The 72089-nt window shown below is 42.6% G+C and overlaps 1 long non-coding RNA gene across 1 annotated transcript; it reads right to left on the reverse strand.

The window, feature by feature from the left end:
- Positions 1-8190: 8190 nt before the first annotated feature.
- LOC146058777 (uncharacterized) lies at positions 8191-45489 on the reverse strand. Its single transcript, XR_014469950.1, has 3 exons — positions 45387-45489; positions 12134-12259; positions 8191-8685 (listed from the first exon to the last, which is right to left on the reverse strand). It is a non-coding gene; the product is annotated as an uncharacterized LOC146058777 (long non-coding RNA).
- Between the last annotated feature and the right edge of the window lie 26600 nt (positions 45490-72089).

A 72089-nucleotide genomic window follows, 5' to 3' on the forward strand; every position in this document is an offset into this window, starting at 1 on the left:
CATCTACCTCCTGTGAAAATCGCTGGCCAGGGGAAAAATCGCTTAGTGTGTATGCACTGAGCGATTTTCAGGCCAGCGATTTTCACATCATTGCTGTCTATACACACTGGGGAAAATCACAAATTGTGTATTCACCTTAAGGGTTGCTGCTGCCCTAGACTAATACATAAGTGCCCCCCCCCCCCCCTTCCCCATCACCGATTGTTTTTAGCTCATATTCAGCTAAAAATCTGTAACAGGCTCATACATCAGCCCCAATCATATGGCCACTTGCCTAGCAGTGCTGGCAATGGCGGCAGCGGTATCAAACACAGCCTTGGCATTGGAGCCAGCCAGGGCACTTGTAGGATCTCCTCTTGTCGGAGTTCCTGTCTCTGTGACGCTGGCAATCCCAGCAGGCACTGCTGCTCCCACAGCTATTGAGGGAGATCTCACAAGACCTTGTTTGGCCCCCAACTCTAGCAGCACCAGGAAGAGCCTCCATCCCAGCACAATCTATTGCGCCGGTACTGCGCCCCCCACAAGGCCCGGTGCCTCAGGCTGCAGCCTAATCCGCCTATTGGTTATACAGGGCCTGAACAGGTGAAATGTGAACATTGGGCCTGATTCAGAGATGATCCCTACTCAGAGAATTTACAAATTGAGAGATTATTGAACGACTGCGCGTGTGTACTGTAAGCATCGCATATAGTTACATAGTAGGTAAGGCTGAAAAAAGACTTGCGTCCATCTAGTTCAACCTGGTATAGATATCCATTACTGATTTGGTAGGTTCTGGTATTTTACAGACAAATTATATTTCTTATTTGTACCCATGGATGTTTTTCTCCAGTAAATGTTTGTCCAACTTTGCCTTGAACGCATTTAATGAGCCAGCCGTTACCACCTCTCTGGGAAGAGAGTTCCAGAGTTTGACTGTTCTGACCGTAAAGAAATTCTTTCTACTAGCTGAATGAAATCTTTTTTCTTCTAATCTATACTCATGCCCTCGCGTCCTAGATTCCTTTCTAGTAGAAAATAGGGTGTGTGACAGTTCCTTATATTGGCCCTTGATATACTTGTACATGTTGAGCATGTCCCCCCTTAAACGTCTCTTTTCTAATGTAAATAGTCCCAAATTGCTTAATCTCTCCCCGTAGCTTAAATTCTCCATTCCCCTAATAAGCTTTGTTGCTCGCCTTTGGACTTTTTCTAATTCTATGATGTCCTTTTTATAGTGTGGGGCCCAGAACTGTACTCCGTACTCTAGGTGAGGTCTCACCAATGCTTTATATAGTGGCATAATTACCCTTGAGTCCCTATGTGCAAGGGTAAATAGTGACAGAAAATGCGCATGGATCATAAACGCGATGTGGCCGTACTTTGACTTGCTGGAAGCTGGGTTTGAGGGTGGAAACCTGCTGCTGTCTGGGTGTGGTGGAAAAAAACGCATGGGGCGTTTCTGAAGAGGGTCTGTGACGTCAGTGATGACCACTTCCACCCAGGATAGTGGAAGTCTCAGAGTTACTTACAATTCCACAGATAACAAAAACTGTTGAATGTTTCAGGAATTATGTATGGATTTGCATGAAGATTGCGATCAGCGCTCCATCCGTAATTCTCTCGCAATTTAGTAAGCTGCGTTTTTGCTTTTTTTTTCTGGGTGTCGGCCCACTACAAATTCTAACATTAGCGATGAACTCTGAATCAGGCCCATTGTCAAAATGTCAACATTAGTGTTAGGCCTTGGGTGGGAGAGTTAGGGTTAGGCCTTATGGGGACGTTAGAGTTAGTGGAAGAGATTAGGGTTAGGGATATTGCCATAGGATTGGAGCTTTATTTAGAGTAATAATTATATGTCCACCTGAAGACACCACTAAAGCTGTTGGAACTGATAGGAAAAGGTAAGTCACTGCTAGGACACCAGAAGAAACATTAACATACTAACATGTCAATATGTCATCACTGTCTACATGTCGACATGTTTAATACTGCATTATGACCATGTCAACATTTTCATGTGGACATAATGAATGTTAACATTCTGTGTGATACAGTAGTGTTTACAGGCAGATGTACTTGCCTTTGAGTCTGGAGATAGTGGACCCTGCATATTCAATTTTAGGAATGGCACCCCAGGACCACAGAATGAAATGCAGCAGGTGCTGTCACCTATGGGTGATGGGACCAAAATTGTGTTTGACCCTCAACCCCAAGGCCGTTTTTACAGGGAAACGAGCCATGCAACTTCACCGGGCACTGCATGGCTCATTTTGCTGTTGTATTGCAGCTGGAAGATTGGCCATTTCTCCTCCTCCGATCATCCGCCGGCTGCCCACCCCAAATTTGTTGACTGAGATAGAGATGCTGACCCCGAGAAAGCTGGGCTGCAGCACCGCAGTATAACTGCATAAGCCGGACCAGGAGGGCAGAGCTAGCAGATGCCGATAAGCATGCCGATGCCAGGTTGGGGGTGGGGAGGGTGTGTGTGTGTGTCATTCCAAGCCAGAGAGCTGCTCCCCTCTGCCGGCTATCCCTCTCCTTCCATTTAAATAAAACATAAAAAAGAGGAGCCATTATAAGCAAGTAAGGATGGGGAGGGGTGAGGGGACCGCTGGTACTGGCTGACCCATCCTCTGCTGCTCACATTGTATCCTCAGACCCATGCTCACAGCTGGCAACACCTGGGGAATAGATAGTAGTGACTGGTGGCTGCTCCTGCTGGCTGGTGTCCCAGTATCCTCTTCAGTCTGTAACTGTCATTGTGTGTGCTGACACTCAGATTACTCACCACTAAACACATGATGCAGGCAGAGTTGGATTAGAGCTCGTTATCCCCCATGGCAACAAGAGTTGGACTCGAGCTCGTTATCCCCCATGGCAACAAGCATATAATCCTCCTAGGCAACAAGCATGTAATCCCCTGTGGCAATGAGCATCTAACCCCTTGCAACAAGCAATAAACCCCTAATGAGCATGTAAATTCTGGCAGCAAGCACGTAGGTAAGCGGCACTTATGTGGCATAACATGTAATAGGCATTACGATATGTGGAATAATGTGTAATGGTCATTACGGTGTGTGGTGAAATGTGTAATGGGCATTACAGTGTGCGGTAAATTGTGTAATTTTGTAATACGCATTACGGGCTGTGGTATAATATGTAATGGGCATTACAATGTGTGGTTTAATAAGTCATAGGCATTATGGTGTGTGGCATTATGTGTAATGGGCATTACAGTGTGTGGCATTATGTGTAATGGTCAATATGGTGTATGGCATAATATGTAATAGGCATTACGGTGTGCAGTATAATGTGTAAAGGGCATTACAGCGTGTGGAAAAGTGTATAATGAGCATTACGGCAGGTGGTATAATGTGTAATGGGCATTTCGGCATGTGGTATAATGTGTAATGGGAATTACGATGTGTGGTATAATGTGTAATGGGAATTACGGCATGTGGTATAATATGTATAATAATGTAATGGGCATTGTTGTTCGCACTGGGAGCTGAATTGTCTTGAAACTGCCCTGCTCAACCTTGTTAATATTTCAGTCTAATTCACTGAGCTGAATTTTTGTCATTGGTGGCAGCAGTGGCGTAACTATAGAGGGTGCAGGGGATGCAACTGCTATGGGGCCCGGCCACTTGGGGGGGCCCGAGGACCCAACATGCTATCCCCTGCACCCTAGTTAAGTGGAGTATGGTGGCTATGTGAAGCGCCAGACTAGAGGGCACTCCAGCTGCACTCTCCATTTATCCATCAGGAACAGGGTCCGTGGTCCTGCTGTCTATTTCCTGGCTGGCTGTGAATCTACGGAGCAGCGAGGACTGGAGAGCGCAGTGAGAAAGTGGCCAGGAAGCACAACTCAAGTGGGTGCCCGGCGGCTCCTTTACAAGAGGAGCACTGCAGTTCCATGTATGCTGCACAGTGATGTTGGAGGGAGAGCGGTACAGAGCTCAGCGCAGCAGAGTCGGGTGGCCGCTGACAGTCAGTCATCCATGCACACAGGTGGGCAGTGTACTACTCTCAGCTAGGAGCAGGTAACTGGGTAGGGGGATAGGTAGTGTTGTAGATGGGGGAGTGGCCCTGGTTATAGATGTGCTACTTTTACTACTCCCCCACCCATTTCTGTATATTACATGTTTTGCCCTCACAGCCTGCACATACATGCTGACCCACCCCATAGGTGACAGCCTGGACCCCTCTCTGACCTGCAAGTCCCAGGCCCCCTCTCTGACCTGCACTTACCTGCTCCCCCTCTGACCTGCACTTACCTGCTCCATCTCTGACCTGCACGTGCCTGCCCTCCCTCTCTAACCTGCACTCACAGCACCTGTCCTCCCTCTCTGACCTTCACTTACCTCAGGCATTCCCAACCACAGTCCTCAAGGCACACCAACAGTGCAGGTTTTGTAGATATCCAGGCTTGAGCACAGGTGAATTAATTAGTATCTGAGGGATTCTGATTAAACCATCTGTGCTGAAGCCTGGATATCACTAACACCTGCACTGTTGGTGTGCCTTGAGGACCGTGGTTGGGAATGCCTGACTTACCTGCTCCCCCTCTCTGACCTGCACATGCCCCCCCCCCCCCCTACCTCTCCTACAGTGTGTATGTGCCTGCAACCCTGCCCCTGTAAGTGACAGCCTGCCTGAACTTTAAGTTCCCAATCTGGCCCTGGATATATGTATTGTATATGTATGCCCCCATATAGTGCTCTGTCTGTCCATTTGTCAGTCTGTGCCCTCCCCCATCCATTTGTTAATCTGTCTATCTGTATGCTCTCTCCCTGATTCCATCTTTCCCTCTGACTCTCTCTCTCCCTGAAACACTCTCCCTGTATCTCTCTGGCAATGTATCTCTCTATTTCTCCATGATACCCTCTCTCTCTTGCTCCTCCCACTGTCGATTTGATACCCTGTCTCCCTGATTCCTTCTCTCTCTCTCCCTCTCCCTCCCCTTTCTAACCCTTTTCTCTGTGACACCATGTCTCTCTCTCTTTTTCTCATTCCCTCTTTTTCCAGAAACCCTCTCAATTCCTGTCCCCCTCTATTTCCTCTCCCCAACACCCACTTTGTCTCCAACTGTCCTGTCCCCTAAGGTGCATTGCATGGACAACCACATGGGGGGCCCCTAAGCAAGATTTTGCTATGGGGCCCACAGAGTTCTAGTTACGCCCCTGTTATCAGGACTGTATTTTGAATTTTATTTTGCACATTTGCAAACTCTTATGCAAACTCTTATGGCCCCCTACTTCTTTTAATGACATGCTTCTTCACTGCCTTCTACATTATTCTACTGTTTGTCTTTAGTTCTAATACAATGACTCTTTCCTTCTTCCTTGGGCAAGGCTGTCAGGACCCTCCTTTACAGGTCCTGCTCTTCTATGCCCTCTCCTAGATATGGGACTTCATGACTTTATGATGTCATAACATCTGCTTTGTTCTTCCTGTAAATATGTCTGTAAGTCTACAAATAGAGCAAGAGGAAGCTGGGACAACTGGGTGCCCACTTACACATCATCTATAGCGTTGGGCTCTTTGGCACATCTTGGGCATTGTGGAACAGTGATTAGGAGCAATTTCAACACCCTTGCCAACCTCAGGGCATTGCATTCTGGGTAAGGGCATTGGCACTGTTGTCCCTGCTATAGCCCTGTAAAGGATAAATGAAAACTAGTGAAGCATTTTTAAGAATAGCAATACAAAATCACTTAAAATACAATAGATTTGCTGTCAAGTGAGATCGTGGCAGCAAACAACAGGTCAGATCGTCTTATCCATACAGTGGAGATGCTGGCAAATCAGCATGTCTCCAGCTTGATTTAATCCTCTCCCAGTCAAAAAGCTGGGATGGAAGCCTGGTTGTAGAAGATATTGTTGAATTCATCTGAATGTTGCGTGCCATAACCTATCATCTGGACCCTGCATTAACCAAGCTTCTAAAATGGTTTATTGACATAATTGGACAGTAGTTACCAAAATAGTACAATGCTCTTTATAGATAGGTATTTTTCTTAAAATTTTGCCTAAAAAATAAACAAACCTCACTTAGATCCCAATTTTCTGACTAAATATAGACTGTTAACAAACCTTCCTATTTTAGGGAAGGTTATGAAGTAATTGGTTGAAACTCAACTGGAATCTCATCTGTCAACCCATATTATTTATGATCCATTCCATTTAGGCTTCAGGAAATTAGCTTAGGACTGAAAGAACCCTGGTGAGTGCGCTTAGTTGTCTTCTGATAAAAAATGACAGAGATAATTGTTCAATCCTAATACTATTGGATCTCTCTGTGGCATGCGATACCATGGACCATGGATTTTAATTGAGCATCTGAAAATTATTTGGTGGACTGGACTGCACAATCCTTAGCTGGTTTAAATTGTCCCAGATCATATCTTCAGGAGTATTGTCACCAGTGCCACTTTCTCTGCCATGCATTGTAACACAGGGTTTTATTCTGTCTCACATGCTATTTGCAGTATACATGCTACAACTGGGTTAAATAATATCTGCTATAGAAATTATAAATAAGTGTATATGTCCTTTGCTATCTAGCTAAGTCCCAGAAGTGTTTGAGGGCCAGTTGGCTTTGACTCAATAATAAAAAATACATTACTTTTGTAGCAAAAAATTGTCAAATGACAAGACTACAGCTTAGCCAATTAACTGGACTTACACTTGTGTGTCAAATATGCAAAATCATGGTTTTTCATGAATTTTGCATTGACACTCAATGTGCCAACCATGATCATATTCGCAATCTTCACAATAACATATCCAGAATCACATTCTCCATTCTCTCTGCAAGGACTAATAGCAGTACCATGAATCTTCTCTAATTTATTTTTGCTTTTAGTTTTATGACTCCGGCTCTATGGAACTTTCTTCCTCGCACAGATTGAGAGGCCTTTTTCTAGAAACTGTCGAAAATAGATTCAACACTTAAGCTGGGTGTCCCACTATACAATTATCTAACAGATCATACAGATCTTGCTCATTGGAATTAAAATCTGGCCATAAATGGGAGCAAATAACAACTGACCATTTGCTCCCAGACAATGGAAAAGTGACAAACCCTACAATCATAGAATTTTGACAGTAGATTGCAACCACTTGGCCAATTTAGTCTGCCCATGTACACCCACTTACACACTATGGTTAAAGTTTGTCGGGAGGCAATTAAGCTACTAGTATATATTTGGTTTGTGGGAGGAAACTGGAGTAAATAGAAATGGTCGAAATAGGTTAATTGGTTCCTGATAAAAAATAACCCTAATGTGCTTGGGCAAAGTAGATGGGCCAAGTGGTTCTTATCTTCCATGAAAATTCTATGAATGTACCTTTTATGAGTACCCATTAACCACACTAACCATTGTACCATCCATAGTGCCATACAGAACCTGTTGTTCAGACACACTGGTTGAATCAAAGATTTAACCAATTTGCATAATTTAAAATTTTTGTTTGTTTTTTAGTATTTGGGAGTAATGGTTGATTGTAATTTGCCCTCATCCATTAACAGATTTTTATTCCAAACAGCTACATCTGGCAGATCATCTACCCACTTTATGTATAGTCTATACCCATCTTTCCTGTTCACTTCTGCATTTCCTGTTTTTTCCATTCATTTTAAAAAAAAGAAATATACCAACCACATTCTTAGTTCTTTTATCTGTACTATTATGTCTTAAACTATTATTTTGACTCTGTTTTTTTTCCCAAAGGTAAATGTAAAGCACTTTGAGTCCTATTGAGAGAAATGTGTTATATTGATAACATTATTACTATTAATGAAATTACTCCTAATTTTTCCCCGAAATCAATTCAAATAACCTTATTTAGGATTTAGTTATTTGTTGTGAAAAAAGACAGTTCCATGCTTTTTTGTGTACATTTATTATTTCCATCTTATTGCTGAATGGTAGCATATGAATAGATGAAAACATTCCACAAAGATGGCAGCTAAGAAATCTTGTGTACGTCGCTATTTGAAGGAGCCTGTCAATCAAAGAGAGTGCGGTCATTTAGAGAGTGGTAATTCAAACTGAATTTTGCAAAACTGGAATGAAATGATGCAAAGCTCAGTTGTAAATTACAAAAGATTGATTTCTGATTGATTAAAAAAATTATCTAAAATTGATCAACGTGGACAACAAGGTTTTTTAATTTTTTTTTATTGAGTTTGATAAATAGAAACCGATGTAATAGACAATTTTTTTTTCCGGAGGTGGGGTACAGAACAAAACAAAACAAGGAAGGGGGAGGGAAGGATAGGTAATGGAACATAACATGGGAAACATGTTTTAAGGGTAATATTACATAATTTACTTCAAAGTAGATTTTTAATCAGCTGTCAATATTTCTCAATTTTTAAAGTCTAAAGTCAGTCAATTGTTGTCACTTGCCCATGAGATGCCCATTGGGCCCAATTCAGACCTATTAACCATATTGCCAATATGCAGCCCTGCTGATTATCGAATGAATATGTATGCGAACATCGCTTGCGTCGCTCACAATGCTTCCGGCATGGTGCCTCGCTGTCCTCGGCACACTATTTTATTCTCCCACCACGCCCTAGTGTTTGGTAGGGCATGAAATACCACCTGTTGGCAGTGCCAGATTAAGCCTTCGGGGGGCCCGGAGCACTTTACACAGGGGGGCCCTCTTGCACTTGTGATTACTGTCCGCAAACTGCATGGGAGAATACAACACTGTCAAAACACAGAGTAAAGGCAGTATAAACTTGGTCAATGGGTAACTGCAAGGGGGAGATATAGATAGATATATAGAATATAAAGATATATATATATAGATGTGTGGAAAGTGGCACTCCTTTGGACTTCACAAAAAGGACTACGCATACGCAATCAGCTCCAACATTTTGGATTTTACTCCGTTTTCAAGGATAGAACCATTTCTTTGAGTGCAGCACCCGGGCAGTTGTCATGTGTATCTTGGAGTGCCGGTATTCACGTATCTATATATAGATATCTATCTATCTATCTATATATATATATATATATATATATATTATATATATATATATATATATAAACACACACACACACACACACACACACACACACATACATACATACATACATATATACCACATGAAAAGCCTGTGTTTGTCCCTCTGCACCTTACTCTATAGGAGACCTCACAGTCCCAGTGCTGCCTCTGATTAAAAACCCTCCCATGACTAGGCTGCTGCTGCTGTTCTCCATGGGCCTGAGAAGCATGTAATGAGCTCCACCAATCAGAGCTCAGCACATATGTCTCAGCCTCTGCCCTCTGGTGCAAAGTGTCATGGGACTTAGTCAACTCCCAGTAATGCACTGCACACTTGTGCAATCAGTGTGCCTTGGCTCCCGATGGTCAGCACCATTAATCATTGTCACATTGGCAGATAGGTGAAGCTGCAGCACTACCCCACTCCCATGCACAAAACCTTTAGCTAATTTTTTTTTAAATACATGCCAACCACAGGGGGCCCCTAGCTAGAGGGGGGCCCAGGGGTACTGACCCCTTGTGCCCCCATTATAATCCGGCCCTGCCTGTCGGCACATTTTGGCTCAAACAACAGTGAAAAACCCCATGTCAACCTTTTCACTGTCGACCTAGACACTGTCAACCTAATGCTTGTGTCGACCTAATGACCTGTCGACCTAGACCCATGTCAACATTGACCCATGTCGACCTAGAACCATGTTGACCTATCCCTATGTCGACATAACGGTGTCGACCCAATGCTTGTCTACCAGCTTGCTGTAGACCCAATGATCGTATCCCAGTTTGACGGTTATTAGGTCAACCACTATAGGTCGACATTCACTAGGTTGACAGATAAAACAGGTCCACATGGTCATTAGGTTGACACAAGCATTAGGTTGACATGAAAAAGGTCAACATGAAAAAAGCAGACATTGTTTGTTTTTCTTCAAAAAAAAGGGTGTTTTTTCATACTTTACTATCCAAGTGGGAATAAAGGGCCTTATTCTGATCGGTGCGGATATTCCCGCATGCGGACGGACCGCCGATGTTGATCGTCTGCGCATGTGCAGAGGTCACTCTGCGCATGTGCAGGCGATTTCGCCGCACAGATTCTTTACACGCCGCACAGGGGGCGTAGAGGGGCGTGAGGGGCTACTTAGCCTCATTACCCTATGCATACGCCCCGCGTTTCATGGGCGTTCCCATGCAAACGCGGGGCGTATGCATGGTAATGAGGCCGTGACGTGTGGGTACGGGGCGGGCATCTGACATCGCCGGATGTCAGCTGCCCGCCCCCATACATGATTTCACACGGACAAGTGTCCGTGTGGTCTTGTGTTGCGGGACCTGGTGGAGCGTGCGGCCCTGCATTCGATGTTCGTCGACCATCGAATGCAGGGGCTGCTCCCAAGACGGAGGAGGCGTATCCCCGTCCAATTTCATGCGGATCGCCACATATCCGCGTACGGACGGCAGGTGGCGATCCGTATGGAAGGCGGGGATTCGCCTGCACGGTTGCGGCCGCATATTCTGATCGGGCCGCACCGATCAGAATAAGGCCCAGAGTGAGAATATAAAAGTGTGCTGAGTTTAGTGAGGCACCCTGCCCAAAGCAAATGTTTCCTTAGAGTAAAAATGTTGGTGAGTATCCAAAAGATATATTGCAACATTTAAACAAGAAGAAAGTAACACATTCTGTGCAGGCACATACATCAGTGGTGCTTTAACATAGATCAAGTTGGAATTGCAGCCACTTGGGTAGGAAGGTTATGGTATAGTGGGTCGACAATATCTAGGTTGACAGTCACTAGGTCGACCACTGATGGTCGACAGTGTCTAGGTTGATATCTGAAAATGGTCGACATACCAAAGGTCGACATTGGCAGATGGTTGACACAACCTTAAGGTCGACATGGACATGGTCAACACTCACAGTATGGCTATTGGTCATATTGTGAATCTGAGGGAACTTTATGAGAATGAAGCCCAAAAACAGTGTAATAAAATGAAGAAAATTCCACTAAATATCAGCCACATGCTTAGAAATCCCCATGAGAACTGTTAGATCAATTGTAACCAGTGGCGGCTTGTATCCTTTTGGGGGGCTAACTCTGGCCACAGCCGCCGCAGGGGTACCGTGATGCTGGCACCCCCCCTGTCGCCGCCGCCACCTCTCCTCCCGTCCCTGCAGAGTTCCCAGTGCCTGTGCTATGATGACAGGCACTGGGACAAACCTCTGTACTGCGCATGCGGCCAGCTTCTATGGCAGTGTTTTTCAACCAATGTGCCGTGGCACGCTAGTGTGCCTTGAGCTGCTCTCAAGTGTGCCCCCAGATCTAGAGATGCCCAAACCAGTTACAGCCACCACCAGTTTAACTGTTATTAACTGGTCTCTTTTTTTCATGTAAAGGGCCAATGTATTTTATTTTTGTCACCTGTGGGGAACAGTGTGATTGTTTTTTATATGGGGGCCTATAGGTTTTTTTTTCCCTGTGGGGGCCAATGTGTTTTGCTCTGTGGGGATCTCATGGTGTAACTTGCCAATTTTAAAATCTTATTTAGTGTGCCGCAAGGTAAAAAAGTTGAAAATTGCTGTTCTATAGGCTGCTTCGGTAGCCTATAGAAGGGAATCACGGTCCCGGTCCTACAGATGACAGGCACTGGTACCGGCGCATGCGCAGTACCAATGGAGCTACTGCGCATATGCAATCTTGGATTTTGCTCAGCAGCCTGCAGAAAGGCGTCACTGAGGGAGGGAACACCTCACAATGGGACTGCCTTGGTGATTGGCAGGTCGGACTTCCAATAGGAAGTCACTGCCAGTCACAGTGAAGCCAGTGCAGTCTCACTGTTTGTAACTAAATGTAAGCTGAATCATACACCCAGGTACTGCCTAGACAAGACCCAGTGGGTTAGATGGACTACAGATCCAGGCCTCCACATTAGAATAGGCACCAAATCAATACAGCATGTTGATGATCAGCCACAGTGTTGCCAATTAACCTACTATATTCAAATAAAATATTTATTTTTCTTTAGGCCAGTGTAGTTCTTAACCAAACCCTGACTAGGCTAACCCTCAAAATTCAGTGTATCGTTAAAATAAAAGGTCTTTTATAAAATTAAAACTACAGTGAAAATTCACCTTTCAGCAGTGGTCCCAAGCACAAGGTCAACGGAACACGGGCATGGTCAAAGTCCAGCTCTCTATCCAGTGGAGAATCAGAGGCACTATTTACAAACTGCAGTCCACAAGCTTCATCAAACCAGCCTTGAATAAAGTAGAACAAGCACAGAACAATGGAAACAATCAATTAAATGTTGAATTTCACTAAAGAAAATCTTGATGGAAGATCTGCCTCTCCGACAGTTCACCCATCACCCATCAAATTCACTGGCCCTGGACATATTCTTGTAGTTTCATTGCATATTAGGGTGGGTTATTCTGATTGTTTTGGTTCCCTGTGTGTTCGCATGGGGGACTGATGTTTTGCATCTGCGCAAGTGCATTTCTGCACAGGTGTAAATGCAGGGTGCGAGCGGGCATGGTGAAGTACATGTTGGCCATCCCGCTCGCACATAGCAGTACTGACAGGAGGTGTAAGGCAGCGGCGGGGGGCACAGCCCATGGGAACACCAGCGTTATGCACTTAACTCTTGTTCATACAGATGGAGCCCCTGTCAGCCATCCAGCCATGGTGATGTTTCTGGTTGGCGGTCGGCGGGGACGGGGACCCAGGAGCATCTCACTTGCATGTCCCACTCAGCTGGTCAACAGGGAGTGGGGACAGGGTGCATCCCTGAAATGAAGACGGGCAGGGAGCGGACAGAGCGGGGAGACGGGCAGGAAGAGGGGACAGGGCTTGATGGCTTCCGGGAGAATGGGGCATCTCATGCGTACACACCCCCTTCCTGGCGGATGGCTATGGGTCTAATGAAAGCGTCTCCATCTGTACATATGCCCCAATATATGTTGTCTTTAGACACTTATTTGTTTAGCAGTCACACATTATTTTAATAGATATTTAATATAAGCAAGGTTACATTATTTTGTATTTTTATTGCATGTTTAAATCCTTTTACAGTAAAATATATTTATAGTAAAACAAAACATACTTATAGGCAAATACAATATACTAATTAAAAGTCACATGTGAAGTACATTTTATTTCAAAGTCTTCAAAGAAGTTACTAAGCAGGAGGAAAGATTTTATTTGTGAAAAAGACTAGCCAAATTAGGGTTGTTTATTTAAATATCATGACACCCTAGAGGGGATAGGATTACTTAATACAAATATATCCAAGACCAGAACAAAGCATTCTCAAGTGCGCTTCTAAATCCGGAGACTTTACACAGTCATCCATTAGGATTTTGCACAAACAAGCTATCAATTGATGCTGAAATCCCCTTTGATTCTTACATTCAGGGCCTGCAACAGGAATCTTGGGGTCTGCTACACTTTTAACTCTGGGGCCCCTCTTTGTCTATGACAACAAGGACATCTGTCAACATGGACCCCCATTTGCTGTAACGTGTACTCTTGCATTGCTCACTTCGCTCGCCATGCTTTGGGCATGGTGCCTCATTCCGCTTCGGTCCACACAGCACACTTTACCATTCCTAATTTTAGTCCATGTGGATCGTAAAGTAAAAAATCGGGAAAATCTCATGTAGACCTTTTCATGTGTTGATCTGATAAAGATCCCGCGCATGCGCGGATATGCCATAAGTTCTATATATGTGGGCCGCTTACTCGCGAGATCATGGTGTTTAGACACATGCACAGTAGCGCCTAAGACAGATAACAACCCGAAGTATGGGCATAAACTTCCCGTACATGCGCAATTTGACTTCTAGACACTGGATCTTGGTTACCCTATACCCGCGAGAATACGGGAGTCTCACGCATGCGCAGATGTGCTTAATTACCGAATCCGGAAATCCCATACATGGAGTGTCCACCTATTGATCTCACTATAAATATAGCATCTTTGGTTAATGTATATTACTCTCCTGATGAATTTGAACCCATACCTATATGGTGTAAGAGACGAAACGCGTAGAGAGCAGCCTATTTCTACCCCAGCACTTTATACATGTAAGCTTTTTTTATTCACTATATGCACCTTAATAAAACTACCACTTTTTAATTATTTTTTTTTCAAACACATTTTATTGAAATGGTCACGAGTTACATAGTCGTTTGTCAAGGCGACAATTCTTTAGTTGTTTGACAAAATTACACCTCGCAGGGTGACCATATTTTTCATTTTTTTTTCAAAGCAATTACAAACATACATAAACATACAAAGAAAAAGAAAAACCAAAACATAATAATATATACAACTGTAAACCATGTATGATACAGACACATGGCGGCTTTATCTCAGTTAGTGCAGATGTTCATATGTCGGTCAACTGTAGATCACGTCTGGGTGTGACCTCTAGCCTTTGAGTCGAGTAATCTGCCATTATATCGCATCACTATGAAATCATCAATTTGATAAACAAATAAAGACTGAACAGGTTAGACAAGACAAAGGAAAGGTACGGCGAACACCAATGATGATGTTACACATTACTTGTGGGTTACAAACATTCCCTCCAATCAGTTAACTCTAGGCGAATTCTCATGTAGAGCCCAGTTGTCTTATCATATACCATGAGGTATTTTCATAGAGGCGTAGAATTTGTGTTTGGGTAGTACTAGGCAGGGTCTCAATATAGGGGCCCCATTTTTTATAGAACCTCATTACTCCCGACTCAACGTCAGGTATAGTAGCCTGTCTTTCCATGTAAAAGGTATCTAAGATTGTGTTTTTTGTTTCCAATATTGAAGGGGCTGATTTTTTAATCCAGTGTTTCATAATCAATCTGTTTGCTATGCCCAGTATTACTGTTATGACCAGTAGCAGGGCTTTTTTCCTCCCCCCCAATCCCAGTCTCCCATTACCAGCAGCAGGCATGCCCACTTTTTAATTCTAATTGGAGTTTTTCTTTCTCATGTAATCGCACGGCACTTGTGTTTGTATTACACACTCTGATACTCGTGGAGAGACATCTGGAGTGTGTCCAACTTGCAGTCCGGGTAGCAGCCTGGTAATCCATGAGATCATTAATCTAAAAGATTAACTGATGAGCACAAGAATCACTTATATACGGGACGCACATTGCTTTATTTTAAAAGTGTGAACCCCACTTATTACACTAGAGAGCGCTGTTTCTCATCCATTTTTCTAGTACACATCCAGAGACGATACAACAACGTTTCAAAAGGAGAACATAGCAGCCGCCTGCCATACAGGATTGGTGTTTTGTGGAAGGACTATACCTATAAAATAGGAGTATATTTCAGGACAAAAAAAAAGCGGATTAGAGCCACTAAGGGTGAAGCAATGGACAGTACCCATTCTGTTATTTTTATATATATATATATAGATATATAGCGTACAGGTGAGGGCACTCCGTGCTTCCAATAGAATATCTCGCCTGGGTGCAATGCACAGGGATATGCAGATAGACGGGGGGATGCGGCACTCTCACGGACTTAAACAACAACGTTCACAAAGGCAACAATGTGGCCAATATATATAGTACATGAACAGATGGGCGTCACTCCAGGTCTCATGCAAAAAGGTGATCTTTTAATGTGCTAAAATGGTCAACGCCGTTTCGGGATTACTCCTGTCATCAGGACCAACAGGTGTTGATCCTGATGATGGGAATAATCCCGAAACGGCGTTGACCATTTTAGCACATTAAAAGATCACCTTTTTGCATGAGACCTGGAGTGACGCCCATCTGTTCCTGTACTATATTGGTGGTACATCCACCTTGGGAAGGCACCCGGGCATTTCACCTTTTGAGAGCAGAGAGTGCCGGACATCCTACTCTGGATATATATATATATATAAAACAAGTTGGATGACGGCGGCACTAAGAGAAAAAAACAAGCAGGACAACAAGCGGTGTGGGGACCGACGTTTCAAGGCCCTTAGGCCTTTTTATCAAGGTGCTAATTTCACCAAATACATGCATTTTCGGGGTCAGCGCCCCTTTCTCAAGGTACAATCCACATAGGGAACAACAGTATAATACCCGTGGCTCCCCGACCTTCCCCAATAAATACCTGAATCTCCAACAGCCCTCACATGCCGTCCAGCACCCAGACCTCCTTCACCAGAAGCCAGATCCCTGAACTTCTGGTTATTGCGGGGACAGGCTAGCGGTGCGCACCAACTATGCGTTCCACCTGTACTTCCGCATATCTGCAGAACAGTCTGTCATTACGGTTACTAGGAGCTGGATCAGGGGCAGGCATCTGTGGGGCACAGAGATCAGGAGACATAATAACATGTGCAAAAACATACATAAATACACAGTAGAACTAAGTAGATAATACTGAGGAGAAACACATCAAATTAGACCAGGCAAAAAAATTAGCTAGCGGGACTAGTATAATATTTAGCTAACTGGATAAGGCTAAATTAAGCAATTTTTTTAAGCAATTTTTTCATTAAGTCCCATAGGATTGATGGTATTCAATCTTAAAATCCACTGGGATTCTCTAATTAACAAAGTCCTAGCCCTGTCACCTCCTCTCAAACTGAGCGGGACGTGGTCTATCATGTAATAGCATAAGGATTCTAAAGTATCCGATCCTCCTTCTCAAAATGGTTCCTTAAAAACGTTCTGTAGATTTTTGGATGATTCTATGGACAGATTCTTGGCCACCCCTTATCAAATTCATTCTAACTTAAATAAATATGAATTAAAAGCTTTGAAAGAATTGTAATCGGACAGTTCCATTGTGATATGCCCCGCTGACAAAGGTGGGGCTATCGTAATTATGGATATATCTGATTAGAAACAAGAAATTCAGAACCAACTCTCCGATGGGGATGTGTATGCTAAGCTAGGTGGGGATCCTACCCCATTATATCAACAGGAACTGTTCACCATTTTGGAGAAAGTGAGCTGTGATCATCTAATTGCAAAGAAAGTGTATGATATACTACGGGTACAACATCCAACGGTCCAGGCTTTGTATAGAGTATACACAAAGCTACACAAAAACCCACTAAGACCACCAGTGAGACCGATTATTTTGGCTTGCAATTCCCTCTTACAGCCAGTTTCACAACTGCTGGACAGCATCTTACAGCTGTTTCTGCCATCGGAAAAGAAATTCTTAAAGGACACTACTTCATTTTTGTTAAAATTGAAGGAAATAAATGACGTTCCTCCGGGTTCCTCTTATGCTGTCTGGATGTGTGCAGTTTGTACACTTTCATCCATTCCACATGAGGGGGGACTGAGAGCTACTGTATGCAAAGTTTTTTGGTGAAACATTTGGATCCTAGTATCTTTTATCACTCTCTATTTCTGACACTTTTAGAGCTTAATTAGAGCATAATTATTTCTTATTTGACGCAGAATTCTTTGTACAGCATAGGAGGTGTGCCATGGAGTCTTCCGTGGCACCCTCCTACTCTGACATTTATATGTTTGCTCAAGAGGAGGACCCCTTCTTCCATGACCCTGTTGTCAGTGAGCACATCGTCATGTACGCCAGGTACATTGACGACGTGTTCCTGATTTGGACTGGGGAGGAGCGATTCATCTACCTCATGCAACAAATTAACGCATCTAGTCAATTCATCAAATTTGCCTACACACACACAGCACTACTCAGGCAAATTTATTGGAGGTAGCTGTCTCTGTACAGAATGGCAAGATTGCGACAGTTTTTTTTGTCAATTAGACAGAACGTAACACCTTGAAAAGACAAATTTGTGTGTACCTAGCGCTGGACTAGATCGTAATACCTTGCTCAGAGTTACCAGCCATCACCCCCCTACATTGAAACATGGGTTACCACTGTCGCAAATGATGCGAGTAGCTCGCATCATGAGCAACAGTGGTTGTATTGTAGCGGAATTGGAAAAATTGTCATTACATTTTTGGATCAAGGGTATGACTATAATCAGTTGTTATCACTTAAACATGGGGTGATTAACATGTCCCTAGAGGAATTGTTTACAACAAAGAAACGGGGAAGTGAGAATATGATCCCATGGGTTAATGAATTTTCAGTGTCCAGCCCCATTATACGTCATGCAATAAAGGCACTTTGGCCTATAGTTTGCACTGACAAGGATTTGCAAGTGTTTTAAAATCAGAAACCACTTTTAGCGTATACCAGGGGTAGGAATCTTAAAGATAGACTTGTGAAGGCAGATTTTACATGCAAAAGTCCACCCGTTTTACCTAAGGTCTATTTCAAACCGGCAGGGTGCTACAGCTATAGAAATTGCACTACGTGCAGATTTATGATAGCGTGCAAAACTGTTAAACATCCACACCTTGAGAAAACCTATGACATCCGCCATGTTTTAACATGCAATTCCTTGTTTGTGGTATACGTTATTGTATGCCCCTGTGGTCTGTCCTATGTAGGACAGACCACTAGGAAGTTCAAAGAACGTATGGCAGCCCATAGGTTAGCCATTACCCTTATGTCGAAGGGCAATGATGTAGACTAACCGGTCTCTAGACATTTTAAAACTGCTAGCCATACTTTAGAATCCTTACACTATTACAGATAGACCATGTCCCGCTCAGTGTGAGAGAAGGTGACAGGGCTTTGTTAATTAGAGAATCCCAGTGGATTTTAAGATTGAATACCATTAATTCTATGGGACTTAATGACAAAAATTAACTGGAATAGCTTAATTTAGCCTTATCCTATCCAGTTAGCTAAATATTTGACTAGTCCAGCTTTTAAAAAAAAAAATATTGTATGGTCTAATTTGATGTGTTTCTCCTCAAAATTATCTACTGTGTTCTACTGTACATTTATGTATGTTTTTGCACATGTTATTATCATGTCTCCTGATCTCTGTGCCCCACAGATACCTGCCCCTGATCCGGCTTCTAGTAACTTTGATGACAGACTGTTCTGCAGATATGCGCATGTGGAACGCATAGTTGGTGCGCACTGCTAGCCTTTCCTGCAGTAACTGGAAGTTCGGGGATCTGGCTTCCGGTGAAGGAGGTCCGGGCGCTGGATGGCGTGTGAGGGCTGTTGGAGATTCAGGTATTTATTGGGGGAGAGGAGCCACGGCTGTTATACTGTTGTCCATATGTGGATTGTACCTTGAGAAAGGGGCACTGACCCTGAAAATGCATGTATTTGGTGATAGCCACTACTAACTGAAATTATCTTTAAAACTGCATTGGAGTGCCTTTTCATTTGGAGGACTGTTTTGATTTCTTTTTTTTTTTTTTTTAAATAACTTTTATTCAGGATTGAGCATCATAGTATTACAATCAATAAAATATCACTGTATTTGTTACAATCAATAAAATATCTTTATATTTGTTATAGCAAATAGAAATGATATAAATTGAGTTACATTAAAATACATTGCAATTTCTATTCTTTCTTTTACCATGCAAACAGACAACAATAATGTGGATGAACACGGTCCGGAAGCCTCCCAAACCCCCAAATAATTATTGGCCTGCTGGAAGATCTACAGGAGCGTCTCCCAAGAGATTTCTAGTTTCGTACCATTGCGTGGATCGGTACTTATGTGTTAGTTGGACGCCCACTAAGCTATTTGCTTAGTTTTCTGTGTCCGCCCGCCACACTATATAAAATCAACTCCATGCCGACATGGATAGTGGGGGTATGAGCGTACTAACTATAGTGGGCGCCCAACTAACATATAAGTACCTGTGGATCTAAAACATCTATCAATCTGTATTTTAAGATTGTTTGATAAAGAGTCAATAAACCCTCCCATATTTGAAAGAAGTTCTATGTGCTTTCTTCCTTCTGGAGGGATGTCTCTATCCATTCCATATGAAATATATGGAAAAGTTTAGCCCTGAATAGTTGAATGGATGGAGGGTCCGCATGGATCCATTGATGCAAAACACATTTACGGGCTACAGCTGAGATTATAAGCATCATTTTTTTACCAGCAGGTAATATCGGTGTATTGGGAGGGAATGCTCCCAACAAGGCCCACTTCTCCGTCAGGGGAAGGCTGTTTAATAAATAAGTTAGAGAGAATCCCTGCACCTGTCTCCAGAAATGAAATATGAGAGGTCAATCCCACATGCAGTGTTTAAATTTTTCCCCCGAGCAGCCACATTTCAGGCACGTGTCAGTCTCAACAATGCCCATAACGTAGCGTCTATGTGGGGAGAGATAACCGTTATGATATATGTTGTATGTCATTTCCCTATACATAGAAGAAGGCAATGTCTTCCAGGAATAGTGGAATGATCGTAGCAAGTGTTTTATTGAGTATTGAGGAAAGATTTGCATCAACATGGAAATACCCGTTCGTATAGTGTCTAAAGCAATAGGAGTGTGTAGTATTTGGTAGTAAGTCGAAATGGCTCTTCTACCTGAAGTTGGTCTAAATAGAATTGTATCTAAGGCATTGATCTTATCAGTAGGTGAGAGGTATTTTAGGACAGAATTTGCGTAGTGTAGAGCCTGGTACATGGTCAGAGCCTGCGACCGAGGAAGTGTGTATTTTTCTGCTATGTCGTGAGCCTTCAAGGGAGCTGTTGCTGCTTCATTTACAAGGGCCTTAACATGCTTGATTCCTTTGCTTTTCCACGACTGGAAAGGTTGTAGTGCCTGACCATTTTGGTAAAAATAAGGAGTGATGGCTATTCAGATTATTTTTATTTCTCGTAAGGTGCCAGAAGGTGCCAGACCTTCCTGGGTGTTAGTAAAAGGGGATTTTGAGCTATTAGGGGTGTAACCTCCTGTTTATGGCAGTGCAAAAACGATATTAAGTGTAGATGAGGTGAGAAAGATTGGTCTATTGCTGTATCTGTGTGGTTAGAGGTTTTGTGTATCCAGTCCCTGATGTATCTAAGGATGCATGCTTGGTTATAAATGCGAAAGTTAGGGGGATTTGTGCCTCCGTTGATCACGGGTTGATGTGGTTTTATTAGACTTATACTTGGTCGTTTGTTTTGCCATATATCCTCCCGGAATACCTTGTTAATTTGTTTTTCGTCTGTGTTGGATAATAATGGCAGCATTTGTAAGGGATATAACATTTTTGGGAATGTTATCATTTGTAATAGGTGAATTCGGCCCAGGTAGGATAACATTAGATGTTTCCAGTCATCTAGCTCGACAAGTGCCGACTTTATAGTTTTAGTTATGCTAAGTCTATATAGGGCTTGTATATTTTTGGGTATATAAAGTCCTAGGTATTTTATTGCGCTTGAGGCCCATCTTATTTGGCATCCCCCAGCCCATCCGGGCCTCATCTGAGAGAGCCCAAATAGAGCCCCTGGGATTTATTGAGAAACCAGAGACAGAACCATATTCCTCTATTTTTTTGAAGATGGGTATAAGGGTAGTTTCAGGGTTTGAGACTAATAGCAGAAAGTCGTCTGCAAAAGCCATAACCTTGGTCTCTCGTGGACCCATGGATTTGCCCCGGAAAACGGGCCAGGACTGGAGTAGACGCAAGAGCGGTTCAAGCGCAAGATTGAAAAGGAGTGGGGAGAGGGGACAGCCCTGTCTGGTGCCCCTTTCTATCTTGATGGGTGAGCGTCTCTTGCCATTGATAATTAATGATGTGTTAGGGGTGGTGTATACATATTCAAAGAAATCTAAGAAATTCCTCCCCGAACTCTCTTATACGAAAGATTTTTTTTAAATGTATCCAAGAAACTGTGTTAAACGCTTTCTCAGCATCTAGGCTGAGAAGCATTGGCGGGGATCTAGGGGGGAATTGGGCAGTCTGTATTACTGCTGCTAGTGCTTACCCCTTTTACAGAATATTTGTAATGAGTAAAACCAAGGTGATTAGGAGTTAGTAGGGAGGGAAGAATGGATTGAAGACGATTAGCCATAATTTTGGAAAGGATTTTTAAGTCCTGGTTAAGCAATGTTATTGGTCTATAAAAAGACAACAGCTCCGGGTCCATGTCAGGTTTGGGCAGGAGGATTGTGTGGGACTCTATAAAGTTGGGAAAAGGCCTGGTCTTTATGAATTTCCTGAAAAGTTGAGTAAGAATGGGGACTATGTGAGGTTTCAGTATTTTAAAGTATTCCCCACTGTAGCCGTCCGGGTCTGGTGATTTTTCATTAGGAAGTTGGGAGATCACCATGGAGACCTCTAACTACTCAATATCTTTGTTGAGAAATGTGCGTTGGTCTGTTGTTAGTGTGGGAAATTTGGCTTCCTCCAGTAGGCGATCCCCAAGGTGACCATCTGCGCTAGGGGCTGTGTAAAGGGTAGTAAAATAGGAATTAAATTTGGCTAGTATCTCTTGTGTTGTGTGTAAGTGTCTGGCGTGTGTGGGGTGTCTGATGGTTTTGATATATGTTTTAGTTTTGTGGCCTATAGTCATGTTAGCTAGTAGACATCCCGCCTTGTTGCCCCATCGATAATATCGATTGGCCGTGAAGCTAACTTGTTTTTTTTGCTTCAGCTAGTAAAAAACTTTCCAGGAGCTGGCGGTGTTGTTGAAGTGTTCCGGTTTATGCAATGCCATTGGGAATCTCCAGAATCTAGTCGATGACATGGGGGCCATCAACCAGAGATATGTGGAGATGGGGGCGTGATCAGAAATTAGAATATCGTGTATGTGTGTAGAAACTATTCTAGAGAATAGTGAATTAGAAAATAAAAGGTAGTCAATTCTGGAGAATGTATGGTGTACATGGGAGTGCTGTTTTGATTTCTTAAAAGTGCACCCAATCCAGCTGATTGAGAGACCCCAGAGTGCCGGCATACAGTGGGATATATATATATATATAATAGTTGGATGAAGCGGCACTCCCAATGCTGATACCAGGAAGGTATACTCCTATGAGACAGTGCCCCCCGCCGGTGAACCGGGATGCCCCCGGGGAATATGCAGACTGGGTTGCGGCGGCACTTGTAATTAAAATAACGATACCAGGGGACTGGAAAAGGTTCCCAACATTTCTAAGCCGGTGCAGCTTTTTTTATCAAGGTGCAAAAGAAGGTGCATCTTCTGCACCTTGAAAAAAAAAACCTGCACCGGCTTTGAAACGTTGGGAACCTTTTCCAGTCTCCTGGTTTCGTTATTTTAATTACGAGTGCCGCCGCAACCCAGTCTGTATATATATACTGTATATATATATATATATATATATATATATATATATACATACATATAGTGGCAGACGCAGTTAGTTTAGTGATATCACTCAGGTGCATAAAGAGAGGGGTAATACAGAGTAAGAGAATGATGCATTGTTTGCCCCAGCACATTGAATGATATCAGTTACCAGATTTAAATACTACATGATAGTAGAATTAAGAGATCTTGGCAAATGTATGAATAAGCCATCTCTAAGGCTTCTCTGTGTATTGGGGGTCCCTACTGCTATTTCTAAATGCAGGGTGGGTGTGGCACCCCAAAAAATCAGCCTGAGCCAGAAAGCCCAGAGCAGCACACCAGTGAAAGGCTACAGTGTTAATAAATGTAAGTGTTAAGATTAAAAATGAATGTAATTAATATATTAAAGAAATAGTGTTAGTGAAGAAATTATTGTTAGATAGAATGTAAGAGTGTACCACCTCAGTGTCATCCAGCCACACAAATCCAGGGGAACTACACCCCACACCCAAGTTACCCCAATCTGTATACGTTAAAACAATCCCACATTGCTCCTTGTGTCACCTTCTCTTAATGCAATTGCTTTTAAAAACTTTGCAAGTAATATTCTACATTTGGTCTTGTGGACATGTTTTGTGCCTACTACATATGAAAATAATATAGTCATTATAAGTTTGCTAATATTGATTCCATCCACATGCTACAATTGCATTATTGCACTGAATCCTTGGCCCAGAGGCGGAACTTGTGGGTGCTGGGCCTCACCTGCTGCACCAATAATAGTTCCGCCTCTGCCTTGGCCCCTGAGGATGGGAAGGTTGTCAGTGGAGCACATCTGTGTTTCCTACTCATTACAACATTACCATGAGGAACCATTACTTGACAAATCCCACTGCATCTTTCTTTAGGTTAGCCTAACAAGAATGAACTGGACCTGTCAGAGATCCCCATGGTTTTGAGAGAATAGCGGTTGCGGTGTTTACAACTTAAAGTACATTTATTTCACAACCTGTACAATATGTCTGTAAAACCTGCACAGCTCAATGATTCAAGGCTGAAGATACCACATACATTCTATAATACCATTATCAGATGTATCCTCTGCTATTCATATCGATACTGCACACCATAATTCCAAACATATTAAGAGGTGCCTATCATGCTGAATCTTGTAGTGCTACACAAAAAAAAGAAAATGCAGATGCACATTCTATATTAGTAAGCACAGCTAATAAGAATAATAATTTATTTATTAACAGTTTCTTATACAGCGCATACATATTCCGCGATGCTTTACAAAGAATAGTTGAACATTTACATCAGTCCCTGCCAGAGTGGAGCTCACAATCTATATTCCCTACCACACATATACACATACACATTCAATCTTTGGTTATTTTTTGTTGGAATCAACTAACCTATCAGTATAATATTTAGTATACTAAACTATACTAAACTATACTTAACTATAATAAACTCCAAACTCCAAAATAAAAGCCATGACCAGGTGACATCATCTGGTTGGTGCTTAAGTTCAATGCACGGACCGTCCAAGTCACAGACCAACTGCCTCAAGGCATCACACTAGTGAGAGATTAAAATGATAGTAACTTTTACATAAATTTCAAGCAGAAGCTATGTGTTAAGAGTGTTACATTAGTGAGAAGTAATTATTAGGTGTTGCATAGGTAAAATAATTATAAATAGATGTATGTTGCAGCCATTTGGTGTAGGATGAGGCCTTTGCATACATTCCAACTTCCAAAATGTTCATGCCTGGACCCACGCAATATGTGGGGTCTTGGCCTAGCAGCCAGGGGCATTTCCGGTAAATCGCTGTTGTGTAAATCACTGCTGTGGGGGCATGGCCAGCGGCTTTGTTAGCCTCTGGCCATGCCCCCAGCCCCCCTGTCTCTGGGAATAGACACTGTGTGCATGTACACAGCATCTATTCACTGCCGCTTCCACAGGTACCCAAACTGATACTACTGGAGAAGGGGACCGACCTGCGTTGGACCCTATAGGTGAGTATATTGTATGCGTGATTGTAATGTGAAATAAAGTTCTACTTTACTGGTGTGTGTGTGTATTAATTAACTATTTGCATTGTTGTATAACTACAAGACCCAGTGAACCCTTTAATGCCCCGCATGCTGGGACTTGTGGTTCACCATGTTGTGCATGCTCTCTGGGACTTTTAGTTTTTTATTATTATTTATTTTGTTATTTATTTTTTACACACTGAAGCCTGCATGGATCTGACTGATTCGTATTTGTATAGACTGCTGCCAAATACAACCGCCTATGCAACCGGGAAATACGATTCCCATAAATACGGCACATTAGTAAATCTGCCCTATTTAAGATTCGTATTTTCCCAAAAAATATAGCTGATGCCAGGCGTATCCATATTCGAAATCGACCATATTCATATTTTTTAGTAAATTTCCCCCTCTGTCTCCAAATGCAGGCACAACAGTGAAGATGGGTGTGTGTGTGTGGGGGTCCCTGATCTCTGAAAATTGTTTATTTCTCTTCTGTCAGCTCTGCTTCCCACTGGCACCCGACCCCAGGGGATTTGCTCAAAGTCTCTCTCACTCTTTAAAATGTTTCCTTTATTAATCATGAAGTAAATTCCCTCAGCTACCCTGATATTTTCACCTCTCCTGATGGCACCCACATCAATTCTTCTCCTCCCACTTTCCCCAGACCAGCTGCCCCTTGCCGGAACAGCAGCGGCAGTGGCTTGAGTGGCAGGAGCATCAATGGCAGGAGCAGTATGAGGAAACAACACCTGACAATGAGCAGGGAGTGGCAATGCTAAGGTGCATTATTATGTGAGACATACTGAAAATGTTGTGTCAGGGGCATTATTGTGCCTGTGTGTGGCATAACAAGGTGCAAGGGACATTACTGTGTGGGGTATAATTTGGTGCGAGGGGCATAAATGTGTGGGGCACAATAAGGGGCATTATTGTGTGGGGTATTATATGATAATATTGTGCAAGGGGTATTACTGTTTGGGGCATAATATGGTGCAAGGGGCATTACTGTGTGGGGCATATTGGTGTAAGGTAGTCTTTTCATGCAAGATTGCAATGATGCCACATCTTCTTGTAGTGAGGCTAAAGCCCTTTTTTTGGTATGCACGACCTCAGCTAAAATTAATATATTATTTTTACAATGTATATGGGGTGGGTTGTGTGTGCATTTTTTTGTGTTCACTGTGGGAGCCAAATTGTCTAGAAACAGACCTGCATATCAGCTACTTTTGACTAGAACACCTTTGGGACCAGTCACATTTGTAGCTTCTGCACCCTTATCTTCTTTAACCAAATCCTGTTCAACAATCTCTCCATCACCTATGCTTCTTTATTTTCTTAAGCCCCATACACACTAGCTGACCTTCAGCCAACCTGGCACGGTAGCGCCCATTGGTAACAATAATGAGTGTACACACTAGACCATATAGTGAATGATATCATTTGGAAAGCTTTTTCTGAATTACATATTTCACAATATCATCTAGTGTGTTTGGAGCTTGAGTTTGTTCTTCTGGATAGCAGTGTACAACACAAAGGTATACACTGCCATTAAGTTATGGCTACATATGGCTGCATTTATGGCAGATATACACTGTTTTTAAGTTATGATTTAAATTTGGCTTCAACTTATTGTTATACCTTAGGATCAATTTATGCAGCTGGATTAAAAAACCCCTCTGATTTGATTCTAGAGTACAGGACATGGCCTTGTAACTGGGCTGTCCTTTTTAGGATGGTATAATTGTCTCTGGCCATTGACTTCTGGATTTCAGGATTTAAAAGCTTCAACTGAATGAAGGATCATTCAAAATAACCACTTGCAGAACCAACATATAGGCCATCTTAGTGGTCTTACTGGTCTTCTTGTGCTACGCGGGGTGTCCCAAGGAATTATGTTGCTGTATTCTCTTGAAATTCCAACCTATTGACTGTTGTTGTTTATTGAAATTTGGTAATTCACTGCACATTTTGGTTATACCAGTGGTTCAAGTGTATGTGGGACAGTGTGGAACTGAGTTCCATCACCTGTAATGGTGAGGTGGAACTAGCAGTATAGTGTGCAGGGGGGGGGGGGGGGTGGTGGTGAAAAAAACTCTACCACTGGCCCTGGCTCTGTCTAATGATTTTACAATAACAGTGTCATCTTCAGATGGTGTTTGTTCCCTGTGCTCTGCTATTTCCTATGAGAAGAAGGTTAAGGTTGTGAAAAGGGATCCATCCTTCTGGATCTATCCACAATTGTTCAGCTTCTTCAGCCAGACACTAGGCTCTTATTGCAAATGCATGTACTCCAGTTCACACATGCAAACTAGCACTGTTAAATCAGGATCAGCTGTGCAAAGTTTCACTTCTTCAAGTATCACAGTGATATGGATGGCATGAAGATCTTCAGATCAGTTGTCTCATCGGAGAAGCAAATGGATTCTAAAGTAGCACTGTCAAGTTGTGCCTGGCTGTACTTAATGTATAGAGTCCTAAGGGTAATGCGTGGTCTTTTTGAAGGTTGAAAGGCCACAGATTTGGTTTTTGAAGTGTATAAGGTTGCCTGCTATCACTGATCTACAACATAAAATACTGAGGCTAAACAGACTTTATAGAACCAGAATTTTCATCCTTGATAATGGTGTATAAAAAAGAAAACTCAAACAACCAATTCCTTCTGTATTTGTTATAAAATGATTCCATTAACCACTTTCCTACAAATGATATTAGCATTCACAAATATGTACCTACAGTTGTTTATTGATGCAGAACACAAATCATATAGCAATCCTCACATTCCCATTCCATTTAACACAATGCACATTACACATTACAGTGTTTAAAGCACTCAAATGCTTCAAAATATTGGTTTTCAGCAACACAACAATAACATTCAAAAATACATCTTGTGAGAAGTGGAAAATATTTATTTTTTTATGCTAACCAAGTTTATAGATGGAGGCAATTAGTAAATGGCACCATGTGTTTCCGGCTAATGGGAGCTTAAAATGTTCTCCTGTTTTAGCCTAAAAAAGCTTTTAAGCTAACAGTTGGGTCCACTCTAAGACCATGACAAGAGTGCAAGGATTTCAGCCACTTTATAGAAACACAGGTTGTTAGCAGATTATTATGCTTTGTAGTGCTTAATCTCTGCATGTGCAAATACACCAATATTAAAACCACTGGAATGTGTGAACAGCCCTAATACCCAAAACACCATGTGCTCTCTGACGCTGCAGCTTCGTACACCACAGTCAGAATCTAATGACATCAATTCTGCTTGTGGACTAAAAACCATCATTTGGTTAAAAAAAACTAAAACAAAACAAAAATCCTTCATTATTAAACACATTTTCATGTTGCCTTATGTGCAAGAATTGTTTCTTGACAATTTACGAACTTAAGAACTAGAGATAAGCACTGGAAACTTATCGTGTTTTGGTTTTGGATCTGGCTCTCCCTTTGTGAAATGGATCTGGATTAGTTTTAACAAAATCACCCTTTTGGGTTTTGGTTTTAGCTCTGTACTGTAAAAGAATATCATAAACATAGCAAAAATATCTGAATTGGATTTTCTTTGGTTCCTACAGTATTATTAACCTCAACATCATAAATTTTCCAGCTTATTATGAACAACTCACACCTCACAATATTGTTTTAAGGCCAAAAGGTTGCACTGAGTTAGCTGGATGACAATGCTAAGCGACACAAGTGGGCGGAACAAACACATGGCACATCTAGAAGTGGCACTATTGCAGTGACAGACAGGATGGCAGTTTTAAAAACTAGGCCCCAAAAAGCACATAATACAAAGAACAGAGGTGCAAGGTGGATTGCCGGTAGGGATGAGCGTGTTCGGATCAAGACAATTTTTTTAACCTCCTACAATTTTTTGTCCAATAAATTTGTGGCCCAGGTAATATACTGCACAATTTAAAATATTCCGGAGAACACTGGCCCTGGCAGATCTCTCACATCGCTGACACATCATCAGGGTGCCGGGTGATCAAGCTTTTTGCGAAACGCGCGTCCAGACAGACAGCCAGAGACGTGGTCACGCATGTACACGTGACCGCTGGAGCGGCATCCAAGTCGGAGCTTTAACTAACAGAGAAAGCGCTCCCACGCGTCTCTGCATCCAAAGAAAACCTAGGACTGGTAACGTAGACCTCTCCCTGTGCAAGCAGTCGCGCGCTGGCCGTGTCGGCTCTGCTTTAAACACAGGCACTTTGGTCCCCCTTCATTTTTATTTATTCAATTAGAGTTTAAAGCTGTGCATTCGTGTATACCCTTATAAAAGTATAAAATGACACTTGTCCTCAGATACAATTGTAGCTATTAGCGGTAATAGCCCGCTACAGTATCCATTTGGTAAAACTCATTCTCTTCATTGTGAATGCGCTATAGCAGAGGGTTCTTCCATATTGCTACACGCATTACCTACAGCTTTTTTTGCAGGAGACAGCATTGTTTAGTATTTCATTGTGTTAAAGGTGATACAGCTGTTATATGCCTGCTAGAATATGCTGAATTGTTATCTTTGATTATTGAGGATTTATGCATTACTAGCGCATGTGTGGTCCTGCATTATACGTTGAATTGTAGCTCTAACATTTGGTTTCTGTGGTTCTTGGTTTTGCGCTTAAACTGACATGACCTATACACATATACTTGATTAATTACACCTGCCACTTTTGGATAGGGAGAGTCTGTCCAGTGTTGGCTTAATAATTTATGTAGTGATTCCTATATCTTTCTGAGTGTATCAGGTGTGACACTGTCAATTCCTTTTTTGATACAGAAACCCCCCCCCTTTTTTCTGCTATTTGAGTGCATTTACTGTTAGAGAATTGTTACATTAAAATCAAAGAATATAGCTCCATAACAGAACAGGTCAATTATTGCATACGGCTGTGGCCGGATAGGCTGTGGGCCAAGTTTATCTGTGGGCCTAGATTGAAGTGGGCCGTTATTAAAGTGGGAAAACTGATTCATAACTACAGCGTTATACCAGATTCATCTGACTCATCATCTCTTGTCTCCAACAGGTAACACACTGAACATATCCTCTGTACTGCAGAGCATTACATCTATTGTGTGGGATTGATTTGTATATCTAGGTAACACACTGAACATATCCTCTGTACTGCAGAGCATTACATCTATTGTGTGGGATTGATTTGTATATCTAGGTAACACACTGAACATATCCTCTGTACTGCAGAGCATTACATCTATTGTGTGGGATTGATTTGTATATCTAGGTAACACACTGAACATATCCTCTGTACTGCAGAGCATTACATCTATTGTGTGGGATTGATTTGTATATCTAGGTAACACACTGAACATATCCTCTGTACTGCAGAGCATTACATCTATTGTGTGGGATTGATTTGTATATCTAGGTAACACACTGAACATATCCTCTGTACTGCAGAGCATTACATCTATTGTGTGGGATTGATTTGTATATCTAGGTAACACACTGAACATCTCCTCTGTACTGCAGAGCATTACATCTATTGTGTGGGATTGATTTGTATATCTAGGTAACACACTGAACATCTCCTCTGTACTGCAGAGCATTACATCTATTGTGTGGGATTGATTTGTATATCTAGGTAACACACTGAACATCTCCTCTGTACTGCAGAGCATTACATCTATTGTGTGGGATTGATTTGTATATCTAGGTAACACACTGAACATCTCCTCTGTACTGCAGAGCATTACATCTATTGTGTGGGATTGATTTGTATATCTAGGTAACACACTGAACATCTCCTCTGTACTGCAGAGCATTACATCTATTGTGTGGGATTGATTTGTATATCTAGGTAACACACTGAACATCTCCTCTGTACTGCAGAGCATTACATCTATTGTGTGGGATTGATTTGTATATCTAGGTAACACACTGAACATCTCCTCTGTGTACTTTACAACAGTACCTAGCCTGTGTGTAGGGGGGAATTTAATTTTATTCTAGATGATATATAGTATCCTGGAATGCTAGTTTGTTTTTCTAAGCCACTTTTATTGCTATGTGTTGTAGGGGGTGGGGACTGAGCGAGTGGATTCCAATTATTGGGAATTGGGAACTCATGCATTGTTAGAGTACTTAAGTAGTCATTGCATACGGCTGTGGCCGGATAGGCTGTGGGCCAAGTTTATCTGTGGGCCTAGATTGAAGTGGGCCGTTATTAAAGTGGGAAAACTGATTCATAACTACAGCGTTATACCAGCGTTAAACCGAAGTGAAACTGAAGGACAAAACAACAACGGAGAAAACCAAAGTCTCCTTTGAGTGTGTTAAATTCATTCACACAACATACTACTCCTGGCTGCTTAATCTGGCAATTCAACCATAACATCAGCATTTTACATCTGCAAACAACTTTTACTATCACTGTTAAAGCTTGTACTTGCACTGTCAGTTTTGAAAATGACCAGCTGTACCTCTAATGACCTCACCTCTCCTGCTCTTCCATTGATAGTAGGTGTCCTCTTTCTCTATATATCCTCTCTGGGTGAGCTTATGTGCTCACTCGACTTCCGCTATCACATCTATGCTGATAACACTGAAATCTACCTCTCCTCTCCTGATCTCTCTCCCTCTATCCTCACTTATATATCCAACTGTCTCTCTGCTGTCTACTCTTGGATGACTCAGCGCTTCTTTAGACTTAAAATATCAAAGACTAAGCTGTCATCTTCCCACCCTCCTGCATAAAACCTAACCATCTCTCATCCTAACCTACTGTTTATGCCCACTTCTTCCCCTTCTGTGTCACCCCTGTCTGTCTAACCCTCCCCTTTAGAATGTAAGCTCTCACGAGCAGGGCCCTCTCTCCTCATGTGCCTTTCTTAGAATATATAACTACTGCCACCCTGATGATTGCTTCAGTGTCCTGTCCCCTGATGCAACTATTCATATTAACCATGTACTTGTCCTAAACTGTCTTGTAATGTAATTTGTTATGTGTTTTTGATTATAACTATGCTCTGTAAAGCGCTGCGGAATCTGTGTGCGCTATATAAGAAACTGTTAATAAATAAATAAATAAATAAAGGGAATTTATACACATGCACAAGTGTAAATATTGTATATACTTTGTTTGAATATTTTGCATTCCTTTACTGACCTATGATTATAATCCTGATCTCATTCAATTGAGACAAAAAACTATAATGCCAATTGGTGAAGGCATTAAGGATTTATGAAGGTCAGCCCTATATAGCATTGGTGCATAGATATATTCCTAGTGTCTATATACACACGTAATTTAATTGCACCAATCCTAGCTACCAGCCCTAATTTAATTGTCTATAAATAAATCGCAAATAGAGGCAATATTGGTGTATGGGTAATTTTGCATAAAAAATAAAAAATAAAAAATATCCCTATGGGAAGAATTTGCATAATACAAATACACTACTAAAATAAAATATTCTATCAAAATTGTTGTGCAGCATATACTGTTTTATTGTACATTTACAATCAACTTTTTCACATTATAGATTTTCAGGCACATAAATAAAATAAATTTATCACAAAAAATGTATATAAAAAAATGATATAAAAAAATCTTTAAGAAAATAATAAAAAAATAAAAAAATGAAAATAGATTTCTCACTTGGCATAAAAAATTAAATAAAAAAACTTTTTTCGAGCAGCTTAGCAATCGTAGATTGGGGATTAAGAGTGCACCCCACCCGAGTTTCTTTTCTCCTTTTTGTTTATAACATCATCAGGGTTGCCTACCCTCCCAGAAAGTCCGGGAGGGTCCAAAAGCTCGGGTCTCCCTTCCGGCCCCCCGGAAAGGTGGGCAATCCTCCCGGATACCGGCAGGCCGTCCGGATCTCCTCCACGGCAGCGCTCATTTTTGGGAGGGGGCAGGGCTAAAGATGCAAATCGCGTCATTTAGCCTCGCCCCACAAATTGCAGGATTTTCAGTGCTGGGGGCAGGGCTTGATGATGTCTACATCAGCCCCCACCCCTAAAGTGCTTCTTCTCCATGAAAGAAGAGACTTTAAAAGTAGGCAACCCTGCACATTATTGTGTCCTAAGTGATCTTGCTGAACGATCTGAGTGATTTATTATGTTAATTTCTTATGTTCATACATTGCTGTATCTTTATTTTAGTTACATAAGATTAAATTTTTTAACATAAAGCACATCAACTGTTGCAATGGTTAATATACTCCTGATTTACACCCAACTCTACATCCAGCACTAACTCTGTTTGTTCCCACTGTCCTCTTACACCTGCCATCTGTCTGCCTCTTAACCCTTTGGGGCAGCTTTATTAAGCTCGGTGAAGTGTCTGGTTTTTATCACCGGCCAATCATCTCCTAACTGTGAAGTTACAGGCTTGGTTTGAAAAATGACAGGTAGGAGCTGATTGGCCAATGATAAAAACCAGACACTTTATCACTTCACCGAGCTTAATAAATCTACCCCTTTATCTCTTACCTCTCCTAGTGCCTTAACCTAAACCCTCCTGGTGGCACCTTAACTTAACAGTTGGCATTTCTGAGATTGTAGATATTTCACATGATGACAAATCATAAAGTCAACCTTGTCATCATGGTGCCTATTGACATGGTGAACCATATGGACATTCTAGTGTCAACATTATGAATATCGACATGATTGCAATGTGAGTGAATATAATTGAACATCATGATCATTAGCACCTGTTTGATATGATTGGACAATCTTAGACTTGACTATAATCCTTCAAAATCCCAGACTTTGTGCATGTGTAGTAATTACAAAAATGTATGCTATTTTGAAGGCAAAGGGTGGTCACACTAAATATTGATTTCTCTTCTGTTCAATTCACTTTGCACTGAAATTGAGAGATTTGGTAAGAAGTCTCCAGTTTTTTAAAGCGGCAATCATTAACACTGCAAAACCAGTTTGATTTTGTAGCGTAAATGATTGCCACTCTCATCCTATTAAATTTCACCCATAATCTTTTTTAAACAACATTTCTTATTTGAATTTATATAACAAATGTATGCGACACTGGCATTTTTAGCGGATATTTTGCACATTTCTCACAGAGATGTTGCCATTTTTAGCAAAGGGTTAATTCTGTCCTCTCTTATTCATTAGCATGTTCCCGTTTATCATTGGTCTCATGTATTCACTTCCTTCACCAGGCTTGTCTGTATTTGATCTACAACTTTTTTTTGATTTGACTGTCCATTGATGCAAAATTTTGTGAAAAATAAATGATTATGACAATGAATAAGAAAAGTGTTCTTTATAGAAGGGCATAGTGCATTGGAGGCAATGTTATTATGTAAGATGCTGGCAATGTGCCATTGGAACAATGTGGGACCATTTGCATCTGCATCATAATATGCCAACAAACTCATTCATTTTACTTTTTGATCTCATATTGTTGAATGATAAAATAAGTGATGACACTATGCCGTTATTATCCATGACATGCGCATCAGCACGCCATGACTGCACATCACACATAACTGAATAAAAACTTAACGGGTAAATTAATTAAAGCTTCTAAATATGAAAAGAAGTGATGTTGCCCATAGCAACCAATCAGATTCTGTCTATCATTTCTCTTTCGTCCCCTAGAAAATGATAGACAGAATCTGATTGGTTGCTATGGGCAACATCACCTAATTTTAGAAGCTTTAGTAAATATAATGTGTAGTGTAGAGGTTTCCAAACTGTGCGCCTAGGCTCCCTGGGGTGCCTTGGAGCACTTGCAGGGGTGCCTCGGTTTGGTGGACCAGAATCGATTCAAATTATTTATAGACAAAATCAGTGCTTGTGGTTTCCAGTTTTAAAATCTATGGCTAAACAGAAGTGAATCTACATAACTGGACCTAAGGATGACATATAAGCACAACATATTTAATTTAATATTGTATTCTGAAATTCTCAGTAGCAAACTTTGCACGTAGGGGTACTGTGACAAATATTCTGATAATCTAGGGTGCCGTGATGCAAAAAAGTTTGGGAAGCACTGGTCTAGTGCATTCACAATTGACAGTTTGGCATTAATCTATTTTATTGCTAAATGTAAAGATATTCTCTTTTAATTTTCAAATTATTTATACCCCTTTCATATAAAAAATGAAATTCCTAGGTGAAGCAGTTCCACCCGGGAATTTCCTTAAAAGCACATGTCCTTTTTCTGTGTAAAAGGTTTGATCCGGATGTTAAACCAGGGTCTGAAAAAGACCAGGGTCAGAGACCCAGGGGGAGATTCTCTAAAGCAGAAATGCGGTAAAAACCCAGTTATCTGGGTTTTTACTGCATTTCTGTATGCTGTATGGCCCCTCTGCAAAAGCTGGCGATTCCCTGCAGAAGCCTATGGGCTTCTTACTGCAGCGCTGTTTGAGGGATCCGTCACGGATCCCTCCCAGCATGCCCTGCGGCCGGCGCCGTCACTCTGCGCATGCGCAGATGGACTCCCGGGTCACAGACCCGGAAGTCCAGTGCCGGCAACGCATCGCAAGGGACAGCTGTTATCGCAAGAGCTGTCCCTTGCGTTAATAACAGCATATGTTAGAACATATGCCGTTATTAATAATGCGATGCCCGGCGATAATGGGCAGCGGATGTTACAACATTCCGCCCCCAGAGTTTAAGATCCAGATCGACCGTTTCACACAGGTGAAAAACCAGTGTAATAGAGGATATCTCCAGGTCTAAATTGCAGAGCCGAAGAACCCGGTGCTTGAAAAGTTGGGTAATTGCCGGGTTATTCGGCCGCCACTGCCTGAAATCGGTACTAGTGTGTAATGGGGCCTACACACAGGGCGATTCAGGGAATTTACTAAGCGATTTAACTAGATTGCTTGCCCGGCACTGTGTGCTGAGGGATCTTGCTGAGTGTTCTGAGCAATCTTTTTTGCTCAGGATCAGTCAGCAACATCTCCCATGTGTAGGTCTCTTTAGAGCCAAGTACGATGACCTTGTTCAAATAAGTTCTAATGGTTCTATCATTATTATTACGTGTAGTTCATGTGTAGCGAATGTTATCATAATTTGTGATTACTGTTATTTATGTTAAATTGGTCCTGTACAAAGACAATCTTCCCATTCCTGAGCCTTTTCTGGATGGTCAGCAACTGTAACTCCAATTACTGACTATTATTACTGTGTTTTGTTTTGTGTGAAACTGACACCATCCCAGAGAGAACATACAAATATCAAGGTCGTGATACACCTGTTCCATTACAAAGCCTATCTACTGACGGGCGAGAATTCTGGCCATTCTAGACATAACAACCATGGGGCCACATATTTAGCACCTGATTATGTACGCATCGATTATTTTTAACACATTGTACATATACTGTACAGGGAAAAGTTCATATGTTAAACTATTCAGCGTTGGAATGTTTATGTAAGGCAATAGCATTCTGCTTTGCTGAGAACATGTGCCTTGGATTGAAGTCATAAAAATGGGTCCGGTTCTCAAAATCAACAATGTAAAATAATCTATATAATAAGTTGAAGAATCTGTGTGCGTGTGTGTGTGTGTGTGTGCGTGTCCGTCGCATTGCGGACACACCGTGGCACTCAGAGACACCAAATTCAGCAACAAGATACCTCTGGACCCGGTGGTGTGCACCTCGAAGCCGTTTTTGGGAAATTTCACTTAGAAATTTAAAAAACACCAAGTTTTAATTTTCCTTCATTGATGTTCTGTCGAAAAGATCGATGATCTGGGAAACCGTTTGCAAAGGAACAACTCCACACCTGATTTCATTGCTGTCATTGAGTATGAATGACACATTCTAACATTATTGTGAAGGCTTTAAACAATTAGGAAATAATTGAGGATATACATAGACCACACAACACACACACATACACATTGTACACGCACACACACACACACAGTACACCACATACACGCACACAGCACACAACACACATTTAAACGTAGAGCACCTCACACACTTACACATTGGACAGATACACACACACACACACAACACACCACATGCAGTACAATACAAATCCATACACACTACAACACACACCCAAAAACAGACCAACAAACACACAGAACACACACACTTAAACATTGCCAGGATACGCAAAGCACACTACACACACATATAGACGTAGCGCACATCACAAACTTACACCTTCGGCAGATACACACAACACAACACTCACAGTACAACACACACCCACATTCACTACAACACACACCCAAAAACAGTACAATACACAAAACACACACTTAAACATTGCACAGATACACACAGCACACTACGCACACACAGATTTATACATAGCACACCTTACGCACTTACACATAGGGCAGATACACACAACACACACACATAACATACCTCTAACAGCACAACACACACCCACATTCACCACACACACCCAAAAAACAGTACGACACACACAAAACACACACTTAAACATTGCACAGATACACAAAGACACAACACACACATACTGTATATACGTAGCACACCTCACACACTTATGCATTGGACAGATACATGCAATACAACACACACAACCACATACACTACAACACACACACACAAACAGTACAACACACACAAACACACAGAACACATAAAAAATAATTTGCCGTTTATTTAACAGTCTGTACCGGCAAATAAAAACTGTACCTAATGTACCGTTTCTACTTTGTTCCTCATATCCGTCTCTCCAGTCCTCCAGCCTGTCACTGCGCTCCCCGGCCAGTTGCACTGAGAAATCTTTGTCCTGGCCAATGCACCCATTGATCAATACAAAGTGGGTACACTGCACTCACCCTGTTAGTCAGTTGGATATCAGGCACTGCTCTGCCTTAAGGGTTTCCCAGACTCTTTTGGTTCATAGATAATGTTTGGTCGATGGGCATGAGCGCTGCATGTATTTGTTTGAATGTTATGAGTGTAAGAAGTTGAAGAATAAGACTAAGATGAAGATTTGTCACGTTATAGTGTACAATTTACTCAATAAATTGTGAAAAAAATATGTGTACATAGAAGTACAGTACAATCAAGAAATGAAAGTAGGATTAAAAAATAAATTCTGATTCAAACTGATAATTGTTTGGATGGCGGTGGGTTGCGAAACATCTATAGGTGGAGGGGGTATGGATATTGTGGGCATAATTGGTGTTTGGTACACCTACAGGGGGTCCCCAGTTGATGAGAAATTCTCACTACAGTGTCACCGTAGGGGATTTCCAATTGGGGTTCAGGTGGTCTTTTAGGGACCCCTTTACAATCCCGTTGGTCTCTTCTCCTGGAGCCTACGGTCTGCCTCAGTGATTGACTATCATTAAGGGAGACTGTAAGCTCAAGGAGAAGAGACCTACAGGATTGTAAAGGGTCCCTAAAAGACCACCTGGACCCCAATTGGGAATCCCCCTATGGTGACACTGTGACCGTGACACTGTAGTGAAAATCCCATCAATTGAGGGCCCCCTGTAGGTGTAACAAACACCAATTATGCCCACAATATCCATACCCTCACCTATAGATTTGTTTCACAACCCAACCCATCCAAACAATTATCAGTTTGAATCAGAACTTATTTTTTAATCCTACTTTCATTTCTTGATTGTACTTCTATGTACACTTACATTTTTTTCACGATTTATTGAGTAAATTGTACACTTTGTAACATGGCAATTATTTTTCTCAGTCTTATTCTTCAACTTCTTAAACTCCAAACCTTAAAAAATGCATCCATTGATGATTGTGATGGCTGAATCAGTGGATTGGCCCGGCGGGTGTAAGGAAGAATTTGGCCCATTGCACCCATTCCCAGTGGTGCATTACAGTGGTGTGGATAGTGTGCGTCGCGTCATGACATCATGTGGCCAGGCCCGCGGACCTGCTCCCACACTCAGGGGCTGCCCCACTGTTTGGTAGAGATGCTCGGTGCATGTGCTTTACAGATCCCCAGACCTTTAGAGACTGCTGCAGGCAGGTTCGGTGAGGGGAGTGGCAGTGGCTGGGAGCAGTGAATTTTTAATTAATTATGGTGCGGTAAGTAACACCCACACCGGACCCCACGCACTCAGCGCCTGTAATTACACACCCTAGAAACTGTACCATTGAAAGTATAGAAATTGAGGTGTGGACATGTCCCTTTCTGATTTTGTACCGATTTCGGTACTTATGTAATATCTGGACTTCCGTTTTTCTTATGAGACCGCGTCCGCTCGCTGCGCTCACCACGCTTCGGGCACGGTGGCTCACTGCGCTCGCCACACTATATAAAATCAACTCCATGCGTAGTTGGATAGTAGGGGTATGAAAAAATGGGGTGCATTTAACATGGGAGTCCAGATAATACATAAGTACCCCGATTTCTGACCCTCAGATGTTGGAGGATATGTCATACAGTAGGTGTTAAATCTCAGGAGTGGGTGTGGAATTCATCAACACATACAAGTTTTCAACTCAGGAGCGTTGTGTTTCAAACAACAACACCACACCTGATTTCATTGCCATCATTGAGTATCAATGCAAACACATTCTAACATTATGGTGGAATCTATAACAAATTACAATCTTAGGTCTTTGTCACAGCATACTGTAAGATGACATTTTTCAGCAATTTTGGAAATAAAGAAACCCCAAGGTTTTCCCGGGCAACGCCGGGCAGGTCAGCTAGTCTATATAATAAGTTGAAGAGTCTGTGTGCGTGTGTGCGTGTGTGTGTGCGTGTCCGTTGCATTGCGGGTACACCGTGGCACTCAGAGCTGCCAAATTTGGCAACAAGGTACCTCTGGACCTGGTGGTGTGCACCTCGAAGCCGTTTTTGGGAACTTTCACTTAGAAATTTAAAAAAACACCAAGTTTAAATTTCCCTTCATTGATGATCTGGGGAAAAAGATTGACGATCGGGGAAACCGTAGTCGAAGGAACAACTCCACACCTGATATCATTGCTGTCATTGAGTATGAATGACACATTCTAACATTATGGTGAAGGGTTTAAACAATTATTAGGAATAACTGAGGATATACATAGACCACACACACATGTACATATTGTACACGCACACACACACAGTACACCACATATGCACACAACACACATATATATAGGTAGCGCACCTCACACACTTACACATTGGACAGATACACACAACAAAACACACACATAACACACCACAATCAGTACAACACAAACCCATATACACTACAACACCCACCCAAAAACAGTACAACAAACACACAGAACACACACTTAAACATTGTGCAGATACAGAAACACACAGAACACACACACTTAAGCATTGTCAGGATACGCACAGCACACTACACGCACATATATATGTAGCGCACCTCACATTCAGCAGATACACATAACACAACACACACACATAACACACCACTCATGGTACAACACACACCCACATTCACTACAACACGCACCCAAAAACAGTACAATACAAAGAACACACACAAGCATTGCACAGATACAAAAAGCACACTACACACACACACACACACACATTTATACGTAACACACCTTACGCACTTACACATTGGGCAGATACACACAACACACACATAACATACCTCTAACAGCACAACACACACCCACATTTACCACACTCACACACCCAAAAAACAGTACAACACACAAAACACATACTTAAACACTGCACAGATACACAAATGCACAACACACACATACACATACTGTATATACATAGCACACCTCACACACTTACGCATTGGACAGATACATACAACACAACACACAACCACATACACTACAACACACACACAAAAACAGTAACACACACAAACACATAAAAAATGTATTTGCCATTTATTTAACAGTCTGTACCGGCTAATAAAAACTGTACCTAATGTACCAGCTTTTCTTTTTTCCCCATATCCATCTCTGCGCACCCCGGCCAGTTGCACAGAGAAATCTTTGTCCTGGCCAATGCACCCGTTGATCAATACAAAGTGGGTACACTGCACTCACCCTGTTAGTCAGTTGGATGTTAGGCACTGCTCTGCCTTAAGGGTTTCCCAGACTCTTTTGGTTCATAGATAATGTTTGAATGATGTGCATGAGCGCTGCATGTATTTGTTTGAAATTATGCCCACAATATCCATACCCCCCACCTATAGATTTGTTTTAAAACCCACCCCCATCCAAACAATTATCAGTTTGAATCAGAACTTATTTTATAATCCTACTGTCATTTTTTAATTGTACTTCTATGTACACGTATATATTTTTTCACAATTTATTGAGTAAATTGTACACTTTAACATGGCAAATCTTTATCTCAGTCTTATTCTTCAACTTATTACACTCCAAACCTTATTAATGCACCCATTTATGATTGCGATGGCTGGATCGGTGTATTGGCCCGTGGGTGTAGGGTAGAATTTGGCCCATTGCACCCGTTCCCAGTGGTGCATTGCAGTGGTGAGGTTAGCGTGCATCGCGTCATGATGTCATGTGGCCAGGCCCGCGGACCTGCTCCCACACTCAGTGGCTGCCCCACTGTTTGGTAGAGATGCCCGGTGCATGTGCTTTACAGATCTCCAGACCTCAGAGACTGTTGCAGGCAGGATCGGTGAGGGGAGCGGCACTGGCAGGGAGCGTTGAATTTTTAATTAATTATGGCGGGGTAAGTAACGCCCACGTTCTCCACGCACTCAGCGCCTGTAATTACACACCCTAGAAACTGTACCATTGAAAGTATAGAAATGGAGGTGTGGCCACGTCCCTTTCTGATTTTGTACCAATTTCTGACCCTCAGATGTTGGAAGGTATGTCATAGGTGTTAAATCTCAGGAGTGGATGTGGAATTCATCAACACATACAAGTTATCAACTCAGGAGAGTTGTGTTTCAAACAACAACACCACACCTGATTTCATTGCCGTCATTAAGTATCAATGCAAACACATTCTAACATTATAGTGGAATCTATAACAAATTACAATCTTAGGTCTTTGGCACAGCATACTGTAAGATGACATTTTTCAGCAATTTTGGAAATAAAAAAACCCCAAGGTTTTCCCGGGCAACGCCGGGCGGGTCAGCTAGTAAGTAATAAATTATTCCCAAGAACAGTTCATGACAGTAAGAGACAAGGGTTTAAAGTCAAGGTCATCTTGTTGATGTGCTTCCGCAGTTTAATCATAATGGGCCTGATTCAGGTGTCAATGTAGTGCAGTGCACAGGGCCGGCAACAGAAATATTGGGTCCCAATACACTAATATTTTAGGGCCCCCAACCCCAGTGCCAAAAGCAGCGTATTTTTGTATAATGAATAACTGCCTGTTCAGGAATGGGACTGTCACTATTACCAACGCACCTACCTGGTACCGCCAGCACTGCTTTACAGGCTCCAGTGCATGCTACCGGTGTTTCTGCTGCAGTCCTGCTCCTCCTTGGTGGATAGACTGTCACCACTGCAGGGACAGTACAGTGAAGGGCAGATGGGAGAGCACAGCTTTGTGCGAATTGGTGCGTCACATGATGTCACTAAACTCAGTAGTATGGGTAGCCGGACAGGTGACCAGGCCCAGGAGGGTTACTGGAGGGGCATCTGAGTAAGTTCCTTTCCACAAATACAGATGGGCAGGCAGGTTGCTGCCTGGACAGCGCCTTTATAAATGACTGCTAGGTGCTGCATTATCGCAGCTATGCTTATAGCCTTTAAACCTCAAGAACTTGGGGCCCTTCACAAGCTTTGGGCCCTGTATGGGTGTCCCCTTTGACTTCCTATGTAACCAGTCCTGGCAACACACTCTGCAAAGTACTGATGTTGACTTTGCGCATACGCTAGATACAGGCCTGTGACGTCAGTCGCGCGGCACTACTGTATTTGAATTTCAGTGACTGTTAGTCTGATGCTGTCTGCAATCAGGGGGAGGCTGCAATGGCCTCCATTTTGCAAACAAAGGCTAAGGATGGAGATCTTGCACCAGCAACTTGGTGCACTGCACAGTGCATAGCTACTGGCTAATATATTTCCAATGAGTTACCGGTACGACTTCAACGGCAGCGCGTGCATACATTACGCCATGCATGCCATAACAGCAGAGTATAGATGCAGCCTGATACATCTGCACTTATTGTTGCTGAGGTGTGACAAATCTCTATGAGTAATGCAGCCAGCTTATGTTGTTGCAGATTATACTATAATGGGTTCCATCTTACAGCTTGGATCAGTAATGCAGTAAGATGGGTGAAAAGATTAACATATTAGCGCTAAAGCAACTGCACACACAACTGATTCAGGCCCAATGTTATAATAAAAAGTTCAGTTTCAAATCTAATAAGTGTATCATCAATGTGAATATGTACAAGTCAAAGACAAAACTTGAGCTTTTTTTTAAAGAAGGGCTGATAAAATCTCTTAAACATAACATGGCAGAAGGGAAGTTGGGAAGATGTGGGTTGGAGGAGGAGGAAGATCGGGATTGGGAGAGATGCTCAAGTGGGCACCAGGTTCTGGGGGGTGCTCAGGGGGGAACAGGGTTGGGGGTTGATCAGGAGGGCACTGGGTTGGGGAATGCTCAGGTGGGTATAGAGTAAAGGGTAACACTCAGGGAGCACAGGCTAAGGGGGGATGCTCAAATAGCATAGCATGGGGGAGGGTAGCTCAGTGGGACACATATAAGGGTAAATACGCGAGGTGTGGGAGACTAAACTCCCTAATCCCCTAATACTCCAATGGCAGGACAGCCTTTAGGTCTGGCAGTATATGGGAGCCCCCACCAGGTTCATTTGTGTTGTCAGTAAAATACTGTGGCCACCCCCAGAATCTCCTATCAACCTGCTCCTGCCTGCTGCATGTGCACAGTGTCTATTCCTGGAGCCAGAGACGCTGGACGCATGGCCAGCAGCTTACAGAGCTACTGGCCATGCCCCCACTAGACCCTACCACATGTACAGACACACACACAAGCACATAGGTTCATTTTTTTTTGTTGGAAGCCAATTAATTTACCGCTATATTTGTGTATTGTGGGAGGAAACTGGAGTACCCGAAGGAAACCCACGCAAACACAGGGAGGATACGGGGAGATTGGCTGCAACCTGATTGTTTAACAGTAACATAATTTATCTGGAAACAAGCAAATCTTAAAACAGCATAATTCTCCATCCATTACTAAAATATAACAGGGAGATGTTTTCCGCTTTGTGTTTGGCATCAGAACCTGTGTAGTACTGACTGGAGTGCTTCAGATGTCATATGTTTATTAAGAAAACCAAATAGTAGGAACGGTTTCAACTCTGCGAGAAGCTAATGAGCAGAACAATCTATGTTTATTTACCAATTAACACTGGAAAGCCTCGAGAAAAGTCATACTATCAGCAACTTATACGTGTTTAGGTCAATATTAGTCATACATTTCTACAGAATGACAACCTATCCTCAACAAAATAACGGTTGAGACTAGTTCCCCTTCACCGTAAGGACCTGGGGAGGAGATGGGGCAGGGAGAGGAGGAGCAAGTTCAGAAGAAGGGACCCAAATGGACCCTCGCATAGCTCGCTTCGCTCGCAATGCTTCGGGCACGGTGGCTCGCTTCGCTCGCCACAGCTTTAATAACCTCCTCCACGCCCTAGTGGATGGTAGGGCATGAAATACCGCCTGTCGGCACATGTCGGCTCAAAAAAAAGTTGTCTTGTTCTGACCTTGCTCCTCCTCTCCCGCCCCCTCTCCCGCCCCCTCTCCCGCCCCCTCTCCTCCCCAGGTCCTTACGGCGAAGGGGAACTAGCTGCTACCACAAAATAACACCCACGGAAACTGTACTTGGTTCACATTTCACATTTGTTGGACTGTTTCCAAATTCAAGAAAGCTGCTGTGAAGCTAAAACAGTACGAGAGTAAGCAAACATATTCTAATAATGCTTTGGCTGCTTAAACTTTAATTGCATGCTATAGATAATGCCATTAGGAAGTGATATCACTGTTAATTCCATATATATGTATATTCATATTTACACTGCTAAAAGCTAACCTTATTGAGATATATTTATCAACAGCTTAGGAACCAAGTACTTAACAGCTTATGACAGCACTAGACGGATCAGTTCAGGTTACACATGCTTTTCACCCTTATTAAATGTATACACTTAGCAAGTGCAAAATGCAGGGCCGGTGCAAGGCACCGGAGCGCCCCAGGCGAGTCGGGCTGGGGGCGCCCCGGTGCCGGGGGGGGGGGGGGGGGGGGGGGGGGGGTACGGTACCTGGCGTTCGGCGCTGTCTAAATCTGGCGGCGGAGGCAGCGGGGGTCCCTGCAGTCTATTAAAAATCATGAGCGCTATCCGCCGGGCTATGCGGAAGCGCTTCTAGTGTGAAAACACTGGCAGCACGCTGATTGGCTGCCAGAGTTTTCACACTAGAAGCGCTTCCGCATAGCCCGGCGGATAGCGCTCGTGATTTTTAATAGACTGCAGGGACCCCCGCTGCCTCCGCCGCCAGCTTTAAATAGACAGCGCCGTAGCTAGGTCAGGTACCCGGGCGGCATTTTCCGCCCTCCAGTGGCCGGCGCCCTAGGCAAATGCCTAGGTTTGCCTAGTGGTGGCGCCGGCCCTGGCAAAATGTAATTGGCAGAAACTGCATACTATTTATATAACATGGGTACTGTCATATAAAGCCATCAAGCATTGCATGATGGGAAAGAAATAGGAGTATGATTTGCATCCAAATTAATCACAGCATTCCCGCAGTATTGCCCACCCAATTTAGACCAACTTAATTCCAAATAATGCAAGTCTAGGAATCCAATGACCAACACCAATGGACTAAAACAAACAAATATTATTTGTATTGTAATATTTCTTGATCGAGGATGATGGTGAATTATATGTTTTTTGTCCATAAAAGCCATTTTTGAAAGTGCAAATCATCGATGCAGTTTTCTTCCAGATAAGCCATCATGATGAAAAAAGAAATGAGAGCTCCAGGCTTCATTATGGGAGAGGCCATTTTTGGGGAGATATTCTGGATAGAAAGCTAAAGTACATATGGCAGTTGACAGTGCACCATCAAATCAGACAATTGCAACATTGGAGAACCATATACACTAAAAACAGAACATTTTTAAAAAATGTACATTTCTATATGTTTAATCAAGTGAGACTTAGAAGACCTCCTCTGTACATGTCCTTTATTAGACTTTCACTTCTACTAATTTCTCTGACTAATAGATGATCTATTGTCTGCATATAATTTTGTACAGTTTTTGGAATGATATGTTTTTAAAGTTGTTTAACAAGGCTGTGCTGTTCCCTCCTCCTCTATGCTGTGACCCAGTGTGTTGAGTGTTACTTTGGTGTGTGAAGAATACAATGAAGTCCTGAATTTGGATAAAGCCAAATTGCACATCATAGCAAAAAGCTATAATAAAATTGATAAAGTTGATAAAGTTGAGAGATTCCTTGAATGAAGCCACATGAAAATGATAAACAATCCGGTAACCATCCAAATCCTGATGAAATAGATAGAGCCAAGGAAATCATAGACCAAGCTGTGAAATAGCATTTGTATTCCATAATTCATAGACAAATGAATGTCTGATGAGGACACACCAGAGGCATACACTGTACTGAATGTATGCAGGTAAATAAATGAGTATGAAAATATACTGTCCATATCTCAGCAATAACATCTGTAGGAGTCCAGGAGGACATGGAGGAGATCAGAATAGGGATGCTACAGAATCTAATGGCTGAATTTAATTTCTTGGAAGTGGCTTTAGCATAATTTGCAACTAAGCTACCAACAGATATTGTGAGGGCTAAACTATTGCAGTTCCAGAAACAGATACAAGTTGAGACTAATACAGAGCGTTGTGTTATACTCACAAAGTACACTAAGCTCAAAAGGCTGTACAAGTATTTTGTATGTACCAAAGTAGAACATAAGGCCTCTGAATATAGGTTGAAAGACTCAAGTGGCATGCTGAAGAAGCGCAGTGATGTCACAGTCAGTCACAGTATGGATTGATGGTGTGTGGGCTCAAGAGCTCTGAGGCCCTTTAATTGCAGTCAAGTAGGGTTCATCATTTAGCAGGTTTGACCCTGTAACAGTCAGAGGTATTGGAGAAAAGGTCATTTCAGAACCAAAAGACGGGACAAGTAAAGTGTGCTTAGAATTGAGGGGTAAACCATAGTGACAGTTATACATACCATATTTTGGACCAACCTCATTGTCATAAGTAACCCGAGAAAACCAAGGGTTAGAGGTCAAGTATGTCGTGCAACATAAAAGAGGGACTGTAATAGCTCAGTACAAGCAACTATATGTCCAGTGTGAACATTTAGTCACAGTAACCATGACGACATCAGAAAGTCAACATGATTGAGACTGTTGACAGGCATCAGGTTAACATCCTCAACCTATTAACAGGATCACATGGTGCAATGTGAAATATCAACATTTGTACATTTGTAGGATTCCTTCAGATAGGGTTAGAATAAAGATGTATGGGGGGGGGGGATGGTAGTGTGTAGGTAAAGGAAACCTGGAAACTGGGGGAGGGTTAGGGATTAGGATTAGGGATACGGTAGGAAATACTCACTGAAATATTAAAGGAAAACCCCATAGGAGATATTATGAGAAGTTTGCAAATAAAGTTTTCGGTACTTGTGTATAATCACGGCGCCCCCGATTTCCACCGCAGGGCATTGCGCGATGAAAAATCACATCGCATGCGATATGATCGCATGCGATGCGATTTGACACGATTTTACCCGATTTCTAATTGTACAGGCACCCAGATGCCTTATTACCATGTTAAATGCCCCCCAGACCCGATTTTTAATTGTATACCCACCCTCATGGGTCATGAGTATGTGAAATGCCCCCCATTGTTAACGCCACCCCATTATGAACGCCAACCCGAAGCATGACCTTTTCATACCCCCACTATCCACGTTGGTGTGGAGTTGATTTTATAAAGCGTGGTGAGCGCAGCAAGCCCTGCGAGGGGACACGTATACCTGTGAAGTAATGCGCGTCCCCTCGCCACGCTTCGGGTTCGGTGGCTTGCTGCGCTCACCACACTCTATAAAATCAACTCCACGCCGACATGGATAGTGGGGGTATGAAAAGGTCGGAGGACGCGTGCCGCCCCTCGCGGGCTCGCTGCGCTCGCCACGCTTCGGGTTGGCGTTGATAGTGGGGGGCTGTTAACAATGTGGGGGCATTTTACATATTTATTACCCATCAGGGTGGGTATACAATTAAAAATCGGGTCTGGGGGTGCCATTTAACATGGGACTCAATGGGAAATCGCGTCGCATCGCATGTCATTGTAATGTGACCAGATTTTTAAATTGGATAATCAGCCCAGAAAAAGGCTGAAATCGGGTCCATCGCGATGCAATGCGATGGGCGCCGTGATAATACACAAGTACCAAGTTTTCTGTAAACCACAAAATAGCCCAGAAGCAAAGTCAAGCAATGGATAATTTCAGTAACAGAAGTCAGCAATAGAAAAAGAAATGTCATCACTGAATTAACTATACATGGACTATTGTTAATAGGCCTAATTACTGCATAGCATTCACGAATAATAAGTCCTTTGCAAATAGTTTAATGCAGATGGAACCATTGCCTTTTATTAAGCCTCTATTGTTACAAAAAGATATACAAAGAAATCTGCTGCGATCTTGCCACGATGATTCAATTCAGATGTGTTCCATTCTTTTTTGAAATAGGAGCAGGATAGGTGTAAGTCAGTGGTTCCCAAACTGTGCGCCGTGGCTCCCTGGGGTGCCTTGGGACACATGCAGCGGTGCCCTGGATTGGTAGTCCAGGACCAACTCAAATTATTAATGGTTAATTATTTATAAGCAAAACCAGTGCTGGTGGCTGCCAATCATAAAATGTGTACAAATAGAAGCAATTCCTGCCCTTTTCCACATAACTGACCCTAAGAATCGCATATAAATCCAATCTAATTAAAATAAATTTGGCCTAGTGGTGCCGCGAAAAAAATTCTTATACTCTAGGGTGCCGTGATTAAAAAAAGATTGGGAACCTCTGGTGTAAGTATTAATACTAATGATGAGCTGTGATTAGAACAACAGTGGGATGTGTGGCTATAAGCATTACACTTGTGTGGATACCTGCATTTTTTCACTCGCATCTTTGCGTGCAATTAAAAATCATGGGCAGTGTATTAAAACATGTCTGTGTATATATTTATTAATAAGCAGGATTTGTCATAGTTAGGCGTCAATGGTGGGTTTAACGGATGGATTTAATCCGGCAATAGAAGTAAATGCTAAACAAACCTGGATTGGTCTTGTTATCTGTTGCTTTTTAAAAAACTATTAATCAAAGCAGCCACTGACAAACCTATATCCGGCACTTTAAACATCTATAGTGATTTCACTATCATTATTAGTGACATTGGTACCGTTTAGTCACTATACAAAGGGAAATACACAGGGAAACAGCCCATCTAAATGGACACTAGCTGGGGGGAAATCTGCATGGTGTGTCCACGGCCAGCTGCAAGGTGATATGAGGACAGGTATAACCTGTCCATTTTATTGAAGCTGACAATGGGACTGGCTGTCAGCTTTTAGCATGGGGGAGGGGGATGGCCCTGGAATTGGGGTTGCTATATCTCAAAAATAAAAACCATCCTGCAGTGTCCCCTCCATTTGTCCCCTCCAATTCTATTGGCTGGGACATTTGTGTATCCCAAAGGCAGCTATAAGAAAGCAGGGACGAAAGGCTGATAACACGCAATACTAAAAAAACAGCATGTAGAGCATCCTGACCCAGAGTGATGGAGACTACAGGGAAAAGGACAGTGGGAACATTGCAGGAGGGTGGGGGTGGGAGAGGGGGGAGACAGAGGGAAGGAGAGAGTCCAGGGAGAGAGGGTCACCACAGGGGACAGGGAGATAGTGGGAGATACTGCAGGGCATAGGAGTACCTCTGTGTTGGCTCCACAGCTGGCAGGATAAGTGCCAGGCCCAGCCTTCCTCTGTGTGGTGCCAGCAGAATCGATGCAGGGACCAGGGTGGGACCAGGGACCAAGAGGAAGATATTTGGGGGAGGGGCTACTGCAGAACATGGAGGAAAGGGAAGATGACCTAGTGCCTGAGAGAGGGTGGGGGTGGGGGGACCTAGTGCCTTAAGGGAGGGGGGCCCTAGTGTCTGAGGGAAGGGGGGGGACCTAGTGTCTGAGGGAAGATGGGGGGGGGGGGGGGCGCCGACCTAGTGTCTGAGGGAAGGGAGATGGGGGGAACTAGTGTCTGAGGGAAGGAAGGGGGGACCTGTAAAAGCCAGAGTAGGCCAGAGTAGACAGACTTCTGATAACCTGATCCTACTGCAAAGCATGTATCCCCCTTATGGTGGCCTTGTGTGAATGCTGTCTGGTGAACAGGACACAGCAGTCCTGTTGCTGACAGCATAGAGCCAAGCACAAGAGCCTTTCCGGCTGTCAAGTATGAGCACATTCTGCTGACAGACGGCTTTATTGCTGCCTAGCCCACCACTGGTCAGTAACATGAGACTGTTAGCTGTACAAAAGCAGGTATTTTGGCTGCCATTCCTGTGCGGATCCTAGCACACAGCTGTGAAGAGAGAAACAGGAGTCTCTAACTAACGTAGTGGCAGCAGCTCACAGAAATGTGTTATACCCAGGTAGTATGGCAGTTGCGGGAGGAGGGGGGTGGGGGGGATTTGTATGTAGTGTTCCGGAAAGTAAAAACAGCCCCTCCGGGAGGGGGGGCGCAGGATGGTTATGTTGCACAGTTTTGCTGTGTGCAACCACAGAGGGGGCGAGGGGTTTCATTGAATGCAGCGTACTTGCAGTGCTGCTTACTTACTTCAATTGGTGTCTGTCCCTGAGTGCCGGCGGCTGGTCTGCTCACTTGTGGGTGCCTGACAGCTGCATCATCTGTACTCGTACTCAGAGTTCAATTCAATGCAGCTTATACAGTACATTGTCAGAGTGCAGTGCCGTCCTCCAGTGGCCATCGCCCTAGGCAATTCCCTAAAGCTGCCTAGTGGTGGCGCCGGCCCTGCTCTTATTTTTAGTTATTTTATTTTCAAATAACTAAAACAAAGAGTGCCCCAAAAAAGAGTCTGTTTTGTGATGTAGGCCATGTACTATTTTAGTTGCCCTTCTTTGTATCATCTCATGTGTGTGTATATATATATATATATATATATATATATATATATATATATATATATATATATAGATTTGTAGGGGCGGCACTCCAAGTAGCTGGTGGCTGTAGTCAGGGATAAATCAAATAAAGCAGTGCCCTCCTTTGTGTCAGGGAACTCCCGACACTGTATGCAACGGGTGGGGGGGACGGCGGCACTCGCAAATGAAGTTGTCTCCAGTCTCTTCATTTGCGAGTGCCGCCGTCCCCCCCACCCGTTATATATATATATATATATATATATACAGTGCTCTAAGTGGGCTGGTATACGCTGGTATGATATACCGGCACTTCCTTCGAGCACTGCTTTTTTTTTTTTTTTATTCCAGCAGGCAGCCAGCGTTAGGTGGTTGCTAAGTAAGCAACTCACCAAAGAGGAGAACCCGGCAGCCATGGTGGGACAAGCATTATTGGCACCGTGAAGTGCAGCAGCAACCACTTGTTGATGGACAGGCGGAGGAGATCTGACGTGAGGTGGGCAGTGGGCACGGAGAAAGCCGGCAGGGAGGAAGTGAGGCTGGCCGCGTGGAGTGGGGAAAGAGAGAGCGGAGAGAGAGGGGCCTGGCAGCAGCGAGGTGTGTGCCACAAAGGGAGTCCCAAAAAGCGCAGGGAGAGACAGCCGGCGAGAGCACTGTGGGTGGCCGGAACCAAACCCCCCCTTCATCCAGCCAGCGGCAGCAAGGATCCGGGGAGGCCACTGAGTGCAGCAACACTGAGGCGCCCGCACTAGTGTGCCCCCGGAGAGGACCAGACAGACGGCCCACGTGGGAAGGCAGCAGTTGTCACGGCAGGGAACAGCAGCCAGCTGCGGGATCCACAGTAGGAGCACGCGATGGGCAGGAGCCTGCAACGTGGTCCAGCTTACAGGAACACTGCTCACCTGACCCTCTGCTCACCAGGCCTATACCCTCATTGCCAGATCCCACCCGGGCGCACACTCCCTATCAAGGGTGCAGATACTTGGCCCCTGCGCGAAATGTGAGAGAGCAGCCTCCCCAGTTACCCACTATTTCTCCTCTCCAGTCTCCGACTATTCCACCTCTCTCCCATCTCCCAATATTCCTACTCTATCCTGCTCTCCCGTCTCCCACTATTCTTCCTCTTTCCTGTCTCCCGCTATTCCTCCACTCCTGTCTCCCACTATCCCTCCTATCCTGTCTCCCACTATTCCTCCTCTCCAGTCTCCTGCTATTCCTACTCTCTCCTGCTCTCCTGTCTCCCATTATTCCTCCTCTCCTGTATCCCACTATTCCTCCTCTCTCCCATCTCCCACTATTCCTCCTCTCTCCCCTCTCCCACTATTCTTCCTCCTCTCCCATCTCCCACTATTCCTCCTCCTCTCCCATCTCCCACTATTCCTCCTCCCATCTCCCATTATTCCTCCTCCTCTCCCGTCTCTCCTGCTATTCCTACTCTCTCCTGCTCTCGTGTCTCCCAGTATTCTTCCTCTCTCCTGTCTCCCCCTATCCCTCCTCTCCATTCTCCCACTATCCCTCCTCTCCAGTCTCCCACTATCCCTCCTCTCCAGTCTCCTGCTATTCCTCCTCTCTCCTCTCCCGTCTCCCATTATTCCTCCTTTCCTGTCTCCCACTATCCCTCCTCTTCTCCTATCTCCCACTATTCCTGCTCTCCCGTCCCCCTCTATTCCTCCTCTCCCATCTCTCTCTATTCCTCCTCCTCTCCCTTCTCCCGCCATTCCAATTCTCTTTCCCTCACATAATTTCCCCACTCCAGCTCACTCCCACAATCCACAACCCCCTCCTCCACAGAGCTTCTGCGAACTTTCTCTCCCCTCACAGTTCAAAACCCCTTAAACATATCTGTGGTACAACCTTCCTCCCTGTAATTGCTAGTGTGTATGCACCTTTAGGGAAGGGATGGCAGATTATTGTCAGGTAATTTATCCCCCCCTTTGTGTGACCACACCCCCTTTTGTGAGGCCACACCCCCTTTTGTGAGGCCACACCCCCTTTTCTGGGGCACACGCTCCATGATCATACTTAACTTTTCATACCCCTACTTCAAAATTTCCACTTCGAGCACAAAGAGGCCAGGAGGGGCGCTCCATAGTGCATAAATGACAGTTTTATTAAAATGATCATAAAACCACTTTCAAAAAAAGAGACAAACAATTGCTTGTACCATAAAAAAGAACGCTGTGGGCTGGGTACCACAAGGCTTTTGTATATACAACACGACCCGGCAAACTCCTACCAGCCGTCCGGAGCACTATCGCCAACCAGGATCACCCACTGGGAACACCGATGGTGAGAACAGCGTGTCGTTGGAAGCCGTAGGAACAGAGGTGTGCAGGGGAGCCGGGTACACACACAGCAGACGTCACAGGCCTCGTTCTAACTAGTTTCGTAGTAAAACTTCGTCAGAGGGCGTGGCCTGTGACCGTCAGCTCAGAATATTTATCAGAATGATCATCCAATCAGGACACTGCAAAAAAGGTGCTCTATACTAGTGCTGAATGAAACCTTTTTTGCAGTGTCCTGATTGGATGATCATTCTGATAAATATTCTGAGCTGACGGTCACAGGCCACGCCCTCTGACGAAGTTTTACTACGAAACTAGTTAGGGCGAGGCCTGTGACGTCTGCTGTGTGTGTACCCGGCTCCCCTGCACACCTCTGTTCCTACGGCTTCCAACGACACGCTGTTCTCACCATCGGTGTTCCCAGTGGGTGATCCTGGTTGGCGATAGTGCTCCGGACGGCTGGTAGGAGTTTGCCGGGTCGTGTTGTATATACAAAAGCCTTGTGGTACCCAGCCCACAGCGTTCTTTTTTATGGTACAAGCAATTGTTTGTCTCTTTTTTGAAAGTGGTTTTATGATCATTTTAATAAAACTGTCATTTATGCACTATGGAGCGCCCCTCCTGTCCTCTTTTTTGACAGATCCATTGCTTACTCCCAGAGTCCAGGGAGTTTGGAGGAGGCTGCAGTCCTAAAAATTGGATTTAGTGCTGACTTGCTAAATCAACCTGATTACCAAGTTCTTCTAAATTGGCTGGAGTAGTTGCACCTGTCAGCGCCGTTGGTCCACTACCTGCTGTCATATATATATATATATATATATATATATATATATATATATATATATATATATATATATATCTCCTTCTGGTGATATGGCCTCCAGGACTGGACATGCACATGCAGCACCTGCCAGATCTGCTGAGCAGGTACCGAAACCCATCTGGCAGTGTGACTCTCCTGGACAGGTAGTGGCAACCCCCCTTCTACAAGAAGATAGTTGTCATTGATGGTCATATTATGCTTAGTACAGTATTATTAATTTTTCCATGTAATCATTTTCACAGTTCTTAAAAAATGCTAAAAGCATATATCAATTTATGTTCATGCATTTATAGTTATGCATTCTTACAGAAGCAGTTCTTCAACATGAGACACATTGACCTTGCTTTAGGAAGCCTTATTTGACTGCATTTATCTTCTTTTCCTTATTTAATCAGTGATAGATGCCGTTACCATAGAAACCCACTGAGTACGCTGCCTAACTATTAGATACAAGCAACAGGAATGTACAAGTAATAGACACATATAATGGTAATAAAACCTGTTTTGTAGTAGTTGTTAGTCTAAAGTTTTAAAAGACCAGTGATATATCTACTAAAACCACACTGACTTACAAAAAAGTAAGAAATACAGATGAACAGAGTTCACTTAAAGCCACACAATCTAGTAAATATTTGCCACAAAAATCAGAACAAGTATCCCACATCACTAAAACAATATTTGGTCGCATTTCACTATCATGTCATTTTTCATGCATTTTCTTTTTTTCTGGAGTATTTTCTGGTGATTGGCCAAATGTGCAATACAGTAGGTACAAAATATCAAACTACAGTCTAATAAATTCATGGTATGTATTCTTATTATGTAAAATATTGGGTCAGTGATTTCTAATGTGAAAATAATATACCTATGCTGAAGTTTATGAATTGAGAAGATTTCTCAAACTTGTTTTCAAAGATTCATCTATTGATTGAACTTTAACTCTGATCGCAGTACAAAATTTTTCTCAAAATGGGCAAAACCATGTGCACTGCAGGTGGGGCAGATGTAACATGTGCAGAGAGAGTTAAATTTGAAATCTAACTATCTCTATGGGTGGGATGTATTAATATACATTGCCACCCTTTGCCGCCCGTCCGCCACAATGCCAGCGCATATGTACTAACATATGCGGCTGGCATCACAATGCGGTGACGGAGGCCCCCCGCAATACTTGTAATGTGGTGTGCGGGGGGTCTCCGTCACCTCCCTGCTGCTTCCTGCTCATGCTGAGGACAGCTAAGCAGGCTGTCCCCGGCACCACCTCTTCCCCCCTGCTGATGGACGTCCGGCTGCTTCACTAGGGGGAGAAAGGTTTTACCTTCCGGGTCCAGGAGGACCTGGACCAGGTAAGCCAGAGGAAGGGGGAGAGGGGGGTCAGCGGGTTTGCGGCGGAGGCGGTGGGCGGCGAAAAGAAGCTCATAGGCTTCTATATGGTATCACCACCCTATTGGAGATACCCTATTATGCAGTAATGGTGCAGCCAGGTTTTAATACATTGGAAAATGCGGTAAAACGGGGGGTTTACTGATTTAGTATATATTATACATATATATTGCCCTATAGGTGTTACATCTGCCACACCTGCAGTGCACATGGTTTTGCCCATTTTAAGAACAAATTTGTACTGCGATCAGATCTGAATAAGGGTCTTGAACAGGTTTGGCATTCAATTTGATCATGTTCAACATATGCCAAGCACATTCATCAAACACATTATTATATACTAGTGCAGGTTTTTCGATACCCAGCTTGCAGCACAGATTGTTAAATGAGGTACTAATTAAGTCTCCTATGCTCAAGCATAGGGAACCAAAGTTGAAAAGGGAAGCTAGTAGTCTGCAGTAATTAATAATTCTGGAGGACTAAGGACATTTTGAATAAGGGTGGACTATAGGAAAACCTACTCAGCCCATTGAGCTATTTCTTCTTATACATACTTCTTGGAGGTACATATTCCTGGAAACCATTCATATCATTAATTAATAGGCGGGTAAGCCTTATTTTATGAAACTTTGATGTACACATAATATAAAGATTAAGATCTATAAACAGATCAACATTAACAATACTATCAGCTCTTTACAGTGTACAGTAAATATCTATACAATCAGGGGGAAATTTACTAAAGGAAATTTGTAAAAAAATAGGTGTATTTGTATTTAGAAATACACATATTTTTGACATTGACAATCCCGAAAATACGGCAATTCGTATTCGTATTGATAGCACATCAATGCGAAAACGAATTGCCGTATTTTCGGGATAGTAAATGTCAAAAATAAGTGTATTTCTAAATACAAATACACCTATTTTTTTACAAATTTCCTTTAGTAAATTTCCCCCTAAATGTGCAAGTTCTGTCCCGGCTCCTACATGCATGTGCAGTTGGAGCCAGGACATGCATTTCACCTTTAGGAGGTGGCTGTCCAGGGTCAGGAGAGGGAAGACCATGGTGACCCTTAACCAGTATACTTATATTTTACCCTGTTCTGTAAGGAGCTACAAAGCTTTGTGGTGCTCCATAAATAAATGTTAACATTAATAAATATAGTACTTACTTTGGTCACGTTACAGTGTGATTAATTCATATGGTGATACATTTTATTGGTTATTTATTAGTCTTGACAATGACATTGAAACAATATCATCAACTAATTAACATCATGTTATCATCCACCATTTGTTGACCTTTGTCTCTGGATGTAGGTAATAGAAAGCCATTTTCTATTAGCAAGAATTAGCTATCAAAAGCCACAGAAATATTCCAAACACTAGCTGACCCGCCCGGCGTTGCCCGGGAAAACCTTGGAGTTTTTTTATTTCCAAAATTGCTGAAAAATGTCATCTTACAGTATGCTGTGCCAAAGACCTAAGATTTGTAATTTGTTATAGATTCCACCATAATGTTAGAATGTGTTTGCATTGATACTCAATAATGGCAATGAAATCAGGTGTGGTGGTGTTGTTTGAAACACAACGCTCCTGAGTTGATAACTTGTATGTGTTGATGAATTCTACATCCACTCCTGATATTTAGCACCTACGACAAACCCTCCAACATCTGAGGGTCAGAAATCGGTACAAAATCAGAAAGGGACGTGGCCACACCTCCATTTCTATACTCAATGGTACAGTTTCTAGGGTGTGTAATTACAGGCGCTGAGTGCGTGGAGACCGGGGTGGACGTTACTGCTCCCTGCCACTGCCGCTCCCCTCACCGATCCTGCCTTCAGCAGTCTCTGAGGTCTGGAGATCTGTAAAGCACATGCACCGGGCATCTCTACCAAACAGTGGGGCAGCCCCTGAGTGTGGGAGCAGGTCCCCGGGCCTGGCCACATGACGTCATGACGCAACACACGCTACCCTGCAATGCACCACTGGGAACGGGTGCAATGGGCCAAATTCTTCCCTACACCAGCCGGGCCAATCCACCGATCCAGCCATCGCAATCATAAATGGGTGCATTGATAAGGTTTGGAGTGTAAGTAGTTGAAGAATAAGACTGAGATAAAGATTTGCCATGTTAAAGTGTACAATTTACGCAATAAATCATGAAAAAAAATATAAGTGTACATAGAAGTCAAGAAATGAAAGTAGGATTAAAAAATAAGTTCTGATTCAAACTGATAATTGTTTGGATGGGGGTGGGTTGCGAAACAAATCTATAGGTGGGGGGGTATGGATATTGTGGGCATAATTGGTGTTTGGTGCACATACAGGGGGTCCTCAATTGATGGGATTTTCACTACAGTGTTACGGTCACAGTGTCGCCGTAGTGGGATTCCCAATTGGGATCCAGGTGGTCTTTTAGGGACCCTTTACAATCCCGTAGGTCTCTTCTCCTTGAGCCTACGGTCTCCCTTAATGATAGTCAATCAATGAGGGAGACCATAGGCTCCAGGAGAAGAGAACATGGGATTGTAAAGGGGTCCCTAAAAGACCACCTGAACCCCAATTGGAAATCCCCCTATGGTGACACTGTAGTGAAAAATTCTCATCAACTGGGGACCCCCTGTAGGTGTACCAAACACCAATTATGCCCACAATTTCCATACCCCCCTCCACCTATAGATTTGTTTTGCAACCCACCCCCATCCAAACAATTATCAGTTTGAATCAGAATTTATTTTTTAATCCTACTTTCATTTCTTGATTGTACTTCTATGTACACATATTTATTTCACGATTTATTGAGTAAATTGTACACTATAACGTGACAAATCTTCATCTCAGTCTTATTCTTCAATTTCTTACACTCATAACATTCAAACATATATACATGCAGCGCTCATGCCCATCGACCAAACTTTATCTGTGAACCAAATGAGTATGGGAAACCCTTAAGGCAGAGCAGTGCCTAACAGGGTGAGTGCAGTGTACCTACTTTGTATTGCTCAATGGGTGCATTGGCCAGGACAAAGATTTCTCAGTGCAACTGGCCGGGGAGCGCAGAGACGGATATGGGAAAAAGAAAAAACGGTACATTAGGTACAGTTTTTATTTGCCGGTACAGACTGTTAAATAAACTGCAAATTCTTTTTTTAATGTGTTTGTGTGTGTTGTACTGTTTTTGTGTGTGTGTTTTAGTGTACAGTATGTGGTTGTGTGTGTTGTGTTGTATGTATCTGTCCAATGCATAAGTGTGTGAGGTGTGCTATGTATATACAGTATGTGTATGTGTGTGTTGTGCCTTTGTGTATCTGTGCAATGTTTAAAGCACCATAAACACGGGGAGATATATTGCTCACCCATCACTGGCAATATGTACACACTCCCATCACTGGCAATATGGTCGCCAGCGACCATATTTCCAGCGATTTCAGCCCCCGTGTGTACACAGCTTATGTGTGTGTTTTGTGTGTTGTACTGTTTTTTGTGTGTGTGTGGTGAATGTGGGTGTATGTTGTGCTGTTACAGGTATGTTATGTGTGTGTGTTGTGTGATCTGCCCAATGTGTAAGTGTGTAAGGTGTTCTACGTATAAATGTGTGTGTGTGTGTGTAATGTGCTGTGTGTATCTGTTGTTTGTTTGTGTGTTCTGTGTATTGTACTGTTTTTGGGTGCATGTTGTAGTGAATGTGGGTGTGTGTTGTACTGTGAGTGGTGTGTTATGTGTGTGTGTGTTGGGTTGGGTTATATGTACAGTATCTGCCAAATGTGAGGTGCGCTACATAAATATGTGTCTGTAGTGTGCTGTGCGTATCCTGGCAATGTTTAAGTGTGTGTGTTTGTTGTACTGTTTTTGGGTGGTGTTGTAGTGTACATGGGTTTGTGTTGTACTGCATGTGGTGTGTTATGTGTGTGTTTTGTTGTGTGTATCTGTCCAATGTGTAAGTGTGTGAGGTGTGCTACGTATATATATGTGTCTTGTGTGCATATGTGGTGTACTGTGTGTGTGTGCGTGTGTGTACAATGATGTGTGGTCTATGTATATCCTCAATTATTCCTAATTGTTTAAAGCCTTCACCATAATGTTAGAATGTGTCATTCATACTCAATGACAGCAATGAAATCAGGTGTGGAGTTGTTCCTTCGACAACGGTTTCCCAGATCGTCAATCTTTTCCCCAGATCATCAATGAAGGCAAATTAAAACTTGGTGTTTTTTAAATTTCTAAGTGAAATTTTCCAAAACCGGCTTCGAGGTGCACACCACGGGGTAAAGAGGTACCTTGTTGCCAAATTTGGGGGCTCTGAGTGCCACGGTGTGTCCGCAATGCAACGGACACGCACACACACACACACGCACACAGACTCTTCAACTTATTATATAGATTTGATAAACCATCCTTAATCATGGTATAAAGAGAAAGAGCCTTTAGAGAGTGCGTTAAATACCTCAGCTGTTCAGTCAGCAAAGTCTACTGAACTAATTACAAACTATTAATGCACAAAATATATAAAAGGGGAATTCAATAGATAAAACGACAAGAAATATAAAACGTAATATGAAAAAAAGCATGCGGTACTTGTTTCCTAGCATGGCGCCCACGATTTTGATCGTATTACATCCTATACAATCGCATCGCATGCAATATAGCAGCATGCAATGCATACCATGTGATGCATGCCATGCGATGCGATTCGATTTTTAATTGTACAAGCTGATGGGTGCTTTCAATGTTAAATATACCCCCATTGGCAACGCCACCCCCCAATATCAACGCCAACCTGAAGCATGGCGAGCGTCGGCGGTACGCGTGCTCTGACAGTTTCATATGCCCACTATACATGTTGGCATGGAGTTGATGTTATATAGTGTGGCGAGGGGACACGGATTGCGCGTCCCCTAGCGTGTCCCCCGCGAGGGGACACGGATTACTTTACATGTATTACGCATCCCCTCGCGGAGCTTGCTGCGATCGCCACGCTTCGCGCTCGGTGGCACGCTGTGCTCGCCACACTATCTAAAATCAACTCCACGCCGACGTGGATAGTGGGGGATATGAAAAGGTCGAAGGACGCATACCGCCAACCCTCGCAGGCTCGCTATGCTTTGGGTTGGCGTTGATAGTGGGGGTGGCGTTCACAATGGAGGTGCATTTAACATTGTAAGCACCCATCAGGGTGCTTGTACAATCAAAAATCGCATCGCATGCCATTTGGTGGCATGCAATGCTATGCGATATTTCATTGTACAAGCACTCCTGTTAATTTAACATGAATATCGCACCGCATCGGACCGCATCGGATCGCACACCACTAAGTATGGTATGCGCTGGGCTCCATGCTAGGAAACAAGTACCCAGCATGCTATTTAATTAGAGACGAGTGGTTTGGATTCCGTGGAATCCGAACCACTCCGAACATAGCCGGCCCGATGACCCGCGAGCCACGCTTGCGAGTTTCTGTTTTTTTTCCGGAAACCCGAGCGCGGCCGACTGCGGGAATCTGGCGTCAGATTCTTGGGAGATGCAGAGTCTATAAAAGATTGGCGTCCCGAGAATTGGCGCCATTTCACAGTCACGCTTCCTGCTTTGCACAGCTCTGCGTAGCAGTGGGGTTTGAGTATTGTGCAGGCTAGAGGGGTATTTTGTCATTCATTACTCAAGTCATTAATGTACAGAGGGGTATTGTGCATTCAGTGCAGAGGGGTGCTGTGCAGTGCAGACTGCAGAGGGGTTTGTGCTGTGCAGACTCAGAGGGGTGTTGTGCAGTGCAGAGGGGTGTCGTGCAGTGCAGACTAGAGGGTTTTTTGTGCAGTGTAGAGGGGTGTTGTGCAGTGCAGAGGGGTTTGTGCTGTGCAGAGGAGTTTGTGGCAGTGCAGTCAATGCAGACTCAGAAGAGGGGTTTGTGCAGTGCAGAGGGGTTTGTACTGTGCAGACTGCAGAGGGGTTTGTGTACTGGGTTATATATATTAATAATATTATATATATAATTAAATATACTTAATTATATTGTAATTGTATTGGTGGTGTGTTAGGCAGATTGTCAGTCAGTGTAGTAAGATACAGTAATACACAGGCAGGCTGTCAATCAGCTTTTGTTAATTTTTTTTCATTGTGGTGTGTGGTCACTGTGGTGTGCTGCACTGCAATCAAATACGCCATATACTACTGTCAGAAGCACAACAAGTTCCGTGTGTGATTGTTCTGCCTCCATAGTCCATGCAGTTTTATCCAAGGCCCGTCCATAAAAAAAAATACAATATAATAAAAATACATTTGACTGTTATTTTTCTGCTGTATACTGCACCTCAATACACCACAAGTTTCGTGTGTGATTGTTCTGCATCCACGCAGCATTATACAAGCTGTACATTAAAAATAATTAAAGTAATCCCTGCGAGCACACCCAATGTTTTTAATGTCAACCTCACACCCCTCCTTGAAACATTATCTACCCTAACTAAATCCTGGGTATCTTACGATATTTCCTGGATGGGACGTATGGCTGCCTTTAAAATGACACTACTCCCTAAACTAATGTACTTGTTTCGCACCATACCATACACAATCCCTAAAAAATTCTTACGACTTGGCACGTCCATTCTGTTAAAGTATGTGTGGTCGACAAAACCCCCAGCAATTGCCCGCTCCAAAATGTCCCTACCTAGGGCATTTGGCGGCCTGGACCTTCCCGACCTAACTAGTTACCATACAGCATGCCTCCTAGCCCCGCTTAAATGTTACACGGACACCGTTTCCGCCACAGGTTGGGTGTCCATAGAACAAGCCAAGACCCCTCAAATCCCTCTTGCAGATCTAATCAGAATACCAAAACAAGCCAGACCTACCCATCTACCACTACTCCCATCCACCAAAGCCTCTCTGCGAGCGTGGGATGGACTACTTGTCAACCTATCTAGCTCGACGAACGTCATACCCACCATTTCCATCACGACAGTAGCCAAATTAATCCCAAACCTCAATCTAAACTCATGGAAAACCCTGGGCATCAACACCCTGGGAGACTTGTTAGAATCCCACTCCTTGTTACCATTCTCCACCCTACAACGCCAATATTCCATTCCCTCCTCCGAACACCACCACTACCTACAAGTAGCACACTGGTGGAAGGCCCTCTTCTCTACCTATACCCCCCCAGATGCTACATCTCAGACACTTCTATCCAGACCTTTTATGACAGGTACTAAAGGCGATATCTCCTTTTGGTATAGAGCCTTAGTAACTCCCTCTGTTTTCTCCAAAACATCCCCCCACGAGAAATGGGAATCAGATCTAGGCGTGACCTTCTCGCCCCTGCAATGGCGCCAAATCTTTCACACTTCCTATGCTATGTCCCGATGCTTAAATCATACGGAAATGCACATCAAACTAATTAATAGATTATATCTAACCCCAGATCGTCTGCACACCTTCTGGCCATCCTGCTCTAACAAATGTTGGAGGCTATGCGGATGCATTGGCAACATCTACCACATTTTCTGGACCTGCCCAGTAATCCAGCAGTATTGGTCTGAGGTCTTTAACTTGATATCTACAGTGTTGAAGATGACATTAACTCCGGACCCATCCCTCGCCCTGTTCCACGTTTACCCTCAGACTGTCCCCCCTAGGGATAGATATGTTCTAGGTCACATCCTTATAGCTGCCCGAGCCAACCTGGCCCAACATTGGAAACAACCCTCTCCTCCACCCCTTCTCCAGGTAGTTACGAAGACGAATCATCATTTCCTCATGGAAACTAACTTCGTCCCATTTGTCCCCTCACCCACCTCCCCCTATATGCGTTGGCTCCCGTGGCACACACACATAGCAGAAGGTGAAGGTGCTGCACATTTCCCCCCTTCCCACTCGGCGGACCCATGTCAGCTTAACCTAAATGAAACCCCAGAGAGCTCAGAATAACCTAACATGCCTGGCTAATCCACCCTGCCAGGTAATATCCCCCCTACCGGTAAATGTAAGACCGGAGGTTTGTGACTGGTTAGCTAAATGCTCTACTTTCATTTGATAATCTTACCACAAGATATTTCTGTTTGCTTGTTTCTTTTGTGTATGTAATATTTAGGATTTATATATATACATTTATATTATTCGCTCTGCGTAGCGAAACACATTGTATAATGAATATGCTTGTTACCTGATCCCCCCTTCCCTACCCCCCCCCCCCCCCCCAAATGTCCCCTTTTTCCTTTCTGTTCCCCGTATTAAAAATCTGTCACAATAAAAATTTATTGATGGAAAAAAAAAAAAAAAATAATTAAAGTAAAAAAATCCATATCAATTTTTCTCTTCATTATTCATTGTTTGTGTGTACTGCACCCATAGTATACTGTCAGAAGGTGTGCTTGTTCAGCCTTCATGCAGCTTGTAGCTGTGCATAAAAAACTAATTAAATTAATTAAAGTAAAAAAATCCAAATACATTTGTATCTTCTTTATTCATTGTTTGTGTGTACTGCACCCATAGTATATACTGTCAGAAGGTGGGTGTGTGATTGTTTGGCCTTCACGCAGCTGTTAGCTTCGCATTAAAAACAGATTAAATGAATTAAAGTAAAAAAATCCAAATCAATTTTTCACTTCTTTATTCATTGTTTGTGTGTACTGCACCCATAGTATACTGTCAGAAGGTGCATTTGTTCGGCCTACACGCAGCTGTTAGCTTCGCATTAAAACAGATTTAATGAATTAAAGTAAAAAAATCCAAATCAATTTTTCTCTTCTTTATTCTTTGTTTGTGTGTACTGCACCCATAGTATATACTGTCAGAAGGTGCGTGTGTGATTGTTCAGCCTCCACGCACCATTATACAAGCTGCGCATTAAAAAATTATTGTTTGTGTGTACTGCACCCTAATACACCATACTGACACTGTCACAAGTTAATAACCAGCCAGCTTGCTGCAGACCTTGGCAACAACATAGTGAGATGTAAAGTGGTCAAAATTGTCAGGAAAGAGCTGGAAATTAATGTTATTGAAGTTAATATTACTCTAGGGACAAAAAAACGCCAAATTACAAGATTTGGTTGTTTTTTTTTACCTTTTTTGAAAATAATTCAAATCCAAATCCAAAGCTTTTCATGGCTGTTTGACAGAGCCAAATCCAAATCCCGGCGATGAATCCAAATCCATATCCAAATCTTCGGCCCCGGCGCTCTTCTCTATATATTATACAGAATGTTTTCTGAAGGTAAAAGTATAAAAACACAAATAAAAGTTTTTCACATTACCTTCAAAGTTTTGGGGGGTATTCAATCCCAGCCGCTATTTCCGCCAGTAGAAATAGCGGCCATCTCCTATTCAATACTGCCGTTACTGACAGCATTGAAGGCATTATCTGGAAATGGGCGCATATTGTCTAATTCACAGCCGTTTTACAACAATCCACAGCTGTTTTGGCTGATTTGCGGACTTTCTGACATTTGACAGTCGGTACATTGAATACCAAATGTCGGTAGTTTACAATGAAACAGTACACATACAGATGGAGCGTCTCTCTTTCTTGGCCGAGGATCACCAGAATGTCCTCGCTGGTGATCACCGGCGCATCTGACTTGGACGCGCGTGCGGCTCAAACGCACACGTGTCCCAGTTTCAGGACGGCGCCGCCGCGGGTCCCTGCCCGTCTCCACTTCAGGGAGAAGGGGAGCGGCGAGGGGCACCGGGGAGGCAGCGGGGGACCCGTAGACAGCTCTGTAGCCATGGGGTGCGTGACCGTCTCATGCGCACGCGCTCCTGGGGGGAGCCGGCCGCTGGTGGGGGCTGGTGATACTATCTCCAGCCCCTACAAGAATGAGGCCGGCTCCATCTGTATTAAACATTTGGTGTTTATAACACTTGGATGTATGATTACAATGTAACTTGTTCAAAGAGAACATTGCACACTAATATAAACAAGAAAAACAATTGTTTACTTTTTTCTCCTATGAACGATATTTACTAATTATATAGCTACAGAATGGGCAACAGTTGGTGCTTTAGTCTTAATGTATAATTTTGACTTTTATAATTATGTCATAATTATGACTTTTATTTCTTTAAAATGCAAACTGAGCAATACATAAGCCCATTTTACACTTATTACCCAGATAGTAATTATCACAATGTCAAACACACTTTAATATGCAAGTTTACTGGTTTCTTTGTTCAGTAAATAGTAATGTTTTCTTAAAAGTCCTAAGTCTTAGCAAAATCTCACCATATATACTGTAAATGCAAAGTTGTATTTATTATTTGAAAGAAACATAGGGCCAAATGTAATAGGGTGAGAGTTTCAGAAAGTGAGACATTTTGGGAGAGGTTTCCCATTTTTTTTAAAAGCAGCAATCAATTACATGGCAAAATCAACCTGGTTTTGCAGTGTAATTGATTGCTGCTTTAAAAAAAATGGGAAAACTCTCCCAAAATCTCTCACTTTCGGAAACTCTCACCCTATTACATTTGGGGCCTATTCTTAATAAATGATTAATAAACACACTGGCAATTCAAACTACAATGTAGATTTGGGCGGAACCACTTCAAATATAAAATGATTTTCCATAGTATAATATGCATTTAGACATCTTCAGTAATTAATATAGATTTTGTTTAATGAAGCTGGTAGTAATAGACCCAAAGGGGATTTTGACAAATAAAATCTCCAAATTTTTCTACAATTAGTTTAATATATTCTATATAATGCATCTTTTGTTACTGTCTTCCTTAGAGGGCAGGAACACATTTACTCTAGATATCTCCAGTCCACACCTCCATATCACCGACTTTTCTTACAATTTCAATCCCACATTGGGCAGATGACAGGGTAGTATAAGAACATTGTTTATTGGGAGCCAAGCTTGATACATTTTTCTGGATTGCAGTTCTCTGGACACCTATAGAGACTAGATTTGTTATTGAAAATAATAAGACCATTGCAGATATTTATTTATTTACAGTTTATTATATAGCGCAGCATATTCCGTTGCAAATTACAATTGAAAACAACAGTGATAAAACAAACTGGGAAGAAACAAACTGACAAAGCGGTAGGAGGGACCTGCTTGCAAGCTTACAACCTATAGGGATAATAGGAGGAATACATAAGGATAGGATTCCATAGCATGGCAGTCCCACCAGATTACAAGACAGTCCTGATGGGATGCAATTAGATATGAATGCTACTGGAGGTTATGTGGGGTTCCGGAATATGATAAGCTTGCCTGAAGAGGTGAGTTTTCAGAGAATGCTTGAAAGTTTGGAGGCTAGAGGAGAGTCTTAATGTAGGTGGAAGGGCATTCCATAAGGTGGGTGCTGCCTGACAAAAATCATGCAAGAGTAAGTGGAAGCAAGTAATGAGTGTGGATGAGAGACGCACATCTTGTGAAGAACGGAGAGGTTGGGTGGGGATATATTTTGAGATAAGCGAAGAGATATAACTCGGTGTAGTCAGATTAATGGCTTTGTATGTAAATTGAAATATTTTATATTGAATGCAGTAATATACAGGCAACCAATGGAGGGACTGACTGAGGGGCTCAGCGGATGTTTAACATCTAGCCAGGAAGATCAGCCTCGCAGCTCCATTAAAAATGGTTTGTAGTGGTGAGTCTTTTCTTAGGAAGACCGGTAAGGAGGCTATTGCAATAATCAATGCGTGATATAAAGAGTGCATGGATTAGAGTTTTTGCAGTGTCTTGTGTATGTAAGGTATGGATGAATTTTGGATAAGTTTTTTAGATGCATGTAACATTATTTAGAGACAGATTGAATGTGAGGAATGAAGGACAGTTCAGAGTCATGGATGACCCCTAGGCAGCAAGCTTGTAGAGTAGGATTGATTGTTGTGTTCTCAACAGTGATAGAGATATCAGGTTGGTAACTACTCTTAGCTGGTGGGAATATAATTAAGTCTGTTTTAGAAATTTTGAGGTGGCGAGATGACATCCAAGATGAAATGTCAGAAAGGCATTTACAGACATGGAGCAATACTGATGGTGAAAATTCAGGGGAGGAAAGATAGATTTAATAGTCATCAGTGTACAAATGACACTGAAATCCGAAAGAGTTGATTAGTTTGCCAAGAGAGGAGGTATAGATTGAGAAAAGTAGTGGAACTAAGACTGAGCCTTGTGGTACTCCAATTGACAGAGTTGTGGAGGAGCTAGAATGAGAGAAGCGAACACTAAAAGAGCGATTAGCCAGGTAGGAAGAGAATCAAGAAAGAGCTGTGTTCTGAAGACCTAAGGATTGCAGTTTTTGTATGAGAAGAGAGTGGTCAACAGTGTCAAAGGCAGCAGAGAGATCTAGAAGAATAAGTGTGGAGTGTAGAGAACGAAAGCCTGACTGAAGTGGGTTCAATAAGTTGTAGGAGTTAAGAAAGTGTGTGAGGCGAGTGTAGGCAAGTCTCTCAATTAGCTTGGAGAGGCATGGAAGCTGAGAAATAGGATGGTAGTTAGAGAGACAGTTTGTATCAGAATTGTGTTTTTTTTAGAATGGGAGTAATAAGTGCATGCTTGAACAGAGAAGGAAAGATACCAGTAGAGAGCTTACAGATTTTAGTTAAGTTTGGGATAAGCACAGGAGACAGATCTTCACTGACTTGTAAGGGTATAGGATCAAGAGGAGAGTTAGTGGAGTAGGATGATGAGAAGAGTGTTGATACTTCATCCTCACTTGTTGGATTAAATGAGGAGAAAGTGTCAAAGGGCTCAGGAAAGGAAGTAAAAAAGTCACTGGCTGAGGAAGAACATGCCATTTCATCTTTGATTTGAGCAATCTTGTCCTTGAAGAAGAAAGCAAGTTCTTGTGCACTGATAGTAGCTGGTGGTGAGGGTGAGGGAGGGTAAAGAAGTGATTTAAATGTATTAAAAAGTTGCTTGGGGATATCTTCTAAATCTTTTGCCATAAACTTCTATAAAGTGTGTTGTGACTGCGATTGATTAAAATATCTCTATTTCTTCCATTTCAGTCCATATAGCTTTGTTTTTCTTAAACATAATTTAAAATTGTGGGGCTTTTTACTGCATAATATACATTTTTGTCTCATGTACCCAAGCAGTCATTTAATTTGATTAGTTTTGCTCTATCTAAAACAAATTCTCCCAATGGCCTCCAAAGATAATTCATCTAGCACATTATTGTGTCTGAGCATATATTGTCTATTGAATATTTGATCCACTGACTATTCTGTGTAACAATATTTGAACTTTTATGTTGTTTGTATCAGTTTATTGTGTAGAATTCTGTTTAAAGCAATGTATCATTTTATATGCTTTCTAATAATCTATACATATGTATAGTGTCTGATTGTGTGTCTCTGTATATTGAAAGTGAAAGCGAGTGAAAATACATCTCTTTCTCTCTCACACATGCACAAACACAGAGGCAATTACAAGGTACAGTAGCAGACTAGCTTTGAAGCATTTGCTTTGAGCGAGCTTACTAGTATACTATGTGCTTACAGGGAGCTATGCCAGGGTAACACTGAAAGGTTACTATGACAACCATCGGGGACATTTGGGGATGATGCCAAAATCGGGTACTGCCCCTTCTTGTTAGCGCAAACTCAATGGACAGCCTCCTTACATGCATGAGCTCCAGGGATTTAAGGTAGTGCTCTTTATGTCACATGTTTGTCACTTTTTCTAAACTGAATACTGATGTGCCACGCAGTGTTCTGCATTTGCCCTGTAAGATTCTATGAAATATCATAAATTGTATTAGTGAACACTGTGATTTTGAATGCATAGTGAAAAATGAATAGCAAACAGATATTCTTCCCACAACTTTTACAATTAGTTCTAACTATAAACTATTTCTTGTTTGAAGGCAAGTTTTTCTTGCAGAAGTCAGGTGTAGCAATGGGGTCCAATGAGGCACCATCCTGCTCTAAAGCCTACATTAGGCATGTCCAAACTATGGCCCTCCAGCTGTTGTGAAACTACAAGTCCCATTATGCCTTGCCACAGTTTTACTATTAGGGAATGCTACATGCATCAAATTGAACTGGAGTTATTTTATCACAATAAATCCATAATGTCCCAATTTGTACTACATTCTAGATTTATAGATGAGTTACTTATAGTTTGGTCAGGGACAGTCAGCTTCAAAATATATCTGGATCAACATAAAAGCTCCAGTAGTGTGATTAAGTTTATATATGTGATTCAAAATTTTAGGATTTATTTCTTGTAGGTTAAAATATGCATTGTTGATGGCAAATTTTTCACTAGCTTAAAGATTCTAAGAAAAATACTGTATTGAGAAACAATAGTTTCCATCCACATCCACTAAGTCAAAGTCTCCCATATTAAATTGCAATTGGAAATTGATATAGATATTTTAATTAGCTAACTTAAGTTGAATATTGTTTAAAAATAAATAACAGTTTTACTCTATAGCTAACATTGCATCTATATTACATAATATTAAAGCTTTGGATGCAAACACATGTTCAATGGCTATGAAGGTTGATTAATCTTTTTCTAACCTTTCTAAGGATGTATAGATGGCATTGGAACTACTTAAAGGATATGATAATATCATGATCCTCCCTACAGAAGTGTTCAATGTGGCCGGCGAATGGTTAAACAGTGGAGATCGACAAAAACAAGAGATCCTCACAGTTTAACCCCAGTGCCGGCCGCTAACCCTATTGAACGTTCCGGGTGAATCCTTGCTGTCAGATGATGGCGAGGATTCCCCCAACAGCGAGGCTTGTGGCTAATGCAGGGAGCCCACTGCATTTAGCCTCGAGTCTCACTGTTTTAGCGGCCGCATACACCATTTCCCCCTCACTCCAAAAAGCTAGCGAGTGGGAAATTGTGTATGCAGGGGGTCAGTTGAATACTGACCCTGTGAGCTGTGACAATGAGCAGGCCGCACTGTTCGCTCACCATCCACATTGAATACTGCCCAAGGAGTGAAGCATTGTCATCTTAGATTTGGAAAGTAAGCAAAAATTCATCAATACCAGGACGGTCAATCATTTCAGCAAGGGATTCCCTTTACAACACCTTCCTACAGGATACTACATCATTATTAAATAAGTTAGATGCTTTTGACAATATCCCATCCAATGCATGGCTTTGTTCACTGAACATTTCTTGCTTATATACAAGCATTCCACACTGTGAAAGCAATGTGGCCGCCAAATGTCTACTAGAGTCTAAAGAAAATGATGAGGATACTCAAATTGAATTATTTATTACATTTATGGAACATACTCTAAACCAGTAACTTTTCTTTGTTTAAATGGGATTCTCTACAACAGAATATGGGGTGTGGGATAGGATCTAATGTCACAACATCATATGCTAATGCATTTATTTTTAATAAAACACTGCTCGCCACCCGACTGAATGCCCGCACCCCCGCCATGCGAATCAGTTTACTTACTATCGAATAGGTTTACTAACCCGTCCCCTCGCATGCAGCCGAACGGGAGAGAAATCATTTGATGGTCGCACACCAATTTGGAGTATGCAAATTTGGGGTGGGGGGGGGGGGGGTGATGTTATGTACCCATAAAATGCTAGGCATTCCCCAGCTGCCATCCACTGCCCGTCCCGGGCCTCTCTTCCTTGAGCGAACAGTTTGTGAGTGTTAAACTGGCTGAAGTCGTTCACTCCTGGGGTTTGCAGAGGCGCATAATCAAGAATACGCATGCCGAGGTGGAATTCAGACCCTAACGAACAGGTCACTCTGAATAGACCCCTAGGTGCAAGGATAACACTGGCAGGGACAAAGGCAGATCTGTGGGCAGTGGGTGACATTGCTAATAGATGTGGGCAGATCTACATTCTAATGTTTAAACTCTAGCTCCAAAGGTCCACTTCCTGTTAGTAGGATAGCAGAACAACAGATTCCATATTGTAAAAAACTGGCTGTGTAACTGAGAAAAGCTGCAGTGATAATGATTACAGAACCCCAACCCCTAGAACACACTATTTTTCATAAACCTTTTTTTTATAACATGCAGCAACTAAATAAATAGGACATTCCAAATATAACACAGAAAACATCCACCGAACAAGCGCGCGCACACACACAGAAGCCTGTTTTATTTGCAAACTATAATTTTCTTTTCAAATGAATAGATTTTGACCTAAAAACTGACTGATTTAGCAACCCGCCTCCCTATTTCCTTTTCTTGGTTTAAAGATTTTTGGCCAAATCTGGATTTTGAACATCAATAAAATATTTAATTACGTGAACTTCGGCAGAACATTTTTTTTTGCAACATGAATAACAACAATCAAGTTAGGGCTTTTCTATTAAA

This window comes from Crinia signifera, chromosome 2 (genome assembly GCF_055691185.1).
Source record: "Crinia signifera chromosome 2, ASM5569118v1, whole genome shotgun sequence".
In the NCBI taxonomy this organism is placed as follows: domain Eukaryota; kingdom Metazoa; phylum Chordata; class Amphibia; order Anura; family Myobatrachidae; genus Crinia; species Crinia signifera.